General features: G+C 53.7%; 2 protein-coding genes across 7 annotated transcripts; both read right to left on the bottom strand.

The window, feature by feature from the left end:
• Positions 1-18,643: 18,643 nt before the first annotated feature.
• On the bottom strand, positions 18,644-35,259 carry MFNG (MFNG O-fucosylpeptide 3-beta-N-acetylglucosaminyltransferase). Of its 3 annotated transcripts, XM_034777144.1 has the most exons (9): positions 34,658-35,259; positions 32,223-32,502; positions 25,234-25,282; positions 24,066-24,168; positions 23,608-23,761; positions 21,851-21,936; positions 21,232-21,397; positions 20,516-20,601; positions 18,644-20,103 (listed from the first exon to the last, which is right to left on the bottom strand). In XM_034777144.1, exons 2-9 carry the CDS (start codon positions 32,421-32,423, stop codon positions 20,043-20,045), a joined length of 906 nt encoding a protein of 301 aa, XP_034633035.1. In that variant the 5' UTR covers positions 32,424-32,502; positions 34,658-35,259; the 3' UTR covers positions 18,644-20,042. The 3 variants fall into 3 exon arrangements, with proteins under 3 accessions (XP_034633035.1, XP_034633028.1, XP_034633043.1); XM_034777137.1 differs by lacking the exon at positions 34,658-35,259 and having other exon boundaries at positions 32,223-33,512; XM_034777152.1 differs by lacking the exons at positions 32,223-32,502; positions 34,658-35,259 and adding an exon at positions 28,795-29,425.
• Positions 35,260-37,292: 2,033 nt separating this feature from the next.
• CARD10 (caspase recruitment domain family member 10) lies at positions 37,293-62,583 on the bottom strand. Of its 4 annotated transcripts, none has more exons than XM_034777099.1 (22): positions 61,518-62,583; positions 59,404-59,625; positions 58,064-58,201; positions 57,297-57,622; positions 54,341-54,523; positions 53,064-53,138; positions 52,274-52,429; positions 52,051-52,176; positions 51,532-51,729; positions 51,201-51,347; positions 50,054-50,169; positions 48,569-48,609; positions 47,787-47,904; positions 47,341-47,521; positions 46,037-46,160; positions 45,420-45,660; positions 45,039-45,108; positions 44,117-44,207; positions 43,014-43,190; positions 40,728-40,849; positions 39,896-40,011; positions 37,293-38,283 (listed from the first exon to the last, which is right to left on the bottom strand). In XM_034777099.1, exons 1-22 carry the CDS (start codon positions 61,522-61,524, stop codon positions 38,076-38,078), a joined length of 3,183 nt encoding a protein of 1,060 aa, XP_034632990.1. In that variant the 5' UTR covers positions 61,525-62,583; the 3' UTR covers positions 37,293-38,075. The 4 variants fall into 4 exon arrangements, with proteins under 4 accessions (XP_034632990.1, XP_034633005.1, XP_034632999.1 ...); XM_034777114.1 differs by having other exon boundaries at positions 43,032-43,190; XM_034777108.1 differs by lacking the exon at positions 61,518-62,583 and adding an exon at positions 61,074-61,208.
• Positions 62,584-69,501: the final 6,918 nt, after the last annotated feature.

The following is a 69,501-nucleotide window of genomic DNA, read 5'->3' as shown; positions in this document are numbered from 1 at the left end:
CTTATATCCTATCCATCTCATGCCTATTGCTATTTATATATCAGTCTGATAGCTATTACTATCTATCCATTCATCCATCAGGCGCCTGTCACTGGCACCTATGCAGTGCTCTCACCTGGTATCTCATCCAACTCCCACTGAAGTCAAAGGGAGCCTTGCCATTGCCTTTAATGGGAATTAGATTGGGCCTCCTGGTCCTTTTCCCATAATTCCCCTCTCCAGTCCCTCCACCTGCCTTGCAATCTCCAGCCAGCAGAGTCCCCCACCCTTTACTCCCTGAGGGCCACACTCTTGCCTTCACTTCCAGAATGCCAATGGATAAAGAGACTCTAATCTCCCAACCAACCCATCTCCGCCCCATCGATAAGGCAGGAAGATGGCTTTAATGAGGAACAATTTGCTATTCAGTAGGTCCTTAATTAATATTAAAATCTAAGACAGGTGTTGAGTTTTAATTTTAAATCTTCTCTCTTTTTTTTTACATTTATTTCACCTTGTTAACGCATTTGTGATTTAGATGCAGTTTCCTCTCTCCACCGTGCTTAATGAGTCGCAGGCTTTATTCCCTCTCACTCTTGTCCTCACGGGAGCATGCTTTGATTTTCTAGTGGGTGCATGAAAACACAGATTAAAGCAATTAGACAGAAATAATCTTAGGGAGAGGAGAGAGAGATCCAGAGCGCCTAATTATATCATTTTAATCAAGACACAATTATGCAGAGACTTTTATAGATTATAAATTAGCCAAACTCCAAAGGCAAAAAAATATCATTTTAAATACTGTGCATTGCGCCTGTTGTTTCCTCCTTTCAATCTTTCCTGAACTGGATTTCTAGGGCTCACAGAGCCGCCCCGAACCAAAACTGCATTTCAGTGCTCACTGGATTTGTTAGCATTTTACTGATTAGCTGAGGAAGTTGTGTCAAGTAACAGGCCACAGTTTACTGCAGAAGAATTCCAGCAGTTTATCAATCTCAGAAAGAGCTAGGTTTCTGGTAAGAAAAGACAGGGATCTGGATGCTTGCAACTACACCCTGTTTTATTTCCCCCAATACACCCCAAAAGGATACACCCAGCAGCTTCCTGTTAAGGATTCTGGGTAGTGTAGTCGAAGAGGCAATTTCCCGTACTAAGGGTTACAATTAGAACCACCACTAGAGGGTTTCCAAAATACTATGGGCAAGATTCTGCTCTGTGTTGCACTGTTATAAACCTAGAGTAACTCCAATCAGTTTTGGAATCTGTGAAACTGTGATCAGAATCTGGCACCATGAGCGCATGAACCGGATGCAGCCCCCCCAGAAGAGTAGGGAGAAGGGGAAATGGAATGCTTTCTGGGTGCAGCCTCTAAGACTAGGAGAACCTGAAATGGATGTCAGGGCCCACCAGGAATGGATTCCAGCTGCATCTCACGGACAATGAAGAAGAGAATCGTTCAATCTCCATAGCCATTCAATACTTGGCTTCTGCTGAGGCTGCCAAGAGAAGAGTCAATCAACATCATTCATAATAGGGAACACCTGTCTTCACAAATCAAGTTTTTATTTGTATTATAGTAGCACCCTCAATAGGAGTAGAGAGGTTATTTTACCTCTGCGTTTAGCAGCAGTGTGACTGCTGCTGGAATACTGTGTCCAGTTCTGGAGACCACAATTCGAGGATGTTGATAATTGGAGAGGGGTCAGAGAAGAGCCACAAGAATGATTAAAGGATTTGATAACATGCCTTGTAGTGACAGATTCAGAGAGTTCAGTCTATTTAGCTTAACAAAGAGAAAGCTAAGGGTACGTCTACACTTACCTCCGGGTCCGGCGGCAGGCAATCGATGTTCTGGGATCGATCCTGGAAGTGTTCGCCGTCGACGCCGGTACTCCAGCTCGGCGAGAGGAGTACGCGGCATCGATGGAGGAGCCTCCCTGCCGCGTCTGGACCCGCGGTAAGTTCGGTCTAAGGTACTTCAAATTCAGCTACGTTATTAACGTAGCTGAATTTGCGTACCTTAGTCCGAAGTGGGGGATTAGTGGGGACCAGGCCTTAGGAGTGTCTTGATGACAGTCTATCAGTATCTACATGGGGAACAAACAGTTAACCATGGGCTCTTCACTCTAGCAGAGAAAGGTAGAACATGATCCGATGGTTGGAAGCAGAAGCTAGACGAATTCAGACTAGAAACTATGCAAACATTTTTAACAGTGAGAGAAATTAACCATTGGAACAACTTACCAAGGGCTGTGGTGGATTCTACATCACTGGCAATTCTTTAATCAGGATTGGCTGTTTGTCTAAACGATCTGCTCTAGGAATTAGTTTGGGGAAGTTCTCTGGCCTGGTTTATGTAGGAGGTCAGGCTAGATGATCACAATGGTCCCTTCTGGCCTTGGGATCTATGACACTCTACTGAGATTGGGGCCTCGTTGTGCTAGGCCCTGTGCAAACACCTAGGAAAAGACAATCTCTGCCCTGAAGATTTGATCCTCCAAATAGACAAGACAGACAAAGATATACTATCATCCTCATTTTACCCATGGGGGGCTGAGGCGCTGAGAGATTAAGTGACTTGCCCAAGGAAGTCTATGACACAGCTGGAAATTCAACCCATCTTGCCTGAGCCCGAGCCTAGTGCCTTCACTATGAGACCATCCTTCTCTCATTTTGCACATGCTAATAAATGTCCATCCTGTGTTGTGTCATGGAGCTGTCACAAACTAAGAAGGGCTGGACTTGGCCAGACTTCTAAGGAACACTGAGATAGTGGCACTGGTAATTCCCTCTCGCCCTGACATCCTGATCACTTGCAGTCATTGGGGTTTTAAGAGAGAGAAGGAATCATGGCACTATAGGGCTGGCCTGGACCTTGAGAAATCATCACGACTGTGGTCCAGTGATTAGGACTTGGGAGACTCAGGTTCAGTTCCCTGCTCTGCCACAGACTGCCTGTGTCAACTTCTATAAGTCACTTAGCCTCAGTTTGCCATCCCTTCCCCTTCTGAGCTCTGGCCCTGCATCTCACTGCTACTGTAAAATGGGACTAATAGCACTGCCCTACCTCGCAGGGGTGTTGGGAAGAGAAGTATGTTAAAGGCGGTGAAGCACTTTGAGATCTACTGCTGAAAAGCAATTCAAAAGAGCTAGGTATTATTGTTTGTCTAGAACAGGTGAGCTGGTGGATCATGTTAGCTAACTCAATCTAACTAGTACCTTTACTGGTCTAGTCAAATAAATTTAAATTAATGGAGATATCCTATCTCCTAGAACTGGAAGGGACCTTGAAAGGTCATCAAGTCCAGTCCCCTGCCTTCACTAGCAGGACCAAGTACTGATTTTTTGCCCTAACTGGCCCCTTCAAGGATTGAACTCACAACCCTGGCTTTAGCAGGCCAATGCTCAAACCACCCCTTCTGTTCAAGATGAAGGTGGTGCGATAGCACATGCAAGCTGGTCAAGCTAGGCTGTAGCTCAGTTTCCCATTGTATAAGATAAGTCTAGCAATAAGATCACTTCTGCAAGGGGTGCTGTGAGGCAGTACTTCTTTAATTGTCCAGTGCTTTCAGATGCTAGGAATGAAAGTGCCAGAGAATTATTAAATTCCCTCTCCACTTGCAGGCACTGGCAGCTATAGTATTCTTCACTTCCTGGCCTATCTGGCTGCGCAGTGTTTCAATGTGCTATTAAGCTGGTGCTGTTTTCCCCCCCGTGATAAGTAAAGGGAGTTCTCTCTAGCCATTAATGAGCTCATGGGGATGTTGTGAGGTTTGAGTCATTAGTGCCAGATTCTGCCCCCCTTTCTCACTGAGTAGCATCTTACTCCATGAAGAGCTCCACTGAAACCAGTGGACCCACATGTGAAGTAAGGGCCTATGCAGTGTGAGTAAGGGGAGCAGAGTCTAGCCCACAATATTTGTATGCACCCACCTCTGTAGTGCCCAAGTACTAATACCCGAGATGAGGTGCTTTGCATCCCAACCTAGGAGTGAAAGGCTCAGCAACCCATTCCACAATGCCCCCAAGCTGTTCCGTTTCCCAGACTGGAGTGGGTAACCTGAAGGTGAAAGGCTGTCCCTAAGCTTCCATATTTACCGTACCCATCCTCAGAGCGTGTGTGTCTGTGAACGTGTGTGTGTTTATGAATGCAATGCCTTGATTTGCCATGCCAGGGAAGTGTGATTGAATATTTATGTGAACCGAGACTGTGTGCGGGTGTGCCTGAGCGACAGCCTGTCTCCTAGACATTTCTCTCATACCACTCGTGTTGTCTATTACTTCATCTTGCAGAAAGTCAAGTGGGTTTGCAGTCCACCTGCCGTGACTGGGAAGATCCCTGTTCACCACCCCCTCACCCAAGAAGACACACCCCACACCCGAGATCCAAACCACACAAACAGGCTAGGGGACAAGGAAGAGGTAGTCAGCTTCGGGAATCTGCCTGCTCTCACAACCAAGAGCTCAGCCCTCTGTGTGTGTGTGTGTGTATGGGTGGGGGGTGTAAGTAAGTAGTGGTGTTGGAGTGCCCCCTGCTGGCACTCTCTCTGGACTGCCAGCTCCTTCACAATCCTCCAAACCCTGCACACTCCCTTACACACACACACACACACACACACACACACACACACACACACACGGTGGGTAACTCTCCTGCAGATAGTCTGGCCTCAATTTCCCTCCCCACCCCCACCCCACATTGCTACCATTACAGTCACTGCTGGATCAGTTATGCAAATGAGTCCATCATCCGGCCAACAGCGTCTCTGTGACCGCAGCAGAGCCAGTGAGCGAGCGTGATGGGAAATCCTTGGAGAAGGAAGGACATAAATAGTGATAAATCTGTGTCTGCCTCTGTGTGTGTGTGTGTGTGTGTGTATCTCCCTCCCCTACTGTTGCTGCAGAGACACAGCAGGGACTCCCAAGGACTATTTGGATCTGTTCCCAGTGCTCTCGGTTGAAGGGTCCATCCCCTCCTCTTCCCTGCCCCCTCTAATCCAAGAATAAATAAAGCCAGAGAGGCTGCGCAGGGATGACACGAGGCCTCTCCCAGGAGCCTGGGCATAATTCAGATTTCAGGCTGAGTGGTGGTAGAGGGGAGATGAAGGCCTTGCCACAGAGTACTATCCTGTCTTTATTGATGTCTCCAGGACTATGGAGGTGACATCCCCCAACTGAGCCCCCAGGACCCCTGAGCAGGCCCCAGACAATGCCAGCATGTGCATGCTTTGACTCGTCAGCACAGCATTTTCCTTGAAGCCCCTGAAAATGTTTCCCCTGCCTGTATTCCCCGACTCTTTAGCACCATGGAGCGGAAGGGGCTGGTGCACCAGCCAGGGAGATGAGACAGTAAAAGGTCTAATGGTTAGAGCATAGGATTGGGAGCCAGGACTCCTGCGTTCTAAACCTAGTTCTATTATTAAATACAAGGTCATGTTGGGCCAGAGCCTCAGATGATGTAAACTGATGTAGCTGCACTGAAGTCAGTGTGGATTTACACCAGCTGAGGAGCTGACCTTCAGTCTATTCGTGCCTCAGTTTCCCAATCTGAGGATAAAATCCTGACCTGACAGGGGCATTGTGAGGGTTAATTAGTATCATTTGGTCTCTGTGTGATCCTTGGAATTAAGGTGCTAGAAAAATACGAAATAACGGTATTAATTATTGTTATGAACAAAAGTGCTACTGTGGGTAAATAGAAAGCAGGGATGGAGAATCTGTCTGCGTCCTGGCTCCTCACAGCGGGGATTTCTTGGCCCCAGAGGAAAGTGTGGGGCTTAGAGAGACTCAGAGATGGTTCCTGCCAGAGGCCGAGCATCCTTATCTGCTCATAATTCCAATGCCAACTGAAGGGGCTAAGGATCAGCTAGGATCGGCCCCTGAAGCAGCATTGTCAGCTGGCATTTGAAAAGACGCAATCAGGTCAATTCAGGCTACAATTTAGGTTTGGCGAAACCCTAAACATGAATGGAAATGTTTTCAGGGATTTTCTTTTGTCAGTAAACAAACCCAGGTTCCATGAACACAGTTTGCTTTCAGAAGAATACTGTTTTCCTGCGGCGTCTGCAAGCCAAACAGCAGAGGATCCTGTGAGCCTAGGAGAACTGGGGAGTGACACTGACCAGGCCTCCGATCCAGGAAAGTACTTAAGATGGCTCACAAGCAGTAGTTTAGTTTACCGGAGTGGGACTACTCACCTGTTTAGAGAATTCCACGTGTGCTTAATTGCCTTGCAGGCTGGGGGCAGGCACCTAGAATCAGAAGTGAAACTGACTGCTCTGTCTTCATCCTCCCAGCTAGAAGAAATGCAAAAAATAAACAAACAGCAGCGAGGGTGGAAAGTAAATGGGATTTTTTTTTTCCGTTTTTAACTAGAGATGGGCCCTAACCAAAACCTCCTGTATAGACACACCTGACAATGAGAAACTGTGGAGCGATCCCCAAGCTGAGCTCACCTCTTGTTTTAGTAACCTAAGGTGTTAGGACTGCCACAGGTTCGGAAATCTGTTTGGTAAAAATATTGGAATGCCAGCTTTACAGTGCTCCCTTAAAAAGCAGCCTCCCCCGGGGAAAGCCCCTCACTTTCACAAGTGACTTCTGGGCTGCTGTTGAGGAAGCAATCTGTATTGCTGAGATACTGGTGTTGAATAGCCTGGCTGTGCTGTCTTGCCAGACCCAGCCACTCACCCCTCCTCCTCCTTGGTCCTGCTGCAGCATCCTAATGCTGACTACCCTGTGGCGCCAGGGGGCTGAGGAGGGACTTGTCATCTGCATCACAACACGGACAGGCCCATCTTTAAAGAAAGCAGAATATCAGGCCCCGAAACCGTTCCAGGAGGAAGGGAAAGCCAGAGAAGAGCACCCCCTTCTGGATTTGTTAGGAAAAGGAACACACAGTCTGGATCCTGTGCTGATCTCAGCACTCATGTGCTACAGTCTGCTGAACATCAGGGAGAGGGTGACTGACGGAGGAGGGGAGTTGTAGGGCCTTTTGTAAATACCCCTGGTATGCTGACAAATGTCCAGAAACACAGGCAAAGTGATTTGTTCGCCCCGATTACAATTTTCTCCAGGAGTCCACATAAAGCCTCAGACCCAATTCTTCCCCTACAGGATACCAATAGCTACCACTGAAGTCAATAAGAGTTACAGGTATGAGTGATCTGGACCCACTCTGGGGTGTATCTGGATTTGTATAGCCTTGGAGGGAATCCCTGAACTGGATTCCTGAACAGCCTGGAATGGACTATGAGAGGAGGAACTGGATAAGAATCTGAACTGGATCCCTGTGTCCCTCTGGAATGGCCTCTGGGTGCAGAACCCTGTTGAGAGGAGACTCAGCAGGGGATTTCTGTGGCTCCTTGGCTGGAATGGACTTTGGGTACAAGTCCCTTGGGTGCTTTTTCACCCCTTCTGCTCCTGTAAGTGTTTGTGCAGTTTCCTACCCCATTCCCATGCTGCTTGTGTGCAGGCACGTACTGTAATGCTGTCCAGTGAGGATTAGAGCTGTTGTGAGAACCTTAGACCAGTGGTTCTCAAACGGTTTTTTCCACGGCCCACTTGAAAATTGCTGAGGGTCTCGGCAGCCCACTTAATGCTCTTTCCAAATGTGGTTTGTACTGTTAGCTAACTACTGTAAAGCGCTTTGGAGAAAAGCGCTATATAAAAAAAATAACATTTTTCGTTCTACAAATAAAAGTACACAACTCGTATTTAAAAATATATATATATCAGTAGTCTTACCTTTCTAATGTGATGGATGTGCCCTCTCTCCCCCGCCACAGTAGCCCCCGAGCTGAGGCTGGGAAGGAAGGGGGGTGTCTCTCCCCGGCAGCCCCAGAGCTGGGGCTGGGGAAAGTCGTCTCTTTCTCGGGCCGCTGCAAGCCCTGCACATCCCAAATTCCCCCAACCCCCTCTTCTCACCCCACTGCCTCCTCCCACCTATCCCCTATTCCGCCCAAGGCCACCACCTCACCTTACATGTTCGTCTTCTCCAGGGTCCAGGCACCTAATTAATGGAGCCACACCTGTGGGGCTCCATTAATTAGGTGGGTGGCCCTTCATTCTTGTGTGCGGCTGTCCAGGTGCGCACCTTAGAGGGAACTATCGGTGGACTACCTGAATGGAGCTCGCAGACCACTAGTGGTCCACGGACCACAGTTTGAGAACCACTGCCCTAGACAAATGCAGTTGATCTAATCTAATCTGCCTATCTATGGATTTTCTATAGTGCCTACCACCAAAGTCTCTAGGTGCCTGTGTCTACTCCCTCCTTGATTCCTTCTTTGTGCTGCTATTGACCTGTATCATCCAGGAGGTGTGACACTAGACTGACTGGGATGCAAGGGCTTGGCCTGCAAAATGGTTAATGCTTCTGCTAAGTATTCCAGGCTTCATCCGCTGTAGGAGGGCCATGCCAGATCGGCCACCACTGGGTGTTTGTGCCTGATGATCTCTGTGTGCAGGACTCCAGAGCAAAGAGGCAGCTCTTTGATAAATTCATGGCTCCTTGGAAAGGAGCAGCTCAGAAAGGAGGGTGGGGAAAGGAGGAAAGAGGGAGGGGGAACAGATAAGAAGGAGATAAATATGGAAAAAGGAAAGAAGAGAGGCACTGCAAGAGTTAAAGAGAGAAGAGAAAACTGTATATGTGGAGAGATGGTAATAGGAAAATAGACAGGAATCAAAAATGAGGGGAGACGGGAAGAGATGCAGAGAAAGAGAAGATAGGGGTGAGGGAAAGAAAAATGCAGAGGCTGACAGAGAGAATGAGCTAGTGAAAGACACAGGGAGCGAGAAAGAGAGGGCATTGGAGGGATTGTCTGATGTCAAATCTGATAGAAAAGAGGATTTGTCTGCAAAAAATAACCCAAATCTAAGCCGCAGCCTCAGAGCAGCTGCATATTTAGCGCCATCGACTCTGCATATTGGTTCATAAAGAGGAGCCAAAGGGCTGCAAAATGAAAATTGTTGCTGTTTAGGAAGCAAAACAAAGCAAGCAGGGATGAGTATGATGGTCCCTTCCGACCTTAAAGTCTCTGAGCCCCAGTTAGGCTGAATGAACCTCCAGAAGGATCTAATAATGACACAGGCTGGGAGGGGATAGGCCAGGTGAGTGGGGTTAGCCGGACTTGGCTGTGCTGTCCATGGTGCTGAATGGAGTCGGCTCCTCAGTCTGGACTGGCCAAGAATGTAACTGACCACCCTCCCCCTGTACACCCCTCCACTCACACCCCCACACTCTTCACTCAGAGTAAGAGGCACCAGTTAGAGGGTGCAATGCACTGAGAAGAGGCTCACACATCTGTGACATTGCACTCCATAATGTTTTATGGAAATATGCTTATGAGTGTGAATACAATGTAACTGGAATATGCTTCATGCAAAAGGTCTCTTGTACGGTATCATTACAAAGCTTATGATCTACTGAGTGTGATCATCCTATTTGTTTGCATGTATTATTTCTATGTCTGAAGTTAGGAAAATAAGATATAAACTTGTAATACTGATGTAAACTCATTAAGGGGAAACCAGTAAAGGTGCTTTAGAATCAATGATCTGTAAATGGCTCTGTTTACTTGCAAACCTTGCTGCGTATGTGTGGGTCATCCCTGGAAGAACGGAGGCTGGGGTCTCACAGGACATGTGAACATGTCACCGGATACTGGAATCCATCTAAATCATTTAGTAGAAGGGGTGAGGACCCAGAGAGACAAAAGATTCCTGCCTTGTGCCAAAGCTATAAAAGGGGGCTGCCAGTCATGAGAACACCCCTGCTTTCCACCTAAGATGTCTGCTGGAACTAACAAGAACAGTACTGGGGAAAGGATTGGGCCCAGACTAGGAAGGAGTCTAGTCTGTGAAAGAAGCTTATTGGAACATTTCTGAGGGTGAGATTTTACCTGTAAACAGTTTCTTAATGTATTAGACTTAGACTTGCGTGTTTTTGCTTTATTTTGCGCGGTGACTTACTTTGTTCTGTCTGTTATTACTTGAAACCACTTAAATCCTACTTTTTATACTTAATAAAATCACTTTTGTTTATTAATGAACCCAGAGTAAGTGATTAATACCTGGGGAAGCAAACAGCTGTGCATATCTCTCTATCAGTGTTATAGAGGGTGGACAATTTATGAGTTTACCCTGTATAAGCTTTATACAGAGTAAAATGGATTTATTTGGGGTTTGGAGCCCATTGGGAGCTGGGTGTCTGGTTGCTGGAGAGGTAACCTGCTGAGCTATTTTTGGTTAAAGTCTGCAGCTTTGGGGGCATGGACCAGACCTGGGTCTGGGTTGCAGCAGGCTAGCATATCTGGATCAACAAGGCAGGATTCTGGAGTTCCAAGCTGGCAGGGAAAGCTCAGAGGTAACTTCAGCACGTCAGGTGACAGTCCCCAGGGGACCTCTATGACTGAACCCGTCACACACCTCATCTTGGACAGAGGCAAAGATTGCCCAGGAAGCAGGAGTGTATGTGTGTGCTGTGACGAACTGAGACTGTTCTTAATGTGGTCTTTGAATGCTGAGTGGGGAGTGTTGGCTGGGAAGGCAGGGGAGTGTGGCTAGGATGGTCTGCAATGGGGGATGGGAGACTGGCTGTGAGGGAGAATACCTGAGCATGTAACATGAGAACCCAGGAAGGGGTTAGAGACCAGGTGACACCTCTGCCCGGGAAACTGAACAAAGACTGGAGAGAGAGTTTCAGAGCTGGCTGGTGGAATGGCTGGGAGGCAGACAGGACTCTGACCTCCCAAGGGGGCTGTGGTGCCCTGGGACCCCAAGATGGACCTAATTGGAGGGGGGTCCTGTTGCCTGTGCCTGCAAGACCTGTCTTGGACTGTGTTCCTGTCGTTTAAATAAACCTTCTGCTTTACTGAGATGGTGAATCGCAGGAAGCCGGAGGGGCAGGGCCTTGTGTCCCCCCACATTCTGTGACGTGCTCACACATACATGTGGGGAAGAGGCTTTCATGATGGAATGAATTTGAACACATGGCCCAGATCCTCAAACGTATTTAGGTTCCTAACTTCCATTGATTTCAATGGGCGTTAGATGCTTTAATACGCTAGAGATTCTTGGCCTTAGCTCCCCTCTTGCACTGCGTAATCAGTGTCGCACTAGGGAGATGTGTGTTTGTGCATTGTGCAGGCACACAGTGGGGCTAGGGCTCTCCAGATGGGAGGAGCATAGAATCACAGCAATAGATCTAGAAAAGACCTTTTAAGTGACCTTTTCTCTCACATTCGCACCTCACCAGCCAGTGCATGATTGTTCCTTAGAGTACCAGCTGGGGTTCTCACGAGAGGCTGCATCCTGCCAGGTGATGACAAATTGCCAGACCTGTTGAACACTGAAGTCATTAGGAGATGAGGGCCCTCAGCACCTCCAGGAGTAGCTCCAAACCTTGTAGGATTGGGCCTCAAAGATAGCAGTGTCCATCTGCATCTGGGCACATATGGTATTATTGCCCCTTCTTTCGATCCCAGTAACCCCATCATTCCTCTGCTGAGCAGTTGCAGATATTGGGGTCTTGCAGATCAGCTTCCCCATGTGGCATTTGATATACTCAAGTGTAACTTGGTATATTTACACACATACACCAGTCCTGGAATAGAGGCAGGACAATCCCTTCTTTCAAAGATCTATCCGACACCAATGTGTGGTTCCCAGGGAGTAACTCAGCCTCAGGAATGAACTCTAATCAAAGAGCAGGGCAGAGATCTGACTCGCCTGCCAATCTCACAGCTCCCTCTACCCAGAATCTTGTCTAACCCCAACAACAACACAACACACCTGCATTTCTGCCAAGACTAAAAACTTGCTCACACACTAAGAGGAAAAACAGCTTGGAAGATTGTGTGTAATTGTGCCACCTGGCAACTCTCACCATAACAGTATGTTTTCTAGCCATGATAAGGGAGGGCTGGTGATGCTCTGGCAGCCACAGGTTCTGTGCTCACCATATCACTATGAAAGCCTGAAAAGTGCCTTGCAACAAGAAAGGGAGGGTAGGGAGGGGAGCAGGGAAGAGACCCATAAAGACCTGATCGAGGTGATGACTGACAGAGCCCATACGGGTGCCTCTGCCATTGGGTAGGTATCTGAGGCACAGTCTTTCCCTATAATTGAATTTACACCCAGATGCTAACTGCTCCAGGGTTTAGTGGGGTTTGGGGCCTGAGTGTTTGGAGCAGCCCATTGCAGATCCAGGGCCAGTCTTGACCTCCGCTCTGACTCAGAACCAGCTCAACATTCAGAGAGGTTTAGATGCAGGGCTCTGGCTTGGCCCCATCTCCACAATGGATGGAATGGAGCCCAGCAGGGGAATGCAGGCTGGGTAGCAGGCAGTGCCTACAGCATGCTCTCCATAGGGATGTGGTGGCCGTCCCATTGCGTGGGACAATTAAAACTAGACCTGGGAAAGCCCCGGAGAACACACTGTCCAGAACAACCCTGTACTAGCAGGGCAGGACAGACTGCCCCACTAGATCTTTCCCATCACTGCACCCTCTGGTTCTATCTGTGCGGAGCAGCAGCTGCTGGCCAATGCCCGGCTCCATCACAGTCGCTGCTGTTCCCCTCCAGCGGGCACATGGCTGCGCTGGAACGTTATATTCCAATTGGATTAAGGGTCAGAGAATACCGGCTGTTATTTACCTTTGATTAAAACCAGCCCTCCTCCCTCCCGGGCTGGAGAGACCAATGTTGCTGCTATTTACTCTGCTGCCAAGCCTGGTGTTCCCGCTCTGCCCTGCGGCACTCACTAAAAGCCAAGGCAGGGCGGGAGCTTTGCGTGGGAGTGGCGACGCAGGCCACGCTGTCCCATTTGTTTCTTTTGCAATCAGGATTTCATGCCAGCTTGGTGCCGGGGCCAGAAATGCCAGAGCTGCCCAGCTCAGTGGGGCACGCTGGGTGAGAGAGCGAGAGAGACCTGGCAGGGCTGGGGGCTGGCCGGCAGAAGGGACAGAAACTCGCTGCCCTGGCTGCCTGAGTGTGGGGCATCGGGGGCTGTTCCTGGACCATACTCTGCATGTTCCCACTTCGCTCCTCTCTCAATTCCCCACACCCGCTTCCAGCCTTCCCGCCTCGCTCGCCTCTGCTCTTCCCAGCTTCCTTCAGCTGACTCTCATTCGCTCCTCTGCTCTCCCCTCAGACTCTTTCTTTCATCCTTTCTTTCCTCTCCTCCTCTCTAGCTCATGTTTTCACTCTCCCTCTTTCTCTCTCTCTTATCCCATTTTTCTTCTGCCCCCCTGGTTTGCTTTCATTATCTCCTCCATTCCCGTGGCTTGGGCTCCCTCTCCCCCAGCCCCAGCTGCTATTCCAGGACAATAGAGCAGATGGCAGGCTGTTTGTTTTATAGGTCCCTTCGGAAACTCAGCTCGGCTCGCAAATCTGCCACTGTTTCTAAAAACAGACCCCGTATAATGCTGAACCGAGCACCGCGGCGATTGGGAGGGGAGCTCGACTCTCCCCCCCACCCGCTGCACAGGGGCATCCTCCCTCTGGCTCCTCTGGCCCACACCAAGCCCCTGGGAAAATAAGTCTATTGCCATTTCCCAAGCAGCTGCAGCAGAGCACAGTCACAAGTGAAATGAGTCTGGCCAGCCTCTGCTGCAGGGATTCCAGTGATAGGAGACTGACTTTAAGGCCCTCTCCCTGGACATCAGTGTTCCTGGGGAGTGTGCGCGCTCCTTCCAAAGGCGCCAAGAAACTGAGCTGCGTTTCACACAGCGACAGGTGGGCAGGACCCCGGCGTTCGATCCCGGGCTCTGCTATGTGACCTTGGCACGGTGTTGCAGCTCTCCGTGCCGTTGTTCCCCACACCTTCCCATCTAGTCTATTTACCTGTAAGCTCTTGGGGGTAGGGACAGTCTCTGGCTCGGCCCAAGGCTATACGGCATACTGTTGCTGGCTTAGCTATGCTGGTCAGGGGTAATCCCTGACCAATGCAGCTGTGACAGCACAAGCCCCTACTGTAGACACCGTTTCACCAGAAAAGCTCCATTTTTGCAGACTTAGCTTATTTTGCTGCTGGGAGAGGGGGCCAGGGCCCTGAGGCGGCACTGAATGTTTTCTCTCAGGTGCTTGGCTGGCTGCTTCTTGCTCATGTGCTCAGGCTCTAGCCACATGTGTGGTCAAGGACTCCTCCCTGGCCCCAGGTCCCTTGCAGGTCTTTCACCTTCCTCTACAGTGGGTGGGTGTAGGTGTCTTATCTGGGTATCTCTCACCCATTTCACTGCCACTGCAGGGGCCTCAGGCATTGGTGCACCTCAGTTCCTCTGCTGCTCTGCCTGCAACACATATCAAGTCTCCTGTGGGCTGTAACACTTTGGTCGAAGTTCGGCTGTTGGGTTTCGTGTGTGGGTGCTGGGTGGTGCTGAGGGCCTGCGATACACAGGAGGTCAGACTGGATAATCGGGTGATGTCTCCTAGCTTTAAACTCAATGACGCTAATAAGCTATATCACCAAAAGTGCAGTTTTGCCCACCCTGGGAGCCCTTTGCTGCTGTAGCAGACCAGCAAAGCATTCCTTGTGCAGGTCTGGCCCGTGTGCTTGCAAAGTACTACCACAGTGGGGACTGTAGGCACAACTGCAGTACAAACAGTAAACGCACATCAACCCTGGCGTACAACCCAATTGCAAATGGAACAGCCAGCCCGCCTAGCGCTGGGAGCACGTCGGCTCTTCTGACTAATCACGGTTGAGCCAGGTCACTGATTGACCGCCAAGGACCAGGCAGGTACGGCACAAACGCGGTGCAGGTGGCTATGAGGATGCTCTCCTGGGTGAACCCTGTACAGTCCAGCATGGAATTATGACCCCCTGGGATGGGGGAAGTCCTGGCTTTTGGCTGAGATATAAGATCCTAACCCCTCTGTTGGCCATTAAAGAGCCCAGGCACTTTTTGTAAGAGTCTTCACCTCGTTCTCCCCATCAAATTCCAACTCAGCTAATTACATCGGCCCGGATCCTCAAAGGGATTTAGACACCTAACCACCATTACAATCAATTGGTGTTAGGTGCCTAAATACCTTTGTAGATCTGGGTCTAAGGGAATTGGGAACTATGGACCAGGGAGCCTTTCAACGCTTGACACCAACTCTAATAACCAGCAGTATGTCTCCCACTGGAGAAGCAGATCTTCAGTAGCAAAAGTCTCCCCCCACCCTCGGCAAGGGGAAGGAGAGGCAGTTCCTGGGTTTCAGTGTTACCCTTCTCGCTGCAGCAGGGCTGGGCTGGCATCGGAGCTGTGGTGATCTATCCCGGAGTGAGGTTGTTGTGACTCTCCAGCCTGCACCGCCGGGTGCCAACAAAGCGAGAGGCGTGTGTGCTTTGCAGAGCACAGCCATCCTACCCCAGCCGCACAGCCGCTGCAGAGAACGAGTGTAAATAATGACAGCGCCAGCACAGGGAACGGCTCCCCAGAGCAAGAGAAGCACCTCATCACTCAAGCACCGCCCGACCTGAGTGAGTGATGGAGACTGTTCTTAACTGCAGGATTGGCCTGACTGTCGGGGGAAACCAGCCTCTCACCCTTTTCCTTCACAGGCTGCATCTCCCTCCCCACACTGAGTCACGTGTCCTCGCTCCTTCCCAATGGGACAGATCCTCAGCTGGCATCAATCAGCAGCTACTAAAGTCAATGAGGCGACACTGATTTTCACAAGCAGAGGATCTGGCCTTATCTCGGTCCCTCATTCTGGCTGTCTCCTCTTCCCCTCCCTTACACTCCTACGCCAGCAGCCCCTTGCCCCTGTTTCTTTATCACCCCATCTTACCGGCCTGCCCCACAAATGAAGCTGACGTTGGGCAGGGGAAGGAGAAAGTTGCTCCTGCTGCTCTTCCCAGCACTATCCAATTTCCCCACTCTGGCTTTCACTCCCAGACCCTTTCTCCATCTCACCCTTACCTTTTTGCATAACCCCAAAGGACACTCTGCCCCAGGGGCCTTCAGCAGCAGATCCTCTTCTCCCTGCCAGCTCTGGTTGTGATTACATGGGGGTCACAGCAGTCTCTCCCTGCCCCACAGGCCCCTGATCAGTCCCGTTTGCAGCAGGTTGCTAACATTTCCAGCAGGAGACAGGCCAGATTCAGATAATCCAAGCACAAAGCGTCCCATTTAATTTTCCTCAAAGCTCGCTGATAACAAATTCTGGCTCCAGGAACAGAAAGCAATGGATGCTGTAATGAGGTGCATTCAGACGAGATGTCTGAATAACTAACTTGGGCTCAGTAAATCCTGGGAAGCAATTTAAACATCAGACATAGGCAAATCACCCCTATTTCTTGGGGTCCATAATTAATCATACACATTTTAAACAGTGGAAGAAATGAGTTTTTAGCTTTCTTGGAATTCAGGCTAGATCAAATTGCACCAGGCAGAAAATTCAACTTGTCAAGGGACAGCAGTTAAGGGGCCCCATCAGCTTAGTCACCACAGGCCTCTCTGAGTTTATTTTACCTGCTATTGTCACAAGTGACACCCTGGGTGATAGTTCCTGAAAAAATAAAGGGGGAACAAATAGTTGTCACTAGTTTTTCCATCTTGTTTCCTTTGTGTATTCGATGGTGCTCTGTGCATAGTTAGTTTCACCATTTCCCCTCTTGGAGTGAAATCTTGGCGCCTGTGAAGTCAGAGGCAAAACTCCCATTGCTGTCAGTAGAACCAGGATTTCACCCTTTGTGGATAGTCAGTTAGGCCCTGATCATGTGAATTGTGCCACAAGGAGCCCCCACTCCAGTCAATGGGGTTCTGCTCAGTCAGTTGCAGGCCTGGGGCCTTAGTCAGTTTCACCTCTTTGGGTGAGTTTCTCACAGCAGCAGGGGAGAGACAAACATCTAATAGAGCTGGTGTGAAAAAATTCCACAAAAACTTTCACATTAGATTGTTCCCAATAAAACGGGATTGTAAAACCCCGACTCAGGGATGGGATAGTTCTTTAACACTGATCAGATTTCAAGTTGCCAGTGTCCCCTTAACCTGGCTTTTTTGTGCTTAAAAAAAAATGCTCTTGGATCCCTTTGTCTGCTTTGAGGAGCCCTTTTCTTTCTAGTACAGCACCGGAGCAGTTACCACAGGCCCTTTTGAAGTTCACTTTAACACAACCCTGCTTTCCTCCACATCCTCCTCTTCTCATTAGTTTGCAGGCTCTTCATGAGAGCCGATGTTCTCCACAGGAGCAGTGCTTGCTGGTATGGCAAGGAAATGTTCCACTGGTTTAAGAAAGTTTGGACTCTCACACCTGCTGAAGGACTTGACCCTTTCAGGGCCCGATTCTCAGCTGGGGTAAATGGAGCTGGGCCAGTTTACACCAGATGAGGCCCTGACCCAGCATTTGCCTCCTATTTCTGCAGCTTGTCTTCCCACAAGACTCAGAGTTTGTTGTTTAGTCGCCCCCTCCCTCATCCCCCCACTGTGTTGTGCTCTGACTGCCTCTGCACCTGCTGTCACTTCTTCAGATATGATTGGCTTTTTTAATCTAAGCACTGAATGCATATGAGGTGAGATCTCAAATGGGTGGGGGGAGGGAATCCAGGCACTGTAGACTCCTCTCTTGGGCGCTAGGCTGGCTTAGGCCAGCCAGAAGCTTTTTCCTGTTCTGGTTAACTTGAAGCCCCAAAACATTCTCTGACCCCGGGAACTTCAAACTCATCCTTAATCTCAACGGATTGCCACACACGTACTCCTGCAGTGTGGGTGACTTCACTTTCAATGGCTTTGATTCCTATGGTTACTGGGCTCCCGTCACTGTGCAAGGAAACCATTATACACCCAAGGAGAGGTAATTGTTATCAGCAAGTCCTTGTTCCTGGTCATCAGAGAGGAGTTTCCAGATGAAAGGGTGCATTTCTTGTGACAGAAAGCAGGACTTGAGAGCCGTCTGCTTCTTCAGAAGTTGATCACTGACTGGAAGAAATAGTTGGATTGGAAAGTGACAAGAGGCCACTGTATTCTTCTAAAAAAATCAAAGCATGCTTTCAATTCTTGAACCCTCTCTGCCCAGGTGGAAACACCTTTGAAACATGTGATTTTTAACCCTTCAATATCCTACACAAGGGTCTGCAGTGCAAGCCAGGACAATTGTAGTTCCTTTGCGGGGGGTTGGGCTGACCGGTTTGCAAAATGGTAAAGACACAGTGGTGCTCTCCGTAGGCCTCTACCACACTGACTGCAATAGATGCAGTTGTATTATCCCGTGTTAAAGATTTCTCTTCCAACCTGTATGACTGTGTAGAGAGATCACACCCGCACTTTCATCTGCATTCTCACAGAACGCCAGACGTCCCCCTTGTACACCACTGGCTTTTGAAAAACACCTTCCCTTGAAAAGGCACCCACTTTACATTTCTTTTATTCAGAGCATCCGTTGCCATTGAAAGTGGTTTCTTTGCTTGTTAGCTTTCCCCCAGTCTGCTCTCTGTACGTAAGCAAAGACAAAACGTAACTGCTATTCATTTCCCATCAATTAGGAGGAACCTTTGGGCAACACAACAAGCCCAGTCCAGGGCAAGAGACATTCCCGCCCCCCAGGATCTGGAAACACTCTGAACAGTCAGCAACCTTGCATGTCCCATCTAAGGTGACCAGATGTCCCAATTTTATAGGGACAGTCCCAATTTTGGGGTCTTTTTCTTATATAGTCTCCTATTACCACCCACCCCATACCGATTTTTCACACTTGCTGTCTGGTCACCCTAGTCCCACCTCTCCCTCTCACTCCGTCTTCCCCTCTCTGCTGCACTGAGCAAGGAGTGAGGAGCCGATGAAGCTGCCCCCTAGTGTCTGGAGGGCTGAAGAGCAGGGGTAATAAGCTATTTGCCCTTCTGCTTTCACTCCATAGTGAATTGGGGTTTTTTTGGCATGGCTCTTAAATCTACCATCTCCAATCTGCTCCTGTGTGCTCCTTCACTATCTCCTCCTCCCTCTTCTACCTCATTCTCCCTTTCTCCCACTTCAAATCCTTCTTTAAGTCTATCCTCTCACATCCCCTCCCGCCAGGTAGAGATTGGAGTCTAATCTCAGAGGACAGGCTGGTCATTAGAAAGAGGGATTATCCCGATCCTCAGTGGAGCAGAGAAAAGGGAGAGTGCTCAGGGAGAGACAGAGAGATATCCCCACTTGAATAATGCACAAACCCACACAAGCCTCCACCCGCCCATCACATGGGAGACTCCTGGAAGAACCCAGCACTCGGGCTCCTGGCCCCCGTCCCCTTCCCAGGACAGTCCCAGTGCGGCGATTCTCTTGGGCTGATCTAGCGCGAAGACGTGATCACACTGTCATTTTATTGAAACAAATGATCAAAGACTTGAGTTTCTGGCGTGAGAATGTAGCCAAACTATCTAAGCAGAGGCTTAGCAAGAGGGCTGGGGCAGGCGGAGCCCTGGCCAGCAGAGGCTCAACAAATGGGAGGACAGAAAAGGCTCTTGTCAAGCATAGGCTCAGTCAGAAAGGGTTTGGGGGCATAAAGGGAGGAAGGGCTCTGCCCAGCAGAGACTGAAGTGAAGGCCAGCCGTACACTCCATTCACACTCGGCCCCACACGGTCAGTGCGGCTCAGGATGCATACAGAGATATGCTCCATCCACGCAGCAGGGGGCACCAGGTCTCCATCTATTCCGGCACAGCCAGCAGTTGTGGCCAAAGTCTGGCTGTTAATAGAGGCATAAGGTTACCTCCCCCACCTTGTCTCTCTAATATCCTGGGACCGACAGGGCTAAAACTACACTGCCTACATTACCAGAGGCATGTCGACTTCCCCTCCCGCCCATCCTCACCCCCCACAAGTGTCCCAGAGCCCATGGGAAATTGGGTTGCATTTGAAATGTCCCACCAACAGCGTAATTCCACATTTTCACCTGGGCGCCTTGCTGTGGATTCTACCTTCTCACCCTGTGCCGTGCTCAGCAAGCACTGACCCACCAAGCTATCGCTAGCTGCAGCATGCGGCCCCAGGGCAGTCACTGCGAAGGAGAGAGGGAGCGCCCAGGGCTCCTTGAGTGCCCCCACACACAACACGAACTGAGGGTCGCTGGCCTGAGTGGGACCCTTTGGGTGTGGGAGCTCAGACAGGCCGCGGGCACCAGGAAGTGTCCGGGTAGAGAAGGCAGTGAAGGGATTGGAACCTGCAGGAGAGAGAAGGAAGGTTAGACGTATGCTGTCACAGCCGAATGAAGAGGCGTGGGAGGAGCGCGTCTCCCTGGTGCCCCATCCCACACCAGATGCTCTCGCTCTGCACTGCAGCTAGTGCTGTACACGTACGCCTCTAGACTCCTAAACTTCACAAGGACGTGAGGACGGTTAGAGGTGAGCCCTGGATCCAGACCCAACCAGCGGCAATGTGGGCCCATCTCCCGCCAGGGCCAAAGCGAATGCCACAAACAACAGGGAAGGCAGGAGTCCAGCTCCAGCTACACAGCTCTGCCAACGCACTTCACTCCTGAGCAGCAACCTGCCCCTGCCCACGCCCTATTCCAACCCTGTTTTCATAGGAGGCTCTGGGAGCAGGCCAGACGAGCCAGAGACTCAGGGACGCACCTGGAGGGGTCATCGTGCTGGGAGAAGGGGCCGGCCAGCTCAACCGTGTTGAGTTTCTTCTCGAAGACACCATAGCTGAGGGTGACCTGCAGGGAAAGACCATGAGAAAGGAAAGGGGGAAGTTAGGGAACAAGGGGGCAGCTTTGGCGGCTCTCAGCTTTTATGTGCCTGGGCTATAGCCGCTCCCATCACCCCCCAGCCGGGACCCACTCTACAAGCTTTGCGTCCCACACCCAACTCCCCACTGCTTCTTCCCTCTGCCCAGGCTGATTTACAGGGCCAGGCTGCAGGCTTTCACCCCCTCCTCACCTCCATTTCCTCCATGTCTCCAGCCCCCATCCCACCTAAGCCTCTCCCCCTTCCTCCATGACATGCAGGGCTATATCGCATGGGCCCCACGGGTGGGCAACAGGCACTTCCCCTGGCTGTGCTGCAGCTCCAGAGGGGAGGGCCCTCCCCCTGCTCTTTGACTGGCAGCAGTTTTACTGGCTAGTTCATTGCCTTTTCATCCTTTGCCCATCATTGCAGAGAAGCGTCTAGGGATGCATTTGTCAGGAAAAGCTCATTGAAATAATGTGCGGTTGATTCAATCAGGGTCACAGTTACCGCCAGAGTGACGTGAGTCATCGCCCGCCTGCTCCACTCCTCTCCCCCCGCCCCTCCAAATCTCTTCTCCAACCTCTCCTTCTCCCTTCTGACTCCCCTTCCCCACTCACCTGCTGCGGGAGCTGGGGCCTGGGGATCAGCTGCAGGTTCTCCAGGTGAGAGTGGAAGAGCGTGTTGGGGAGCAGACGCCCGCCCAGTTTGCACTCCACGATGTAGCCCACGGTGCAGTCGTCCGGGAGGCGGATGAGCTCTGAGGTGCTCAGGAAGTTACTGCCGCTGGAAAAGAATGGGCTGCATTGATTAGTGGGGAAATACAGACATCTAATGAGATCCCCATCTTGGAACGGGATGCGAGATCAGGAGACAGAATCATCCCTGGGTAACGCCACTGACCTCAGAGATCCACGTTGCCCTGGCTGTGAAGAGGCAGGTGGCTGCCCAATTCCGTCTGTTTGCCTGCAAGAACTTATAAACAGATACCCACTGACATGCCAACTCAGCTCAACGTGCATGCAGTGCCCAGCACAGGTGGGGCCTCTAAGAGCGACCACAACACAAATACATGCCCTTACCTACCTGCTCTTGCACACTCACAGCTGGGTAGGCCTGCACTGTGCCCTCTCTTGCACACTCTCACATACATTCACACACACCCCAACTCGTGCATGATCTTCCATGACATTCCCCTGGGTTTCTGATGCTCACATATCTACTGGCTTCATGGCTCACCTGGCCCAAGGTGCCATCTTGACGGCCAGCCTGCGGCTGATGCAGAATCCCGCCCCTCCAGTAGCGAACCAGAAGCGCACGGACCTCTGGGGAGGGAAGAGCAGAGAAAGGGAAGGGGCTGAACAATGGGTGTCACAGCTCCTGTACCTGCAGGTCTCAACACCAAAGCACTGGCCATTAGATACACACACAGACCCAGCTATAACCCACCTTCTGCACCACAACATGGGGTGGCACAGAGGAGAGCCTGGCTTCACGGCATCAGCTGGTCGAAAATGCAGGATAACTATGCTACTACCATAGGACCAGAATTCTACCCTCAGCCCAGTAGCAAAGAGATGGGAGACATGAGGAGTCCAGAGATTAGCTGAACATAGAGGTGGAATTCTCCCCTCACTCAGAGAAGGGGTGGTCCCACTGAAGCAAAGGCGTCCTATTGGTAGAGCAGTATGGGATGAATCTCTTAGCAGATGGGGTTCCCACTGAGGAGCAGCATAGGTGTGACTGCCTCTCTCTCGCTCTCTGGGCTGTGCATTGCTCAGACTGAGCCTGCACATGCTGTTGTGGTTGTGTGACACAGGACCAGAAAGGGTTAAGCAACTTGCAGGCTAATTGACCCAGATTTAACCGTATTAGTAGATAATGTTTCTGGTTTTGTGTGTTTACATAGATATTGCTAGAGGTGAACAACGGAACCAAACAGTTCCTGCTTATCACTGTATTCTGTTAATTCAGAGATCAAAAGGAGATATTAACAGTTAAAGGAGCTGTGACTGGAGTGATATCACTGTCTTGATTTCTCTTTGGAGAAAATAGCAAATCACCTGCAAATGGTGAGAGATGGGCAATTGCCTTATGTTAATCCATGTAGCTAATTACCAGGGATGTTTAGGAAATAGGAGGTTACTTCAAAGACACTATTGTTCACCCAAGAACTGCATGCAGTCAAGAGGCTGCCCTGAAACTGTATAAAGGGCTCTTGGGAGCTGATCCTTTTTATCTCAGATCTGCTTATGCTGCATCGGGGAAGTTTGAGCCAAAAGATTGAGATCTCCAGTTCCATTCCGGGTCACCCTGATACTGAACATTGGATTGAACCTATGGACTAATTCTGAAAGAACTCTGCAATTCTATAGCTCACCGTCTCTACTATGAACCTGACCTAGGGACTCTATTCATGTCCGTATGTATAATGATCTTTTAACCAATATTCTCTCTTTTCTTTTTTTAATACATTTTAGTTTAGTTAATAAGAATTGTCTGTAAGCGTGTATTTGGGTAAAATCTAAGCTATTCATTAACTTGGTGGGAAATGTGTCCAAACCTTTGGGATTGGTAGAACTTTTTCATATGATGAACAAGATTTTCAATAATCCTCATCATATTTGACTTAGCTGTCTGAGTGGGAGCCCAAAGGCTGGGTTGCTTTAAGGGAACTGCATTCTTGGCTTCTGGGTAACCAATAAGATATTATAGAAGCTGTTTTGTTGTGAGCTAAGTATTGGAATAACCACCAGTTTTGGGAATTGTCTGCTCCATTCTTTATAGTTTGCCCTAATTGAGCAATCTCAGCATGGCCTCCCTGGGACTCTGGTCACAGATTGCATGGGACCAGATTGGGTCCAGTGGAGGCCAGGCCCAGAGCCCTCCTCTTTTGGGGGTTTGACAAGACATGTGGTCAAGAATCATCAGCTCCCTTCAGAATCCCCAATGAGCCAATCAGCTGCTTGTCCCCATTGCTGTGGGGCAGGATTTACCGTCTGATTGTTGGGCATTGTTTCGGAGGCGTGGATGGGCCGGTTCAGGCTGGGCTTCCCAATGTAAACATCCTGGGCTGGAGAGTAGGAAGACAAGAGCTTCAAAAGGGCCTGTGGGTTTAGGTAGTTATCATCATCCAAGTGGCAAAACCAGCTGACAACATACAGGGAGACAGACAAGAGGAGGTTAGGTCAGGAGGCTGCTTCTGACTCAGCTTCATGTCACAGGCCTTATTGATAGCGGTCGTGTGCAGCTACACGCTGATGGCCTTGAATCAGCACCTCTGCAAACTAGACCCTTCTTCATCCTTTCCCACTGGAACTCCACTCACAGCCCCCTGAGTCACACCAGCAGCCACCGGTTGGCAGTGACAGCTTCCCATCCCTACCAGCCTGTGGTGGGAAGTTCCCTCCCACGCCCCTGCGCGCAGGTGTGAAGGCCACCCCTGTGTGCTCACCTCAGGCCGCTGGCCAAGAACGCATCAAACTCGGCTGCCATCTTGCAGGAGAGGGCTGGGTGGCTATGCTCTGCGGAGCAGTTTGTGAATACCACATGGTCACCTGCGGGAAAAAGAGACAAAGCTCCTGGTCACTGCACTCTGACCCCACCCCACTCACCTGGCCTGGAACAGGAAAACCCTCCGGCCAGAGAGAGCAGGAATCAATCACCGTGTTAATACAGTCCTGGCCTTCTCACATTCACACCCTGCTCGCCAATGGGGTCCCCACGTCTCTCTGGCCTGTTCCCACCCCACCCTTCTCTCTGGATTCTATCTTCCTATTCATGTAGCTCTTTGCTTCACAACCCTCATGCTGCTCCCCTAATGGAACACCATCCTTGCCTTGGAGGGGACCCTGCTTGGCTGAAAGGGAAAATGCTTGTCTCTGTGGGTTTTCGATCCCAGATTTCTCCCCACACAAGCAAGACACCAGCAGGAATGAGCTTACTCATCACTGATGGTGGCACTTAGTCTGCGCCACATAAATAATCTGTTGAGGTGCTTGTGGGCGCCTCACAAGCATTAATGACCTTCTCAGGAAATCAGGCTAGAGATGTGGCGTTCTCTTCTGGCTGTAGACTCTCTGACAACAGCACTGTGATACAAGGAAGTACCGTCCTCCGCATCCTGCAGATGGGAAACTGGAGCAGCCAAAGGGGAAGTGGCTTGACACAGGAAGCCTGTTGCAGAGGCAGGAACTGAACTGAGCTCTTCCAAGTCCCAGCCCAAGGGCCTTAACAACAGGACCCTCCTACCCACCGGTGTCTGGGATGGAAGACAGCGGTGCCCGACCCCCGTGTTACCACCCAGCTGTTTTTCAGAACAGCTGGAATGCCCGCAGCTTCTCCCTGCACGTGCTGTGCCAATTTCCTGTCTCCCTCCTTTCAAAAGGCAAGCCCATCCCCCCGACTTTTCAGAAGGGAACTAAGCTTAGCTGAGCCTCGTCCCCAGAGTGAATCAGCGTCACTCCTGCTGGGGGCTCTGCGGGGTTCATCCTATCACACAGATCCAGCAGGGCACCCAGTCGTGCGTGGGAGGAGGAGAACCAGCCCTCACTCAGGGCCTGATCCAAAGCTCACTGGAGAGTTGGGGCAGGGGAGCTGCGTGATAGGAAAGGCTGGGTTACCCATTCTCTTCTGCAGGGCTTCGTCTTCTTCGTCAGTAAAGACGTAGGTCTGAGAAAACAGGAGAGAGAGGAGAGGGCGAGGTTACTCCGAGGCCCGGTGCTGGCTCCATTTCTGGCCTCCCAAGCTGTCACGAAGCCTCCCCCCTCCCCATTCCGGCCTGTGCCTTTGACATCCTGCGGCTGCCTCCCGCTAGGCTGAGGGAGGTGGGAGACGCTGCCCCAGCTCCCTGCTCACCCACCTCTCCTGCTTCTCTTGCAGGGGTGGTGCCGTGGTGGGTGGATAAATAATCCTCTTAGAGCCCTGTGCCCTGCTCGCAAAAGGCAGGCACAGATCCTACAGCCCCCTCCTCCTTCAGCCGACACCAGCTGCAGGCCAGAGAGAGATTTCCCCTTGGTTCAGGGGACTGAAGGGTAGGGGCTCAAATCCTGGGCCCTCCTTTGCAAGAGGCAAGGGGAGCTGGGAAATCTGGAGGTTAGCTTCCCCCAGAGCTGGGATCCCCTCCTGTGTTCACACTGGGAAGGTTCCCTGACAGCCAGGGAACCCAGGAGTCCTGGGGTCAAAGTCCCAGCAGTTCTGAATTCAATGGGGCTATGCTGACTGACACCAGCCGAGGACCTGGGCCCTGGAGTCTTGTTTTCTTCAGAAAGACCCCCAGTAGCTGGCCAGTGCAGAAGAGAAGCCTATTCTGAGGGCTTCGTTACAATATGCACCCTTGTTACCTGCAGAGTCTGGGGACCTGTTCTTGAGCAAACTCCCCCCACTCCCCTCTGGCCCTGCCACCTGGTGAACGGAGAACTCAGGCAGCAAGACAAGGGAGGGGAGGCCCAGCTTTGGGGTCTGAATGATGTCAAGCCGCAGACGAAAGCAGCAGCTTTGTGGTCAAAGGAAACATGGGTTAAGAGGGGAACATCTGTTTGTGTGTATAGCAGTTATAGCCCCCTGCTGCTTCCCAGCCCCCACCCCTCGGGTCCATCCACCCCCAGGCCTCCAGCCGCCATTCTGTGACACATCCCCCCGCCCCACGGGCAGGGGGGATCACGGCCAGCTGAGAAAAGCTCCCCTCATGCGGAAAATGTGCTTTCAAGGAACTAAAGGGCCTGAAAGAAAGAGACACAAGCCTTAAACAATCTCCCCACCAGCTGCCCGCAGGCTGGTTAAACACAGCGCCCGGGCTGGGGGCTGGCGGGAGGAGGGGGAGAGTACAAGAGCATTCAGACGGGCACCAGTGCAAACGGCTCTGGCACTGGGCCAAGGGAGCCCACACCCCATGCCCTAGCTACCAGCCCAGGTGCCGCATCCCAGCTCTTGGGCTAGGCGCAGGAGGACGAAGGGGCCAGAACGCCAAAGGCGGGAAGCCAGGTTATGAACATTGGAATGGCAAGCCTGGGGGAAGGGATGTGATGAGGTTGTGCTGACGGGCAGCTGGCACCGGCCGATTCACCGGAGCGACAGTCTCCGAAGCAAGAGGGTGCGCCGGGTGGTGCCAAGAGTACCGGAGGGGAGAGACGCAGGGGAGGGGGATCCCCCCATCGGCAGTGAGGAAAGCTGCCTCCAGCTCAGCACAGGTGAGGGAGCACTGTTTGACGAGGCAGTGGTAGATGGGGGCCACACATCTGTGGGGTGAGGGTAAGGGCAAGACCACTCTCCATCCCCACCCCCAACTCTGCTGTGTCTTTCTAGCAGGACCTGGAAAAGCCACTCCAGTGATGTCAGAGTTCTTCCTGCACTACGCAACTCACCCCCCTCACGCCCATTCATGCAGGTCTCTAGTTAGCAGGGACCCGTCTCCCTCAGCAGGGCTGCCCAGGAGGGCTGGGGCAGGACAGAACCAGGAGGGCCCCCGTTAGAAACCTGGCAGAGGGCATTTGCTCCAGCCCGAAGGTCTGTCTCTCCAGGAGATGCCAGCCTCCATTATCCACACTGAAGGTGTCTGGGGGGGGTTTGCTGGAGCCTCAAACCACATCTCCCTCACCCCCAGCCCCTGCAGGGAACACCCTGCTACTTCCAGACAGGGCCAATTTGGTGCCACTTTTACCAGCTCAGCCAGTGGGAGGGATAAGGTTCCCTTTGGGTTCTCTGGCTAACTGCTGTGTCTGTCTAGGTTCGTACATCCCGCCCGTCGCCGCGGTATCCCAGCACCTATAGCCTGCCCAAGGGGCTTGGGGCCTGGTTTGGCAGACATCAGGGTTAGGGGCAACAGAGCTGGAGTTCAACCACGCAGGGCAGCCCCCCACTCTCAGAGCCCGGGAGCCCCGCTGCTTACCCCGACCCTGCCAGTGCCGGACTGGCTGGAGGCGAGGGGGGAGCGGGCGGAGTCAGCACTGGTGCAGAGGAGCCCAGGGCTGGGGCGGCACTGGGTGCGGGTGGGGTGGGGTTGGGGGAGAGCCCACCGCTGGGGTGGCAGTGGGTGTGGGTGGGGGAGGGCACTGGTGGGGAGGGTGAGAGCCCAGGGCTGGGGTGGGGGGCAGCCAAAAATTTTTTTGCCTGGGGCGGCAAAAAACCTAGAACCAGCCCTGCCTGGACCATATATGCCCACGGCTGGAGAATAAGGACCAGGCTTTGGGCCTGCACAGCCCATGCTGCCAGTGTGTTCATTAGCAGCATTGCAGTAGTGTGTCAGGACTCCCACCTGGGCCCCATCATGCTTGGCACTGTACAGACAGACACAAGGACAGTCCCACCCGAGAGAGCTCATGCTCCAGGGTTTAGACACCCTGCAGCAGGTGAATAACCTGACCGACAGGAGTGAGGGAACAGGCCGGGATCCGGGGGAACTGGAAATGTCAGGGCCAGCATCAGTGTCCACCTCATGAGATTAAATTTAGTCCTTCTCCTGACAGAGCCAGCCCTGAAAATGCAAACCCATCACCAGGGGTGATAGCTTGTCACATATTAGCCCTCAAGACAGGCAGCAAAGTCCAGTGCACAGGGGCACCGGCCTGGGACTCAGGATACCTGGGCTCTATTCCCAGCTCTGCCACTGACCTCCTGAATGAGCTTGGGGAAATCACTTCCCTGCTCCGTGCCTCAGTTTCCCCTCCCATCCTTTGTCTGGGTTGTCTATTTAGGCTATCAGCTCTTGGGACAAGAAATGTGTGTGTGCAGCACCTAGCGCAATGAGGTCTGATCTTGGCTGGGGTCTCTGGGCTCTGCAGTTACTAATAATAAAGATCACAGGTTATCCCAACTCCCGCAAAGCCACCCAGATCTGGCCTTTGGGGCCCCATGGAACAAGGTTGGTCCATTTGGGAGGACCCCAAGCAGATTCTCAGCTCAACGGCAGTGCCACCCAACGTGGCACTGATAACACGGACAGCTGCTGCAAGCGCCCGCCTGTACAGGAGGAGGCTCTGCGGCTTAGCAGCCAGCATGTCCCCAGGCCACAAGACGGGGAAGCTCAGTTAGCACGAGCAGCAACTTGGTTTAGTGGAGTAACTGCAAGACTGAGAGCATGTGATCCCTGCAGGTTAGTCCTAGTTCTGATCCCAACTCCCTCTGTGCTGGTAGCCACATCCCGGCCCCTTCTGCCTTCGTTTCCCCACCAGGCTAACGATACTTGCCTCCCTCATCAGCGTGGGTGTCACGGAGATGAATGAAGGCTGCGGAGTGCTAGCTGGGGGCTCCAATTCCCCACAGTGCACACAAAAGCCTTCATAGGATGGGGCCTGGTGCACTGGGACATCTGGCCCTTGCAAATCAGACAGGCCGGTATTTATTGTGCAAAACTTTCCTGGGGGTAGAAAATTTCAAAAGCAAAGCAGGTTTGGTTTTGCAACATTTCTCTTTTGTTTCCAATGAAAACTGAAAGCTTTTCTGTTACAGTTTTTCCTTTCGCTCCCCTCTCCCCTCGACCACCACCTTTTTCACTGGCATGGTAAAAGGGGAGCAGGGGAGCAAAAGGAGGGGGAAAAGAGGAAAAACTGAAGGTTTTCAGTACAAAAAATCCAACAAACGGCTCTTTTTTAAAACATTTTTTGAAAATTCCTTCCCTTCACCCTGCTCCCTTTTTTTCCAGCCAACTCTACTCGCGAAGCTTTCCTACATGTTGGCAACCACACCAGACCTCAGCACCAACAGTGGCGCTCCCCTTCTGCAGCACGACCCAGGGGGTTGGGCACATATTTCATAGAATCACAGAGCCACAGAAATGTAGGGCTGGAAGTGACCTCAAGAGGTCATCGAGTCCAGCCCTCTGTGCCGAGGCAGGACCAAGTAAACCTAAAGCGTCGCTAACAGGTGTTTGTCTAGTCTGTTCTTAACAACCCCCAGTGATGGGGATTCCACAACCTCCCTTGGAAGCCTGTTCCAGAGCCTAACAACCCGTATAGTCAGCAAGTTTTTCCTAATATCTAACCTAAATCTCCTTTGCTGTAGATTAAATCCATTAATTCTTGTCCTACCTTCAGTGGACCTGGAGAACAATTGATCACCATCCGCTTTATAACAGCCCTTAATATATTGGAAGACTATTATCAAGTCCCCCCTCAGTTTTCTTTTCTCTAAAGTTTTTTTAACCTTTCCTCATAGGTCAGGTTTTCAAAACCTTTTAACATTTTTGTTGCTCTCCTCTGGACTCTCTCCAGTTTGTCCACATCTTTCCTAAAGTGTGACACCCAGAGGCCTCACCAGTGCTGAGTAGAAAAGGACAATTACCTCCTAAGTCTGACATACTGCATCTCTGTTATACACCCCAGAATGACATTAGCCTTTTTTGCAACTGCATCATATTGTTGACTTATATTCAGTTGTGATCCACTGTAACCCCCAGATCCTTTTCTGCAGTACTACCGCCTAGCCAGTTATTACCCATTTTGTGGTTGTGCATTTGATTTTTCCTTCCTAAGTGAGGTACTTTATACTTATCTTTATTGAATTTCATCTTGTTGAATTCAGACCAATTCTTCAATTTGTCCAGGTCCTTTTGAATTTGAATCCTGCCCTCCAAAGTGCTTGCAGCCCCTCCCAGTTTGGTGGCATCTGCAAATTTTATAGATTTCTCAAACACACACACACACACACACACACACACAGAGGTTCAGGTAATTTGGGGTGCTCCAGAGAATCTTCTCACTCCCCTTAATTCTTGGCGTGGCCAGAATGGACAGGCGTTGGTTATGTTTGGGATAGGAAAAATTGTTTTGCAAGCCCACTCAGAAACACCACGGCCGGCTATAATCATGGTGCCCATGTGCCAGCGCTCAGCCCACATCATAGCACGTATATGCCAAGAAGTATGGTATCCGTTAAGAGCCATTAGAGGGTAGGCGATAAGAACACTCAGGGCTTGGAGAAGCACGTCTAGAAGGGGAAGTATGATATTTCAGATGCTAACAAACATAGAGGAAGTGGGTTCAAAATAGGACATGGCTTCCTCTGACAAACCGCAACTGACTAGGTAGTGGAAAGCACCAGACAGTTACAGCTCAGCGTGTGGAAGGGAAAACCGCCCTTACCCAGAATGCCCTGTTCTGTCTCATGTGCTCTTTTCCTCTGTACCCCCACAACCTAGCCTCCTCCTTTAGGCCCCAATTCTGCAACTGGCTGTGCATGGGCAGACCTGTGAGCCCCCACTGACTTCTGTGGGGTTCTGTGCAAAGCCACTTGCAGAATAGGCACCTGCACTTGCAGCACCACGGGGGAAAAAGGGACCCCAAAGCAGGGAAGCAGCAGTCAGAGAGCCCTCCCAGCACCCCTTCAATGATTGTGAGATTAGCAATGGGGCAGCCACTAGGCACTGATTTAGCAGTGGAGTTGGTACCATGGCCTCTACCGACTGACCTGTTTAAACATAGCCCAATGCCTAGAGCCTACAATGAGCCCCGTGGGGGCTTTCCCCAGGCTTTCCCCATTACGGAGGGAGATCCCAGGTAGTAAATGGTGTTTCCCCCCAGCCATTATTAAGTCCGTTCTGGGTCACCAGTGTGCACTGACCTAATGCACCCCAAACCAACTCTCCCACCTGGATGTGAAACTCTCAAGACTCTGCTGGGTGAAGGGGGAAGAACAGTCCAGGCGCCAGTACCAGCACACAGAAACAAGGGCCACACACACAGAGGGGGGCTGAGGAATCGTCACCAAAGCATGTGTGAATGGATTTGGTGCTCCAGCAAGCGAGAGACTGACTGCACTGAGACAGACATGGGGTGTGCAGGCACCATGCATGCACCCACATGCAGCTCCACTGCACCCCTCCTGCTATTCCAGCCCTGGGCCCCACACACTCAAACTCGGCTACATGGCACCTCTGTGCCCTTTACTGGGCTAACCCTGGGTTCTCCTCAGCCAGGGCACTGCATCTTGTTCTCAAGCACCCGTGGCCACTCCAGGCCCAGGCAGTCCTTCCTGGGCAGACACTGCCTAAACCAGATGTGGTTTTGTGAGGTGTACAAACAGTGTGAGACGGGAGGAGGCAGCTAGTCTGAAACCATACAAACTCATTCCACTTGTGAGCAAAGATCAGCAGTTTGAATCAGGCCTCTGAGGGTGAAAGAGCAGCGCACTCAACCCCGCCATGCCCCACACGTTTTAACCCCAGCAGCTGTCACCTATGTGCAGCATTGCACCCCTAGTGTAGCTTGATTTAAAGGAGGATGAACTGCCCCGCTGAGGTTATGCTTAGGTGAGGCTGACGGTTCCTGTCAAATATCACTCCTCTGCCCAACCCTGTGCGAACAGCCAGGATAAACCCCTGTCTCTCTACAGGGCTTTCCCCTGAGCCTGAAGCTGGTTCAGTCCCAGTTAATAGAGCCCTCCACCCAACCAGAGTGAGGTGTCCCTGTCTCTCTGCACAGTGGAATAGACATGATGTCGGAGACGCACTGAATGGGACAGTTGTTCTTAATCCCTTGCAGCATGACCTTTCTTCAGTATAATGAGTCCCTGTGTCCTTATTCCTCCCCACAGGCATTAGATTCCTCCTGTCCCCTACACGCCCACCAAGGAGGCCTGTTACTGTAATGAACCCCTCCATCCCCACCTCCAAACACACCTGCTCTTTTGCCTTGGATATCCAAGTGTCCAGCAGCAGCTCCAGCCTGGTCTGGTGGAACATCTTGGTTGTCTTCACAGCAATGAAAACCTCTCCAAGCTCCAGGCCTCTCCGCACACTGGAGCCCACCTTGGAAGGGCCTGGTGGCTCTTTCAGCTCCTGTCTCCTGCTGCTGTCTCCCAGCACATCCGCTGGGGACATTTTAGCCTGGTGCTCCAGGATATCCGATGTCCCATCACCAACCCCTTGGTAGCGGACCAACTCTTGAGTGCCACGGTGCCTCATGGAGAGGAAAGCCATGGTGACAAGGAGTAGAGCAGCTCCAGAGAGACAGCGGAGGAGATGCCGACGCATCACTGCCAACTTCCAACGCCACGGCAAGAAGCCCAGCAGGCAGAGGGAGCTTCTTCCTCCACACCCCAGGGTCTGTGAGCCCCATGCTGGCCTCATGCCTCCCAAAGGGGAGGACAGACAAGCTGAGGCCCAACTAGGACATGGCCATGAAAAGTGATGGGAGGGGAGCAGAAAGTGGCAGTGAAATTCTTAGAGAGCCAAACACCAAGGCTGAGAGGGACAATTGTCCCTGGGAATGGGGGCAGCCTCCAGGAAAGAGACACAGGGACGAGGAAGACCTGATTTTCCAGCTGGCAGGACAGGTGACAGGCAGACACCTGAAGGCCAGCAAATTACACAGCCAGAGCTGAACTAACCCAGACCCCAGGCTCTTAGCTGCGAGGCTGAGGGTCCTGGGTGGGAGCCTGGTCAGGGTGAAAGGTCAAGGGTCCAGGAGGAGAGTCCATTCCACGCAAGGGGTTGAGGGTCCCAGGTTTCCAGGAGGTGTGATGGGGGAATATCCAGGGGAGTGACTCTGGTTTCCGGTTTGCTGGAGGCAAAGATGCTGACCCAGCATCAAAGGATGCATCAGGACAGGTCCCAGGCTAGAGGCTGATGCAGGCAAGAGGCTGGGGATAGCCAGGTCCGGGGAACGAGCAAGCGAGCTGCCTTCCACCTGCTCTGTCTGTTCAGCTCTCACTGACTCCCTCTAGCTACAGGCACCAGGCTCCGCCCACCCCTTCCTTGGGCACAGGGTAGGCGGGGCCCTTCAGCCTGTGGGGAATCCTGGCTAGCTGTCGCCTCTGCTCACAGCTGCTGCCCTGTGGGCTGCTCCTTGTGTCAGGCCAGGAGAAAGAGCTCATCCTCATGCTAGCTGGGGGCTCACATTCCCCAGAGTGCACACAAAAGACTTCATAGGATGGGGCCTGAAGGAGGAAGTGTCCAGGGACCCGACTCTCATGTCATCAACCTGAGGGGAACATGCTTCTGCCCCCAACTCTCAGGGAGCCTCTCAAAAGTGAGCCAGGCTGTGGGGGGGGGGGATTCACCCCACACTGTGGCCGCTTCGCAGTGGCATTGGGGGCCCCAGCAGGCACAAAGCCAGCATAACACCCCTGCAAAAGGCGACGTGCTGGCAGGGCTGGGGGACGGCTGAGAAGGGGAGGCAGCATGGCCAGGAGTTCTAATGCCCTTGGAACTTAGACTGACCCAGAGGAGCCATTGCAGATGGCGTGCCACTGGAGAATCAGGGGGCACATTGCCTCCCCGGTCAGTCTCTGTGCCAGACTCAGCACCAATGCAGAGAGGAATTCCGCACTAAGGGGCTTTCCCAACCCCCCTTCCCAGCTGCCAGGGCAGCTCCAGGTCCAGTCTCGGGTTCTGTAGGGCCCTAGGCAAAGTGACACAAAGTAGCTAGAACGCCAGCTTAACTGGCTCACTGCCACTCCTTGCCCTGTTGCAAGGGGGATGGATAAGGCATCCCTACACTCCAGCGATCCCCAGCTGTTGGACCTGCCCCTTGGGCCCATGGATAGTTGGGCATAATTTAGAGCAGCCCCAAGGTTTACAGCCATTTGCGCTCTCCCGTTTCATCTGGGGATCTAGCCCTTAGCTTAGATATGTTGCTCACCATGCCATCTAACCCTGCTCAGAGCAAATCGCCTCCACATAGTGCTTAGGCCAATGGTCAGCCATGTACATTACAGCTGCTAATGTTAATTCCCGTGGTGCTGAGCCAGTGTGAGCAGTGGTAGGGAAGTTTTGCAAACCACCCCTAGGGAAGGCTAAAGCTAGTGAAGGACTTGGAAATCCACCCCCAACCCGACTGCACGCGCACTCAGATGCACACTCCAGCAGATCCCCTCCCCTGAGGGCAGGTAGAACGGTTTTTCTAAATGACTCTTTACATTAGGATTGTACAAGGCTTTTACGGCTGGTAATTGGTGCCCACGGCTGCTAATGGCATGCCACCTGTTCCTTAACCCATGACTCATTCCTCTACAGCAGGCAGCGTTACCTCCCAGGTCAGGGAATTCGGGCACCCCCCAGGGAGGGTGCAGGGTGGAACTGAAGCCAGGGAACATTACTGGGTTAATGTTTACCTTGGATTCCTCTCTTCCCCTCCACCACATCTGGAACCAACTGGAGCTGGGCTTGTGGAATGGATCAGCGTAGGCCAATGTGACCTCTGAAACAAACCAGGAGGGAATGGAATGACTCCTGGAAGAAGCCTGGGAGAGAGGGGCAGTACTGTCTAGTGGTTAGAGCAGTGTGGTGTGTGTGGGGGGGGGTCAGGATCTCCAGTGTGCTATTCTGAGCTCTGCCAGACTTGCTTTGTGACCTTATAGAAGTCATCCTTGCCTCTGTTTCCCTGTCTTTAAAATGGGGATAACGCCTACATCTATGGGGTCCTTTCTCATCCACAGCTGCTGCCATATGTCCAGGTGACAGCAGTGGCCCTGATGACAGTTTATGTTCTGCACCTAACAAGAACATCCTCAAAGATCTAGTGTTTCCCTAGCTCTCGTAGAAGGCTCCCTGATGGCTGTATTTGTAGAACCCTTTGAACAGCAGCACGTTCTGTCACGGACTGGTGGGGGCACAGCCATGGCATTCAGAGGTGCACCGTTCTAGTTAGCCAGCCTGGGGATTACTGCAGTGCACGCTCCATGGTGCCTTGCCTTGACACTCCTCAGGAGCCCCAGCAGGGGCAGAAGATCCTGAATCAGTGTCAGGGATTTCCCTACATCCCGTACCCCCCACACTCCCCGATCTGCCTCCCAACAGTCAACTAGTTATAGGCAGTGTTGCCAATTTAGTCATTTTCCACCCCATCCCCCTGTAAATTCCAACACCTCCTCTAATTTCAATTCCTGGGGAAAACAGTGTGTGGCTCACAGACAGCCCCATGGTGCCAATGCTCCAGGCAGGGCCGGCTCCAGGCACCAGCCCAGCAAGCAGGTGCTTGGGGCAGCCAACGCAGAGGAGCGGCATATCCGGCTCTTTGGCAGCAATTAGGCAGCGGGTCCCTCACTCCCTCTTGGAGTGAAGGACCAGCCGCCGAATTGCCGCCGAAGACTGAAGTGGGGGCAGTAGAGCTGCCACAGATTGCGATCGCGGCTTTTTTTTTTTTTTTTTTCCTTCTTTTTGCTGCTTGGGGCGGCAAAAACCCTAGAGCCGGCCCTGGCACCAGGAGCTGCACTGGCTGCCTGTTAGCACTTGGGTGCAGTGGAAGGTGTCGGTTTTGACCTCTAAAGCCCTCAGCAGGCTGGGTCCTGTGGTTCTGTCACAACTGCACTCAATGGCGGCACTGGAGCGACCGTCTCCCTTGCTTCAGTGGGAGGGGGTTGCTAGCAGGGCAGTCTCCAGGAGGAGTCACCCTTGGGCTGGTCCAACAGAAGTCACTTTGCAAGAGGCACGCTGGTGGCAGCAGTGGCGTCCCTGGGATGGGTGGGGTGAGGGTTCTGAGGGGAGTAGAGGGGGCACGCATCTGGACAAGGGTGATGTCTCTGGCTAATGCTTGGGCTACATCCTGTACTGTTGTAGGGCCGCTCCGGGAGGTTGCTCTAGATTTTTGTGGCTGTAGGTAAAGACGCAGGCACTGATGTAAGAACAAATTACCTCATCCCAGGGGAGCTGTGAGGATCAGCGGGTTCATCTTTGCCCAGGGCTGGAAAACCACAAAGCACTAGCTCAGGGCTAAGCGTCATTATGGGGACACAAAGGGGACTTTGGCATTGTCTAGCCCATCCTCTGCCTGGGCCCATTTCCCACATCCTGCGAAAGCAACAAGCATTCAGCCTCTGCCGATCTCTGCCTCTCCCAGCCCACACTGTCCCAGTCCTGGGGACATACAGACCTGCATCCAGGGCTGTCCTCCCTTCATGCTGCTCCCCATCACCCCTAGCATGGGGCTGTGCAGGGGGGCCCCAGGACTGCCTGGCCCACACTTTTCTCCAGCTTTGTGTCTGCCTGCACATACCAGCTCCAGTGCTGTCCATCCTCCTTTTCAACCTCTGCAGGTCCCCCAGCACTCCCCAAGCATCCAGCTTCTCCCAAGTGAAGAAGGACTCCGCAGCTCGGCCAGCAATTGCTCTGCAAAGCAGCCCTGGCACCGATGGGGGGAGGGCTCTCCAAGCTAACCGCACGCCTGAGAGTGCTGTCACTCCCAGAGGGGTGCTTCTAACGCCAGGCATGCTCCCAGGAGTGTGCTGCACAGACACTGCCTCCTGACCCCCTCCACTCCACTCCTCTCCTTCCTTCCCTTCATGTCTGTCTCTTCCCCACTCTGCTTCTCTGTTCTCCCTTTCCCCTCAGCATGTGAGAGGAGGGGGCAGGATGGGGGGGAGGGGCTGGATTTCGGGCACAGCCGGTGCCAGCTCCAGAGTCAGAGCGGTGGGGTGAGCACAGCCTCTGTTCGAAGGGTGAGGCAAGCCCCAGCCTTCCAGCAGCCCCACTGCCTCTCCCCTCTCCTATTGTTCCCCTGGAAAAGGACCCAGATGGTGGAGGCCCCAGACTCCCGGAGGTAACCGGAGCTACAGGGACGAAGGCTCTGGGAGAACCAGGCAAGCGCCCTCAATGTTCCCAGAGAGGGACCAGCTGCCTGAGTCTGTGCTGGAGAGAGAGCTGGGAAGGCTGTGCAGGAGAGAGAGCATTTTAGGAGACATATGAGGTAGGGATAGGAGAGAAATCCCCCAGCACTCCAGGCCAGCTGTTAATGCAAGCAGCAGCCCCTCCTCCGTTCCCATTATAAATGGTATTTAATTCTCTTTTATATACAGGTTTCCAATTAAAAGGGTCCATTAATAATTTATACACCATAAAGATTACAATTGCCACCCACTGAGGATGCCTGACAAACCCCGCGTAGTGTCACTCCGCCTGTGGCGGGGCATGTGTACCACCTCCGCTTCCATCGGGACATCAGCTGAGGTAGACAGGATGCCAGAGAGAGCCGTGATGGGGAGAAGGAGACAGGGTGGCAGGGGAATGGAGCAATCAGAAGGCGCACACACACACACACACACACACACACACACACACACACACACACACACACACCCCCTCTCTGTTCCCCTCTTGTCTGATTCTCCAAATGACTGGGCCATACAGAGGGTCGGGTGCCAAGAGCACTCCTGGAGGAGCAGCGGCTGCAAGCTGTGAGGGGATTCTTGGTGGGAAGGGGAAGGAAATGCCTCCACTAAACCTGGACATGAGGGGAAAGGAGTCCGAGTCTGCATGTTACCCCCACCCTGGCCAGTCTCCAAGCAGCCTGAAGTGGGCCCAACTCCCTGACACATGAGGGGCCACCTTGTCCTTCCAGACCTCCACTGATGGCAAGACATCCCACTGCATCCAATCAGGGAGAAGTGGCACACTGTTTCGGAAACAGTTTGGGGATGAAGGAAAGAAGCCAAGTGTGCTCCAGGCACCACCCTTGGGAAAGGAACCTAGCGCCCCACTCCTCCACATGGAGCCTCCCGACATGAAGACACGGCCCCAGCTCTGCCAGGTGTGGGATCACAGCTCGCCATCCTCAACCCACACGACCTTGTTCTGCTCCTGGAAGATGCAGCGCCGCACTACTTTCACCAGCTCCTCAGCGTGGCACCAGGACTGGGCATCCACACAGGCCCACGAGCAGGGCAGGGCGTGGAGAGCCTGCTCAGCGCTCTGGCAAAGCTTCACCACTTCAGAGTCACGCTGGCCTGGCTTCCGCAGTAAGCTCCTGACAGAGAAAGGGAAACAGCCATAAACATCACCCACCCAGAGAGCTATGGTACCTCAGTGTACCACAGCCAGCGCTCCCGCCCCTTCCCGCCAGTGACTCACCCCCACCCAGGCAGCACTCCCACCAGTGGCGGAATACTCTGGCCCCGCCCCCTGCTCCTCCTCTCCCCGCCCCTCCTCTCCCCTTGGGGCCCCCACCACCTGCTCCTCCTCTGCCCACTTCACCTCTTCCCCCAAGGGCCCCAACCACCCGCCACTCACCCCTCTCCACCCCTGCGTCCGGGACGCCCCCGCCCACCATTTGAGGAGCAAGCAGCAGGCAGGGATGCCTTGAGGGAAGGGGCAGAGAGGCATGAACGGCGGACAGAGGGATGTCAGGGGAGCAGGCTGACTGACCGAGCAGGAGTGGGACCTGAGATGGAGTGGGAGTGGAGCGTGGGCAGGGTCTCAGGGGAAGAAGGTTCAGTTGGCAGGGGGGGCTTCAGGGCAGAGCCACGGTCTGGGCACTGGTGGCCTAGGGTTGCCAATTCTCCCAGTTTTGCTGGGAGTCTTCCAGAATCAGGCTCTATCTCCTGGAGACTACTGGAGCCAATCTGGGAGATTTTAGGCTGCTAAAAGTCCGGTGGCGCAGCGGGGCTAAGGCAGGCTCCCTACCTGCCCTGACCCCACTCCACTCCCAGAAGCAGCCGTCATGTCCCTGTGGCCCCTGGGCGGGGGGCAAGAGGTCTCTGTGCGCTGCCCCCGCCCCCAGCACTGACTCTGCAGCTCCCATTGGCCGGGAACTGCAGCCAATGGGAGCTGCGGGGCAGTGCATGGAGCCCCCCAAAGGCGCTGACTTCCCCTCTGCCCTGTGGGTGCCCCGCCCCCTGCTTCTCCTCTTCCCCCTGAGGCCTGCCCCCTGGTCAGAAACCAAATCCCAGTGAGCATATTGCCCCCCACCCCCAGCGGGCTGAGTCACTGGCCCGAGCCCCTCTTCTCCCCTCCCCATGTGCAGAGCTGGCCCGAGCCCTGCCACTCCCCCTGAGCCCCTTTTTGGCAAAACTGAGCATTTGTCTCATTTGCAGTTGGCAAGAGCAAATGGGACAAATGCCCAGTTTTGCCAAAAAGTCAGGATGTTTGGGGCAGGGCTTAAAAAGAGGACTGTCCTGGCCAAAATGGGATGTATGGTTACCCAAGGCTGTAGTAAGAGCCACCCAGGGAGTCAGGCAGCTGTGTGGAGCCCCAGACCCCCCACCCACCCTGGGCGGGATGCCCGAAAGCAGCCCCTGGCCCGTGTCCCTGCCCTTCTGGGCATGCTACCCAGGGCAGGTGGAGGATCCAGGGCTCCCCACAATGGCTCAGCTTCTGGCCAGGCAAGGGGGTGGGACTTGGAGGAAGGGGAGGAGCAGGGGGCGGGGCCCCATGGTGGGGGGGGAAAGGTTCTTTGTGCCCAGGGCCCCAATAAAACTTAATCTGCCTCTGGCTCCTGCCCCCCCCCCCCCCCCAGACCCCCCCCCCCCCCCCAGGCACCACCCCCCCCCCCCCCCCTTTGCTCTCTCTTTGAGCATGGGCCAGAGTCACTCTTTTTCCATGGTATGACCTCTGCTAGTCCTCTGAAGGACTTTCCGTACCTGAGTCCCCTGACGTTCTTCTCGGTGACCTCCACGTGGATAATGATGGGGTATATTTCACTTTTAATTAGATCCCTCACCCTCTGGAGGCCCAGCTCCAGCAGGCAGTGTTTATTCTGCAAGGAAATTGCATAGATTTACTGATTTAAATGGAAAAGAAATAACCCAAAGTCCCTGACAGTTACATTAAATCAAGCCCCATGCTGTGAGATATCATTGCTTTTCCAGTAGTAATTCCATTACATGTGGATTTACAGTTAGACCCAAGAGGGAATCAGAGAATTAAAGAGCAGGGTCATTTGATACATAAGAGGCTGTGTGTCCAGCCTGGCCAGGGGGCCCTCCTAGCTCCTCCCTCCCCTCATGCATATGCAGCGTGCATCTCCAGGCCTTCCAGGGCTTCCTCCACAGAGCCCATGTCTTCCTCATTCCGCCCCCTCTTGGAGAAGGTGAGGAAGGTGCTGGGATGGAGCAAACCCCACTGATTAATTAGTGCTTAACATAATTAGCATTAACATCTGTTGCTCCCCCTTTGAACGGGGCTTGATGTGGACTCCATAAAGGGACCAGACCCGACGCTTGATGGAGCCCTGGAGTCTGATGGAGGAAGCTAGTGGCTGGAGAACTCCTTTGAAGGTTCCCAGCATCCAAATCATTGACTCCTTTCCTTCCCCCTACTCTCCTCCCCATTAGTGGTCTCTTCCCTTCCTCCTTCTCCCCCATTCAATAGTCCCATCCTCTTCCTAGTGTCCGTTAGGATCTCCCGTCCCTGCCCCATCCCCACTACCACCCAGCAGACAGTGTCCAGAAGCTGCTGCTCTCCGCTCAGCACCTTGCCGATGCACTCCCGGATGGTACGGATCCTCCTGCTCTCCCTCTGGTCCTGGAGGGAACCTGGAGCCACGCAGTTCTCGTGGGAAGGGGTAGCAGCTGGCTCGTCATTAGCCAGGGTCTCTGCAGAGGGAGGCAGAGCGGATTGGCTGTGACAGATTTGGCAATTTTGTGCAGTATCCTAGACAAGCCTTACTGAAATACGTTAAACCTCATTGAATTAGGTTTCAGTATCCTAGGCGTTCATTGTGTTAAAAATGCAGCTGTTTACCAGTTATTGTGGGGTTGTATTTAATGCCTTTAGGACACATGACTCATGTAAGCCCTGGGAAGTGTTATGAGCATCACAAGACTCCTTGAAACAATATGCCAGACAAACCAAGTGGGATCCCTGGAAAATACTTGGGAGGAGGGTCCTGAGAAGAAAGCCACTGTGGGCTGATCACCTGTTACGCGAGGACAAGATCAGAGGCCCAAACTGGATACGAGAGTGACTCACAGATCCATTGGGGGGGACGGGGGACACTTGTTCTGAACTAACAGCTGTTATGAACTTGTTATCACAGGGGAAAAACCCTTGGTGGGATCTGAAAGGCTGCTCACCAGCCAGAGCCCTTGTCAGCTTATTAGCAGGCACGTCGGTTCTTTTCTTGTTTTTAATGTTTTCTCTGTAATGCTCTTACTTTAAGAATAAGTGTGCTTGCTTAGGAAGAGCTGTGTGGTAACTTAGCTGTGGGTAATCACACTGAGTACAGCTTCTGAGGAAGGAAGGCAAAGCTGGCTTGCTGAGGCACTCTGCCTTGCTGGGGATATCACAGTGTAGGCAGGGAGCTGTGCAGCCTGGAAAAACCCTGGTCAGAAGGGAGAGAGCTGCGGGTCTCTGCCCAAGAGAGGAGCCAGGAGCCTGGGAGTGGGTGGACCACAAGGGGGAATACAGGCGCAGTTGCCTGAATTGTGGCATTGGCTATGTGGAGGGACGATGCCCATTAGACCCACCTTCACCCTGGGCAGGACTTTCATAGGCGCCCCAACGCCACAGTGTGGTGTGAGAGTGGGGTCAAAGGGGTGCAGGACAGGGCACTCACAGGATGGCACACAAGCTGCACAAGTCACACGGCTCGTGAGTGGAGCTTGGCAGAACATTTTCTTTCAAAAGGTTCCTTTGCAATCGAAAATGGAGATTTTAACCCTTTCCCCCCCCCCCCGCCATTTTTTTTAATTTTCCAGTTTGGACATTTCTGAAGGGAAACACCAACAAAAAAGGGGTGGCGGTGATGGGGAATTAGTTCCCATAGAAATTTCTTGCGGGAAAAGAAATTGCTTCCCAACCAGCCGTCTAATCAGTAAAACAACAAAAACGAGAGGGAGAGACGTCCTTACGGGAACAAGAGCGAGCGCGCAGCGCTGCGTCTGGTTACAATGGTCACCTGGAGGCAAGCGAGGAAGAGACAGAGCTAGCAGAGCTCACAGAGCTGCAGTCCTTCAGGCCAAAGGCAGGGGGCTCCCTGGGAAGAAAGCTATGGACAATATGCAGGAACCTGCTAGAACGACCACCATCCAACCAAAGGAAGATGCTCCAGCCAGACCAAGAGACTGGCTGGGTCCCTGGTGGCATGGAAAAGCTCGGGGGGGAAGCTGGCCCTCCAGCAGTCTGCAATTGCCTTCAGCCAAGTTTATGACGGGAGGCATCAGGTGTTTCAGAGAGGCCAAGCAAAATGGGACACTAGCTGGTTAGAAATGGCTGAAAGATGGGGCAGGATGGTGCAGCTGCTGGGTGGGAAGAGCCAGAGACCATTGCATTGGCTGATGAGGAGGATATTGAGGCATCTTTCCCCATCCCTGAAAGACCTGTAAGTGCACATCTCAGATCTCCTGGGTTCTTAGACAGCTCCCACACCTGACTGGAGAGGGCCTCCCATGGGCATGGATATCACCAACTCTAGAGATAGGAATGACCTATCATAGGTGCTGGAACTAGGGGTGAGGGGTGCTGTCGCATCCCCAGGCTTGAAGTGGTTTCCATCATATCCAGGGTTTACAGTTTGGTTCAATGGCTCTCAGCACCCCCACTATACAAATTGTTCCAGCGCCCCTGCGACCTATCTTCAACATCATCAAGACCCTCTCCCTGGTAAGTGGCTGCAGATTAGCGGGAGGAAAAAGGCAATCTTCCCCCAAAGAAGGGCCATGTGATTAGCGCAGGAACCAGGACTCAGCAGAGCTGGGGTCTGTTCCAGGGGAGGGGTGACTCCACCACACACTCCCTGTGGGATTCTGGGTAAGTCACCTGATTGCTCCTGCTCACCAGCTGGGCACAGGTGAAAGTCCAGGCGCGAGGTAGGCAGGTCAAGCAGGTTCCTGATGAGCCTGGGTGCTATGCAGTCAGGGGAGAGCACCACCGGGCGAGGGGCCTGCACCACCAGGGGACGCACGAGGCTGTAGGGCTTTGGGCTCCTGTCTGGGTCTGGAAGACATGTAGGTGAGTGAACAAGAGCTAAGAGCTGTCAGCAGCACAGAGATTGTTCCTTTCTCCCCAGGTCATGCCCATTCCTGCCACATGCACCCCCGCCCCAGTACATACAGCCACCCAACCCCCTACTACACCCACTGTCAGACCCACCTGTCACCCAAAAGCCACCACCCCGCCACTGCCCCCGACCCACCACACCCCCCTATCACCACCACCCCGCTGCACCCACTGCCAGACCCACACCCATCCGCCTGTCACCCCAACCCCACTGCTTCCCCCAAACCCCTCCCAATCTCAGCCTGGTAGGCCACGAAGCTGCCCAGCCCCACTTCCTGATCACTGTGCAGGGTCAGGGCAGTGACACACACAGGGCATCCCCCCAAGGGAGAGGAGTGCATCAACCCACTGCCCCCTGCAGCCCTCCGAGTCCCACAAGGAACCTGCTGGCCAGGCTGTCTGCCCTCGACCTATGATAGTGAAGATGGAGCTGTGGGGAGTGTTTCCAGCTCTCCCAGGCAGGGCCGCACAGAGGGGGGGCAAGTGGGGCAATTTGCCCCAGGCACCAGGCCCAACAGGGGCCCCGCGAGCCCTGGCCCAGCAGCGGTCTGGGTCTTCAGCGGCATTTCGGCGGCGGGTCCTTCAGAGCTGCTGAAGACATGGAGCGACTGAAGGGCCCCCCGCCGCCAAAATGCCGCCGAAGACCCGGACCGCCGCCAGGTGAGTGCAAGCACTGCAGCTCCCCCGCTTTGCCCCAGACCCCCTGAATCCTTTGAGCGGCCCTGCTCCCAGGCAAAGAGCCACAGAGGGGTCACATCAGGGACCCCCCAGGTATTATTCACAAGGATTGACTTTGTCCCCAAGGGAGCCCCTTCCCCTAAGGGGCGGTACCAAAGAAGGGCACAGACAGAGCAGCAGCTCACCTTGGCAGGGGTCCAACAGCAGCTGCCGCGGAGGCTCCCCAGGCGGTTTGGATTTCACCAGCCGCAGCTGGCCCAGGGTCCGTTTCTTCAGCTGAGGAGAATGGGGGAGAGACCAGGGACACAACTCTTCGCTCCGCTGCTCTCCACCGGCACAGGAAGGGCTCGCATTGGAAGGGAGACGGGCGGGGGAGGCACGGAGGCCCAGACCGCAGGAGGTTCAGGGGCTCCGTTTAGAGGAGTATGCAAAGCTCAGAGCAGCATTTCAGGCCTCTCCATCCCAGCCACCTTTCCATGCCCGCTCCCTGACATGAGGCACTCCCCTCACCCCCACACAGCAGAGCGCTGCCTGCAGAGCATTCCCCCAGGCAGGCCGAGACCCAGCCTGGCACACACAGCCCCACAGAGCACCCAGACCCCAGGGAAGCGAGAGACGAGACTCCAGCTCTTCCAGACCCAGCACTGCAGACCTGCTCTTCGCACCCAGCCTGGGGAGCTAACACTGGTACTTCCATGCTCCAGCCACGGGACAGTAGACGGCATGGTCCTGACTGCTCCTCCCATTCCCACAGCAAGTAGGGGGCTCGGACAGCCTCCAGCAAGGTGTTTTCCTCTCCCCTTCATTCACCCCACAGCATGTTTCAGTGGAGGTGAGAATCCAGGCACAGGGCACACTTGGTCAAATGAGCATGTAATGCCACGCTGGGATTGACCCTAGGCCCTCTGGAGCTCAAAGCATCAGCCACTACTACTAGAGCCAACAGCCCCAGCTCTGCCAGCCAAGCCTGCAGCAGGCTCATCCACCCCTATATGTCCCCATCTAGCGATGGACAGGACACAGAGTGCCACACTGAGTGAGTGCAGATTACAGGCACTGCAATTCCCCCCACACACACACTTCCCACCACTTTCTCCTCCAGCTTACATTACTTCTGCAGCCCCTCTGCCGGCCTGGCACTTGGCCTTTCTCCTGTACCTTCAAAAGCTGGTGAGCCCTGGGAGGAGAGAGATTACCATCAGGTAGCTACAGAATCTGAAGGGGGCATACCCCACTGAACCCACAAAGCTTTGTTAGAACATCAATGGGAGGGGATATACTCTATCACCCCTTCTCTTGGGGGTGCCTACATGCCACGGTGAGGGGCCCTGTGATATGACCTTGAGAAGCTAGACAGCCTGTACTCCTACAGAGCTGCTGGGAACCCAAAGGCAAAAGGGGGGAAGACAAACTCTCCTTCCCCACACCCAAGACCCCAAAGAGAGGGCTTTCCCCGCCAAGGACTGCAGCTCCCTATGCCCGCATTACCTGCTGTAATTAGGCACTGTTCCCTTGTCCAGGTCCCGCAGTGTCAGGGGGTCGACGCGGGCACAGTACCACTCCAGCCGCCCCTTGTGCATGGTGTCAGTGACGTGCAGAATCTCCCGACACTTGACGCACAGGGAGTAGGGATCAGACTGCTCCAGGAGGGTCAGATTGGTACGCATATAGAAGGAGTCTCCAGTCACTTGCTTCCCTTCTTCTAAGGCCTCCTTGAGAGGCTGGTACCCTGGCACAAGAGAGACAGAATGAGATTCACCACAACCCAGGCCCTTCTCCAAGGGACACAGGTAGGAGCGATGTTGGCAGTCATCGCTGGAACTTCTGGGCCTCTTGTACAGTTGTGCTACATGAACTGGTATTCACAGCCACATGGGCCTTGGTGTGAAGACAAAGCCTGGAACTGAACGAACATGGCGATTCTCCTCTGAGGCAGGATGAGGGGGTCTTATGGTAGGGAGGGACAGAGCCCAGGACTTGGGTTGGTCTGGGCTGAATGGACAAGGAGGTTGAATTCCCCATCTCACCCTGGAAGGGAAGGGGAGCTTTTACCCCATTGACGACCATCATTACGCCCAAGACAAGCGGCAGCCACAGGAATTTACCATGCACATCAGGCAAAAAGATGAGACCAGCTGGGTCATCCCAGTGCAGCAGGCTCAGGTAAGCTACCTCCCGTGTGCAGTTTTCCAGGGACAGCACCTGTCCATTCGGCAAAGTCCCCCTCAGCTGCCAAGGAAAGAAGGATAGGAGGGAGAGGTAGTGACAACAACAGGACACACAGACCAGCTTGTGCCATTAGATGATAGGCCTTCCTTCTCCACTTCCCAGCTCCCTCCGCCCAGCGCCCCAGTAGGGCTAAAGGACAATTGAGAGCTTTGGAAGGGACTGAAATCGTCATGATGCAGGGCTTAGCCCAGCCTCTAGCCAGGGGGAAACCATCCCTGACAGCAGGATACCCTACAGCTGCCTACTACAGAATTTCTTGCACCTTCCTCTAAAGCCTCTGCTGCTGGCCTAGATGGCTCACACCGGTCGCCAATGCTCTTCATATTGTGCTCCCCTCTGACTGTCGAACCTTATAACCCCATGCAGCCCATGGTGCTTTGGGCTCTGATGTTCATACAGCCATAGAGTTTAAGGCCAGAAGGGACCACCAGAGCATCCTGTCTGACCTCCTGTGTATCACAGGCCACCAGCACCACCCACCCTGTTCTCCAACTAAGCAGCATCAGGTGCTGTTAATACTCAGATGGGAGACCACTCAGGTACTGGACATTCAAGAGGAGATGTTCTTCCCTCCTAGTCACTATCCCAGCATGGAGCCATGTTGCTGGAGGTGCGTGTCAAAGGTTGTAAAAGAGTGTTTTTTCCAAGAGCAGGGCTGTTCATTCAAGTGGCCTGGCCAAACTGCAAGTCAGGTAATTATATTCTGCCAACATAAATACCCCAAGGCACTTCCACTGGAGCAGTTCTTCTCCACATAACTTCCTACAAAACATGGGAGTTGTCACTGAGGCAGAATGGCTGCAGTGGGGAGTGAGCCAGCCTTGGAAGTGCTTTGGGACCTGCAGGATGGCAGGCACTAGGGAAATATATGGTGGTATTACGGTCCCAGTATTGCCATTGCCCCGACTGGAAGATACTCTACAGCCACTCATTCCAGAAAGATTCAGTATCTAAACAGACCTGTATTGATATGCTCACTACCATTATATTATTCAACCACTCGTTTCTGTGTGCCGCATAGGCAGGGATTGGCTCCCGGTGAACAAGGGAGACAAAGCAGGGACTCAAGCAGTGCAGAGACTCAGTTGTTTATGTTGTAGTTGTAGCCGACTTGTTTAATAAATGGCTGCTGTTTAAGTTGGACTGTGGTTCCATATAGCGTGACAATCTCCAGACTCACCTCTAGGAGCCGGCAGCCCTCGCGCAGTCCTGTACTCTCAGCTTCTGAACCTGGCTTCACCCACTGGACATAAATCCCTGTTCTGTTCCCGCCCAGGATGGAGATGTCCCCTCCAAGCCCCCTGTGCTGGGGCACTGGGTTGGTCAGGTGATCCATGCTAGACAGTTGCACCACCAGGGATCTGGTGAGGGAGAAAACAACAATGGGAAATTCAAGCCTATTGTCTTTGCAAGGAACTGTGTCCCTCCTCTCATCCCATCAGAAAATGGCCCTTCCAGATAGGGCCATGGTCACATTTGGGAAAGCCCAGAAATGACAGAACGGGGAGACCACCCCAAGACAGGGAGTGGTATCCCCCATTGCCTCAGTGTTCAGGAGATGAAATCCTTCACCTTCCCCAGCACCAAGCCTAACCCAAGGATGAGTCAATGAAAGGAAAGCACCACCTGATGAGCTCCTTCTGGTCAGAGATGGCGGACAAGCAGATCTCCGACTTCACCCTGGTGCATGCACTGCTGGAAAGGGAGGAGAGACCGGTCGATGAAACAGTAGTGGTCACACTCCCTAGAAAAGAGAGAGGGAGAGTAGAGAGCAAGTCACTACTGACGACTGCATAGACACAGAATTCTGCAGGAGCCCAGCTCAGAGTCTGTCCTACCTACAGGGTGTTTGGAGTGAGATAGGTAAATTGTGGATGGAAGGAGGGCTAGAACCTGCACTGGGCTCCTGGGCCAGGACTCTGAGTACAGGCAACTCCCCCCCACAGGCCAGGGGTTGACAGCAGAACCCAGGTAGCCTGTAACCACCCCGCTGGAGAGCCAGAACACTAGACCGTGCCACAAATCCAACCAGCCCCGAGATATACAGTGGGACATGCTCTTGAGAGTTACAGCCCGTCACCAGGAACCGATAACAACCCGAAGTTGAAGCATTTATCTCTTCCCATTCCTACCCCTCTGACTCTGAATCGAATTCTCCATCAATAAAACCCTCTATAAATTACATATACCAGACCAGAATATCCTAAAAGCTCCGCAAGAGACAGGCGGGCCCTCCAGAGACTGCTACTGTGGCTGACGGGGGAAGCGTGGGGCAATGGTGCCCCCCAGTGGGCGCACAGCCTTGCAGCTTGCTTCATTGATGGAAGGCACTGGCGCCGGCTCCCTGTCCCCTCTCTCCCTTGTCTCTCCCCTCACGTAGTTCCCAAGAAAGTCATGATTGCGGATACCTGTGATGTCCTCCATGCTGCCAAAAGACCCGCAAGACAGGCTGGAATGGACAGAGAAACACAAAGGGGAATCACCAGGCAACAGTGTTTCTAATACCAGTGTCATGATATGCACCTGCTATGCCTGCGTGGCTCCCCACAGCAGCTCCCCTACAGCCTGTGCTCTGCACCATTTCCCCAGCAGCTCCCGCCCAGTGCCAGCACTCCCTCACCCTTCCGAACGGGCACCCTCCCACACTGCAGCCAGGACTGCAACCCCATTTCTCCCAGCAGCTTGGGCTTCCTTAGTGGTACCTTCCCACCCCACAGCCAGCGCAGCCCGTCCCTCTGCTCTCCCCCAACCCCACACAGCCAGCACTGCATGACCCTTCACCCCACACAGCCAGCATGGCCCGCCCGTCCGTCCGCCCTCTACCCCACGTGGCCAGCATGGTCCACCCCTCCACTCTCCCTCCGCCCCACACAGCCAGCACAGCCCGCCCCTCTGCTCTCCCCCCGACCCTACACAGCCAGCACAGCCCACCCCTCCGCTCTCCCCCAGGCCCACACAGCTAGCGCAGCCTGTCCCTCCGCTTTCCCCCCACCCCACACAGCCAGCACGGCCCGCCCCTCTGCTCTCCCCCGACCCCACACAGCCAGCGCGGCCCACCCGTCCGCCCTCTACCCCCACGTGGCCAGCATGGCCTGCCCCACACAGCTAGCACTGCGCAACCCTCTGCTCTCCCCCAACCCCACACAGCCAGCGCTGCACGACCCTCCACCCCACACAACCAGCACAGCCCGCCTGTCTGCTCTCCTCTGCCCCACACAGCCAGAGCTGCATGACCCTCCACCCCACACAGCCAATCCAGCCCACACCTCTGCTCTCTCCCGACCCCACACAGCCATTGCCTGCACCTCTGCCCTCTACCCCCACGTAGCCAGTATGGCCCACCCCCCCCCCCCCCCCCCCCCCCGCCCCACACAGCCAGCGCTGCACGACCCTCCGCCCCACACAGCCAGTACAGCCTCTCCACTCTGCTCTTCCCCACACACATCCCACGCTGCCAACACCCTTCCTCTCAGAGACACCCTCTCAATGAGCAGTCAGTGCTCTTGCGCCCTTGAATGTTGGTGCTCCTCTCCCCAGCAGCTGCGCTCCTGCATCCTTCCCTCCCTCCCAGCCAGCACTCCTGCACCTTGCAATGATTCTCAAATTTTTGGCAGCCAAGAGCATGTTTTCCTAGTCTGTGAACTGTGTGCTCCGGCACATACTTTCCCAGCTCATAGTTTACAGGACAGCAGTACCTCGGCGCTCCCCTCAGCCATCACCTCTGCCCCTGCCTGTACAGCATCCCTTGCTGCCAGAAGCTGGGGCTGAAGTAGCTGCTACGTCCCCTCAACCGGGGCCCCTGCCTGTGGTGGCGCCTGCTGGGGAGGCTGGAACCGAAGCGATCTGGAAGGGATTTCAGTGAGGTACAGAAGGGCCAGGACTCCATGTGTCACCTTTTGAAGGGCACGGATCCATCTTCCCGCTGCCGTCGGATGATGGAGCCAGCACAGGGCGGGAAGGGGAAGGTGGAAAGGCGGTTAATGTCCTTCTCGCTCTCTGGAGTCACCTCCTGAACAGAGCAAGAGAGACACCATCTTGCACCACACCCACCATTCAGAGCTCCCCTCAGCCCAGTGCCAGGGGCACCCCCATCCCGCTCCTTTTCGGGTGGGTCGCCTTCAGACCCCAGCCAGAGCTGCTGGCACCACATTCCTGTTTAGCGTAACCAGATGTCCCAATTGTATAGGGACAGTCCCGATCTTGGGGTCTTTTTCTTATATAGGCTCCTATTACCTCCCACCCCCTGTCCCGATTTTTCATATTTGCTGTCTGGTCACCCTATTCCTGTTCAGTGCCCATTTGTTCTCCACCCCTGCCCTGTTCCTGGGGGCTCTGCCAGGGCTTGCCACCCCAGGAGACGGGGGAAGGGTCTCTGCAGACATGAGACAAGATGCTGCACCTCACTAAGTCCCCATCCCTTTGCAATCTGTCCGACAAGTGGCGTGGTCCCAGCCGAGGCCGTGGGTAGGTCTGATGGGGGGGATGTAAAAGAAATACCCGTCAGGTCCTCATATTCATCCTCCACTGTAACACAGAAGGGATGAGCTGTAAAGGCAATGGGCACAAGCAGAGCAAGAACTCTGTGTAATTAACCCATGGAACTTGCCACTGCAGGATATTGCCAAGGAGTAGGAGTTTCTAAGGACCGGGGTGAAATCCTAGCCCCATTAAAGTCAATGGGAGTTTGAGTTCAATGGAGCCTGGATTGCCCCCATAGCTTTCTGTGTGTGACTGAAAATAACATCCACAGTGATACTAACTAGGGACCCAGGTACAAGAGCTACTGATCGCTGTGCCCAAGAGTAGTGAGCACTTAGGGGCACTGGTGGGTTTTGGGGAGCTGGTCTGCTCCCCAGGAATGAGCCCCCTCTGAACACTACACTGGGAGCTCCTGGGCTCTGCTCCCAGCTTTGATACTGACCCACTGGCTGACCTCGGGCAAGCCCCCGCCCCTCTGTGCCTTGTGAAACGGGGTCACGCCAACACGGACCCGCTCTGCAGAGGGGCTTCAGGGTTTAGGCTAAGGCCCCCTGCTCTTACCATGCTGTGGTGTGTGGAGTCCCCTGGAAAGGTGATGGCGGGGACACCCAGAGTGTCCATGACTCCATTCCCCAGGGGAGAGGGGTTATCGCTCAGGCTCCAGGTGCTACTTAAGTTGGAGCAGAGGGAGTAGGAGGAGGTGCCCACCTAAGAGAGAAGGAAGGGACCCAGTGAGAAGGTCATTGGTCCCCTCTATGCCCAGGCCCTTTGGACACCCCTCAGCTCCTCCCTTCTTCTCTTCCCGTTCCCTTTCCACTCAGGGTCTCCTCCCCAGCCTCCCCTCCCTCAGGGTCCTTTCCTTCTACATCCCCACCCGCTCCTTGTCACTCACCGTCATGCCCACATCCCGGTTGCCTTGGCATTGCTGCAGCTGTGCCTCCAGAGTGCTCTCCACACCCTCCGCCTGGCTGAATTTGCTCCGAAGCTCATCTCTCTCCTCCTCCAGGGCCCGAACCCGTTTGCGGTACTGGTCCTTCTCGACCAGGCTCTGGGAGTACTGCAGCTGCACCCTATCTCGGCTCTGGATAGCCTGCAGGGAGAGAGTCAGATCCCCAGGCCAGAAAGGATCATTGTGATGCTCTAGTCTGCCCTCCTGCATAACACAGACCACAGAACCTTCCCCGGAATAATTCCCGGAGCAGATCTTTAGAAAAGCAGCCAATCCTGACTGAAAACTTGCCAGCAATGGAGAGAGCACTAAGGGTGAGAGGGGAAGAGGTGACTATAGGCCTCAGGCACGCAGAGTTAGCCTCCTCCCGGTGGAGGCTAGAGAGGACTCTGGGGGATCAGGAGTGGAGATTCAGCCCCTCTCCTACTGGGGAAGGGGACTCTGGATGGGAGGACAATTCACCTGATCCCTCTCCTTCTCGATCTCCTCCAGCTGAGACAGCACCGTGTTCATCCGGTGTTTGTACAGATCACAATCTTTCTGCAGAGTCCGGTGCTTCAGCTGCAGGTTCTCCACCTCCTGCAAGTACTGGGGACAGGAATCAGAGTGTCACTCCTACCCGGGGGCAAATATCCCTGCTCCAGAGGGCCCCGCTCTTCAGCTGTTCCGGGGGAGGAGGGAATACCTTATCCCTTAGTTCCTCAGCCCACTGCAGCTCGTTCTGCATGGAGTGGAGCTTCTGGCACAGCTCCTGCCGTTCATCCTGTGCTTCCTTCCAGTCATGCTCCAGAATGTCCAGGAGGATCCGCTGGGAGCCCGGCGCCTGGGCCTCACTCGCTGCCTAGGAGACGAGAGAGCGGAGTAGCCTAAACACAGGCACCAAGGGATGCTCCCAGCTAGGGGCAGCTTCAGGCTCATCTGCTAAAGGGGCTGACAATTGAGTGTTGTTATGGTCACCTTTATTACAGCAGCACCCAGCTGAGATCAGGGCCCTCTTGTGCTAAGCGCCTCCCTGAAGAGTTCACGCTCCAAACAGACAAGGGAAGGGTTATTGTGGAAAACTGAGGCACAGAGAGATCAGGTGACTTGCCCACAGTCACACACAGAATCTGTGGCAAAGCCAGGAAATGAACCCAGGTCTCCCCAGTCCCAGTCCAGTGCCTTAACAAGCCTGTCCCCTGAGTACTTAGTGCAGGAGCAGCAGAAGGTCCCTAAAAGTGTCAGGGGGGGCCGCCGGCATCTGAACTGTGGCCCCACCCCTTCCCTCTGAGGCCCCACCCCCACACCGCCCATTCCCCTGAGGCCCTGGTCCCGCGCTGCCTCTTCCCCCGACCATCCCGCCCACCACTCGCTCCTCTCCTCCCCTCGCCCACAGTCACTCGCCCTTACGGCCGGTAAAAAATGGGGAGGCCATGGCCCCCTGGCCCGCCCTGTTCAGGTTCCCCTGACTTAGCATAAAGGTCCTATTACCTCACCTCAGGTGTGAATCTGCAAACCTGGACTGCTAAGGATCCTCCGAGCACCAAACCAGAGACAGGGACCAAGAGAATCTGAGGGTTCGATTTTAGACAGGGACCTTGTTGCTGTTCAGAATTCAGCATGGGTTTAGTTTGCTATTCCGGTATGCCCTTGGGTGTTGGTCCTTCTATCCCATTGTCCTGGGGGCTGTTATTCTGTCATGCTTGGTGCCAGCTTCCCTTTCTAGTCTGGTGTCTCTGGCTATAGCCTCTGCTTATTGTTAGACTCTGTAAATAAATCTGAGCTTTGTATCGGTTTTCCCCACCGTGGAAACAGCTGTATTGAAAACACTCCCAAATGGAGGAGAGCAGAGTCTAGGCTGACTGCCTTCAGCACTGCTCAGTCCCAGAGAGGGACACAAGGAGACAGCTTCAATGGGCTGAACACCAGAACGAAGAGCAAAACTGGTGACGGGCAGAACCTAATGCCAAACCTCCATACTGCAGAGATCCACCCTGCTGCATGGTGGGGCCGGCTGGTCAGAGGATGCCACCGGGAGCACCCATGCGGAGATCAGCCTTGGAATGGGAGCTGAGTGACTCTGAGGAAGGATTTCGAGGAGGGGATGGGAGCTATCTTGGAAGAGAGAGGCTGCTCCAGGCATATGGGGTGGTAATGGTGAAGCAGCAGAGGAGGGAAGGGAGATGTAGAGACTCAGAGCAGAGCTGGCAGATCTGCAAGGGGGATCAAACTATCTCTCACTCCACACTCCTTCCATCCAGTTTCTACCCAGTAACCCTATTCATCCCTCACCATCTTCCCTCCTTCCACTCCACTCCCTCAGCCCCTCCGGCTCCTCCTTAACAACATGACCCACCAGGGGGCTCAGCACTACCCCTAGTTTCTTCCATCCCTACCTGAAACATGGGGGTGGGCCTCAGCCCCTCTCTCAGTCCAGAGCCCTTCCCTATTAGGGTGAGACCGTGTCTATGCAGGACATAGCTCTCAGCCCCCCTGGCAGTCTAGCCATGGAGGAGTCAGGGTCACCCAGCCTTCTCTCAATGGCGGATTAGGGGGTTGTGGGGCCCTGGGCCAGAGCAAGTGGCAGCCCCTCCCTACCCCTTCTGCATTCCCCCTGTCCATCTTCTCTCCCTCCTGCCCCCCGGTGCCCCCACTCGCTGGCAGGAGCACAGGGCGGAGTGTGGTGGGGCATGGGGGCACCCATTTTTCCAGGGGCCCCGTTGGCCCAGTGGCTAATCCACCAATGCGTCTCTCCCTTTGCCCACGCTGGTACCTGCAGCATGCTCTGCAGCTCCTGGAGTGAGGCCGTCAGCCTCTGGTTCTCGGCCTGCAGCTCAGGCACTGTGTCAGGTTGACCCCGTTCCTCTGCCTCTCGCTGGGGCCCAGCGGACGCATGTTTCCTCAGCAGCCTGCACTCTTCCTCCAGGCTGCTAACTTTACATTTCAGCTGGTCCACCTGGGGCAGGGAGAACAAAGACAGCCTCACGCCCACCGCCTCTGCCTTAGGTGTCATGGGGCGAAGCGGAGAGGCTGGCACACAGGGAGAGGGCTTGGGAGTAATGAGAGTAAGGGCTGAGACAACACGGTGGGGAAAGCTTTGTACAACTACAGGGTCTGGGGGGATCTCTTCTGACTTAGCTCTCAAGTGAAAGGGGTTTGGTGGGCGACACAGAGTAGGCTAGGTCTGTACCAAACTGTGAGCTCCAGTTTAAGTGACTGCCACTTTTGTATTGTAACGGTCATATTGTATTGCAACCTCCATTCTGCATTAGAGCATCCATTTGGTAGTAGGTGCTTGGCACCTAGTGGAATGACTCTGTGAAGCTAAAACAGAGCAATCTAGCGCCATCAGCTTTCATTGTCTCTCAATGATCGGCCAGCCCCTGGAGCAATGACCTCTCTGCACAGCAGTGGGACTGGCGAGGAGGAGCTGGAATTTCCCAGCTAGAGCACATGGCTGGGAGAGCTGCAGTTTCTTCTGCTGGCCATCTGACCAAAGAGAATAGAGGCTATATTTCAGAAAGAGGGTTCTCTGAGCAAGGCCCCATCCATCATCAGAAGACCAGGTTAAGGAGGCAGGAAGGGCTGACTAGTTGAAGTATGCTGACCAAACCCAGGACTCACAGACAGGGGGAGATCAGAGTTGCATGGCTGAGTTCTGAACTATTTGTTATTTTCCAAAAATCTGTGACTCTTGAGCGTGCTTTGTTAAGAGTAAAGTCTCTGTGGCTAAGAAATTCCCATGCTAAACCCGTGTTCCTTGTTTTTCTGCCTTTCTTTTGTCGTCTCTGAAGGGGTTAATCAAGAAACCAGAGCTTTCATAGTCTGGTGGGCTCTGGGGAAATGTATCTAAGCAAGTGGTGGTGGGGGGAGAACGGACGACTCAGGAGGGTGGAGCACTGGTTCTGGGGTCTAGGCAGCTGAACTGCAGGATCCTACCGCCCAGGAAAGGTGTCAGACATGGGGTCTGCACCTAGGAGCATGACCGAGGGTATGTCTACACTACAGTAGAAGACCCCTGCCTGGCCCAAGTCAGCTGACTCAGGCTTGCTGGATTGGGGCTGTGGAGCTATAAAACTGCACTGTTCACATTTTGGGCTTGGGCTGGAACCTGGGCTTGGAGATCTCACGAGGTGGGGAGGATCCCAGAACCCAGGCTTCAGCCTAAACCTGAATATCTACTGCAATTTTAGAGCCTCGCAGCCCAGCCTGGCAGCCATGGTTGTTTTATTGCAGTGTAGACATACCCTGAGAAACCCAGAGCTAGGGACTGTGACCAGTCACTACCCAGGCCCAGGGAGGTTAGCAGCACATGGGATCCAGCGGTTGGGTCCACTCATCACATCCTGGTGTCCATCCAGAGAGGGGGACTGGGCCAGACTGTGACCGTGGGTCTCACCCTACTCTCTGATGGGTATTTGTCCATATTACCAAACCCACAAACAATCCAGCTGCTTGTGCTCAGAAGAGGCCTAGGATTGCTATAGCAGAGGGATGCTGGTCAAGAGTGAGGGACATGGGCATGAGCTGTGTGGGGATCCCAGGGCTGAAAGAGCAGAGTGTGAGCAGGGCTGGAGTGAGGTGAGGGCCCTGCCCTAGAATAGCAGGGGGGCGGGCAGCACCACAGGGAGGGGCATCGGCAGGGCTGTGTGGGAGCCTGGCACTGGAACAATCCAAGGAACAGGTGTTACCAAGGACAGGGTTGTAAATAGGTGAACTCAAGGTGCAGCCGTCCTATTTGAGACAGAGGAAGTGGGTGTGTAATTGCTGGAGGTGAAAGCATGGTAACCAGGGCACGTGTCATGAATTCCTTCTCCCTGGCGTCATCTGAGGGGAGTGGAGGTGTAGGGTGGGCTCTGTGCCCGGCACCTCAGTAACCACACCCAATGCCAGGCAGTCCAGAGCACCTCGCACAGATACACCCAGAGCCTAGTGCACACACACAGCAAGACACCCACGCTCCCTCCTACAGAGAAATGGATATGGACATTATGTAAGTGGAGAGAATAAATATAACACCAACCCACACAGAGCAACACCCAGAGAACACACAGTACACACACAGCAACATGCAGAACACCACAACAAGCATACACAACACAGATTACACGTACAGACACGCTGACAGAGCAATGGGTGATACACATACATACTAAAACTCACCATCACATACTAATATGCAACTGAACACACACATTTTCAATGAAACACTAATACCCACAACACATTAAATACACAACCTCAGCCACTAGCACACATACACTCATTCATTCCCCCCCCCCAACACCCATCCTGCCTGCAGTACCAACACAGAACGTACACACTCACCCTTCCACCCCCCACCCCCACCCCCCGAGGGGCAGGGCCGGCTCCAGGCACCAGCCCAGCAAGCAGGTGCTTGGGGTGGCCAAGGGGAAGGGGTGGCACGTTGGGCTATTCCGCAGCAATTCGGCAGCAGGTCCCTCTCGGAGGGAAGCACTTGCTGCCGAATTCCCGCCGAAGAAGAAAGCGGCGCGGTGGAGCTGCCGCTGGAGTGCCGCCGATGGCGATTGCAACTTTTTTTATTTTTTTTTTTCAGCCGCTTGGGGCGGCAAAAACCCTGGAGCCGGTCCTGCCGAGGGGAATACCCATCACACCCTAGTCTGCAGCCTAACCCATGCCCATGCTCAGTAATAAGCACTCCTCTCACCCACTAACCGCCAAGCGCCCACTTTCCCACCCTGCCATACCACCAGCTGCAGGTCCCGGCTCCGCAGCACGGCCAGGTTCTTCTCCTCACACAGCTGTGCATAGCGCATGGCCAGCATGTAGTTCTCATCCTTCAGCCGCAGCAGCTCCATGCTGTTGGAGTCCCACTCCTCCCGCAGCCTCTGGCATCGCTCCTGCACCTTCAGCAGCTCCTGCAGCCGCTGCCCCAGCCGGGTCTGCTCCTCCTCCAGGGCCTGGTTCTTCACCTTTAACTGGTGCTCTCTCACCAGGTGCTCTTTCCTTTGCGCCCTCACCTTCTTCACCTCCAACATGAGGAACTGGGTCAGACCTTCGGGGCCCTCCTCATCTGGAAGAGAGAAAGGCAAAAAGTTCCTGGGTGCTGAGACAGGGACAACTAACACCCTCTCTTAGATCTGAGACACAGACTTCTCAGTCACTCTGTACCCCCAAACCAGGGTTCAGGGTGCCGCGGTTCCTGGTACACACAGGACTCTTCCCAAGCCAGGGTACAGCATGCCTGGTTCCTCACATACCCTGGGCTCTCTCCGACCCAGGATTCAGGGTCCCGGGATCCTCACACACGCAGGGTTCTCCCTGACCAGGAGCTCAGGGTGCCTGGGATCCTCACACACACAGGGCTCTCTCCAACCCGGGATTCAGGGTGCCTGGGGTCCTCACACACACAGGGCTCTCCCCAGGCCAGGGTTCAGGGTGCCTGGGTTCCTCACACACAGGTTTCTCTAAGCCACTGCACAGCTGGGGAGGGAGAAGGGGGCTGCGTCTCTACCTAGGATCATAGAGCAGCGCTGTGCTGGTTCCCTCCCTGTCAGCCGGATAAAGTGCTCTGGGTAGTAAAACTCCAGGGATTCTAGGAAGGCTTCATAGCCTCGCTTTCCTCGACATCGAAGGATATCCATCAAGTGTCCTAAAAGAGACAGAGCAACACAGGAGCAAGGCACTGCTAAACCCATGAGCAACCAGGTGTAATGACATCACTGTACCAAGGAGCAAATTCACCAGTTTCCCCCACTTTTAAGATCAGGGCAGTAGGGAACAGGGTGGGACCACTGGCTATGGGGGCAGTCGCTTGAGGGAATGGAACGGGGTGGCAGCACTGGCTGTGGGGTGGAGTTGCTGTAGGGAATGGGGCGAGAGTGCTGGCTATGGGGGTGGGGAAGTTGCTGCAGGGAACAAGTTGGGAGCACTGGCTGTGGGGGAGTCACAGGAGGGAATGGGGTGGGAGTGCTGGCTGTGGGGGGGTTGCTTTAGGGAAAGGGACGGGAGCGCTGGCTGTGGGGGTGAGAGTCACTGTAGGGAATGGGGCAGGAGCACAGGCGGGGGCGGGGAGAGTCGCTGTAGGCATCGGAACAAGAGCGCTGGCTGTGGGAGGGTCGCTGGAGGGAACGAGGTGGGAGAACTGGCTGTGGGAGGGTTGCTGTGAGGAACGGGGAGGAAGCATTGGCTGTGGGGGCGTTGCTGGGCGGGGGAGTCGCTGTAGGGAATGCAGTGTGAGTGCTGGCCGTGGGAGGAATGCCTGGAGGGTACGGGGCAGGAGCGCTGGCTGGGGGGGGTGGGGTGTCACTGTAGGGAACGGGGCAGGAGTGCTGGCTGTGGGGGGGTATCACTGTAGGGAACGGGGCGAGAGCGCTGGCCGTAGGGAAGTTGCAGGAGGGAATGGGGCGGGAGCGCTGGCTGTGAGGGGGTTGCTTTAGGGAAAGAGGCGGGAGCGCTGACTGTGGGGGTGGTCGCTGGAGATAACAGGGCGGGAATGCCAGCTGTGTGTGGGGTGGTCGCTGGAGGGAATGGGGCAGAAGCGCTGACTGTGAGGGGGAGAGTCACTATAGGGAATGGGGTGGGAGAGCTGGTTGTGGAGGGAGTCGCTGTAGACATCGGAACAAGAGTGCTGGCTGTGGGGGGGGGTCGCTGTAGGGAACAGGGTGGGAGCACTGACTGTGGGGAGAGGTCGCTGGAGGGAACAGGGCGGGAGTGCTGGCTGTGGGGTGGGATAGTCACTGTAGGGAATAAGGATGAGGGAGCAGTGATGGTGGGTCTCTCCACTGAGTGGCAGAGGTGTCTTGGGCAAAGAAGGGCTCCACACACCCACTGTGACAGATTGCTTTCTCCTACCTGTGCGATTGCTCTTGTATGGGAACCTGCATGAGCTCAGCACCTCCTCCTCATCCTGCTCGTCTATCACACGGCACTGGCGCAGGTAGGGCGTCAGCTTTGCTGGGTTCAAGGACCGGGTCAGCTCGTGCCGCACACTCTCAATCTTCTCCCACAACACCACCTCCTCCTCCTCCTCCTCCTCTGCGGGGCTGTCAGCCTGTCCTGGTGCATCCTCAGGGCCTGGAAAGGGGAAGGAGAACTTGTGTTGTGACAGTGGGGAGTCATGGACATGGAGCAGCACTAGGGGTCAGCTCTCCAGGCCCAAATGGCAGGTCAATCATCTTAAATACCAGAACTGTCCAGAAGGATCAAAAGGTGATCACCCACCATCAGAAATGGAGGGTGAAAGAGAGGCCACCCAAGACAATCTGCCACCTTAGGCAAAGCTCACCATCTCCTCTGCAGCTCCCAAGGTGCGAATGGAATCATCCTTTGCTAAACTGGGGGCTAAATGATACCGAACAGCACAGCAAGGGTGTCAATTTGAGAATTCAGTAGGAGTTAATCCAGCAAGAACAAGGCTCATTATCTCTACCCTGTTGCACTTGGGGTAATTAGAACACGAAGCACCTGGCAGTCTTCCTATCAGCTAGAAGGCCCTGGGGGAAAACGTTGTTGCAACTAATGTTCTATTCTGCATCTGTGATTAATTTATTTGTTTGGAGACAGAATTGTGCAGAAGAGGAATTTAACAGCAGCCCCTGAAGGGTGTGCCAGCTCCTAAACTGGTCTGCGGAGCTGGCGCTGGGCATAAGTAGACTAAGCAATTGCTTATGGCCCGAGCAGCTCAAGGGGGCCTCCTATTCCCTTTTTATTATGAGAACTTGCCTGCTTTTGTATTGGGGGGGGGACTCGAAAATATTCCTGCTTAGGGCCCCCAATGGGCAAGCATTGGCATTGCTGGTTTGGCTGCTGGGTTGAACTCTGCTTCCTGGAAATTGATTTGAGAGTTTGAATTACCCACTCATTAAGGAAATCCAAGCGGGGGCCCTGCGACTGTTCAATATGCAACCAGCTTCCTGACAGGCAGTCACAGCAGTAAGACTAAGGCTAGTTCTGGAGGCTGAATTCCCTTTCCCCGCCTCCCCCATGACCTCCTCCAGGTAGGGCTGAGCTGAACTGCTCCAGGTGCCAGGGGAGGGCAGCGTGGCGTCTATAAAAGCATTGTCTAGTCTGAGTGAACAGGGAAACTGAATTTCCTTCTCCCGTCCCCCATTTCCTCCCCTCCACACACACACAGCAGACCTGGGGGAGGAGGGTCTTCCCCACTGCACAAATAGCAATGTGCAGCTCCATAGGCGGAGGCGAGGTGCCTCCAGGGCAGGGCTGTGATGATGCCCTAAGTAAACTCCGTGAATCACAGAAAGCAGCCAGCCAACAGAGCCATTAAATCATCTAGCACCCCCACACACACACACCCCCCTGCCAATGCATGTTTGTCCTGGCACAGGTCCATTTGCTAGTGGTTTGTACAGTCTGCCTTTAAAAGTCCTAAATGATGAAGATTTCACACATTCTCCCCCTCCCCCTGCACACACACGCACACACAATTGTACTAGTACAAGAACACCACACACTAACATCTCCCTTCGCCTGACACTTGCCCACGGCTGTCAGGGCTCTTTTACCTATCATGCCAAAAGGACACTGTCAGAGCCAACCGCTGGATCAAACTTCTGCTCCCGCAAATTCCCCTCTGCCTTCCCAATCTGAGCAGCAGGAGTCCCTGTGTCTCAGTCGTCTCCTTTCCAAGTGCCTAATCTGGGCTGGGAATGGAGTCTGGGTGGGATCTGGGACTCATGCTCCTGCTCTGGTTGGCTGACCCTAATTTCTGTCACACAGCAAGAATCTAGTCTGGATTGTATTCCCCGGGGCAGGTTTCTGATCGTATCACAATCCCAGCAGGTGTGTCCCAGGCCCTTCCCCGCCCTGTCTCTTTCGCAGTCCCTTAGTCCCCTGATGGCATAGTGTGCAGAGCAACACACTCTAAGCTTGTGAACAGTGTCTAGTCACAGCCTATCCCCCCTCCCAACTTGACAAACCGATACAATGTTAATATAAGACAAACTCACCCCTCATCCCGTTAAAAGGGACCTCGGCCCCCTACCAGACAGCTGCTTGTGCCCAGCCCTGGTAGGAAGACAGCGTGCCCTGGAGGTCGACAAGCGTGGGCCTGTGAGGGGAGTTGCAGAGTCCAGAGCCCCAGCACTGAAAACTGCTGGCCCCTTCCAGTTAGCGCCAGTCCTTCAGCTGATGGCCGATGCCACAGTGCCAGCTAAGGAGAGCAATCGCTCAGGTAGCAGGGTCCCAAACCACTGGAGCCAGCTGCTTCTCGCCTCCCTCTCTGCTGCCTGCCTTTCTCTCCTTCTCCCTCTCTCTCTCACCACTCCCAATACACACCTGGCATGACCAGGCAACAGTGGCGAGGCAGATTTCCTTTTCAGGAATGCAAGAAGGCCTGAGCAAAAACAAGTGCTGACACCCCTGCTTCCTGCCCAGGAATGCGAGCTGTGAATTCCCTTCTGAGAGACGAATCCGGCCAGGTGGGTGGGGATGGGGGTGTAAACCTGACCTCTGGGCTGGAGAGAGAGCGCTTCCAGCTCAGGGCTCCCTTTCCTCCGGAGCCAGGCAGCTGACCTGCCCTCCCTCCACAAAGCCTCTCGGTGCTCTTCACCTGGCCAGCCGCCCCAGCGACTCTCTGGCAGGATGTGTGTTGTTTTGTGGCATGCCCGTATCTCCCGTCCTGGCACTTATGTCACTTGACATTCCTGTCGAGTCTGGGTGCTCAAGCTTTACGGTGGCAAAGGCCGTGCTGGCAGCTTCCCAGGAGCCTGTGGGCTGCACCTGATCTGCACCTCCAGTAGCATTCCCTTGGCAGAGAGAGACTGAGGCAGCGTTCGGTGTCAGGGTGCAGCAGCAGCAGCTATCAGCTCTGTCCAGACCCTGGGGTCACTAGGAGATGGAGAGGGGCTGTATTTTAGAACTCAGTAGGTTGCATGCTGCGCATCCAAGGCGTGGAGCCAGACAGACCCCATTCAGCAGTGGCTAGAAAGCCCCCTGCCACTGCCAGCGCTGAAGGGGCCTCAGAAGCCTGGCCTACCAATGGAGTGGCTGAATCCAGGCATCTCTCTTACGCTTCCTAAGGTCAATGAGTTACAGGCACTCGGTGGGTGGTGAGCAAACTGCGTTCTCAGAATCATTAACCACATCCGGGCAAACACCCATGTCTCTAAGAGGTGCTGGCCAAAGGGTGACCGGGGCCAGTCACTGAAGATGTTGCTGTCATATCTGAACAAAAGCAGCCTTTTTCTTGTCCTGGGGAATCTCTAAAAAATGAGGAGTACTTGTGGCACCTCAGAGACTAACAAATTTATTTGGGCATAAGCTTTCGTGGGCTAAAACCCATTTCATCGGATGCATGCAGTGGAAAATACAGTAGGAAGATATATATACACAGAGAACATAAAAAAATGGGTGTTGCCATACTAACTACAGGCGAGTCTCATCTTACGCGCATTTAACATGCGCGAATTCAGCTTTGCGCGGTTGGCAAAAACAAAAACAAAAAAATAACAATTTAAATACTGTTCCTGTAGTGCGGGCGATTCTGCCCACCATTCCACTCAATGGAATTTTGACTATATGTGATTTTCACTTTACGCACTGACAGCGGAATGTAACCCCAGCGTAAGCTGAGATTTGCCTGTATAACGAGACTAATCGAGCATCCATAGAGCCGTGGGTGGGGTAATGCCCTGCACTGCTATATAAGGGCTTGTCACCACCTTGAAATTAGGTGCAGGTTGACCTCCCTGTGATTCCTAGTCCTGGTCTCTGGTACCACGCAGCCTGGCAGGGGAGGACAATAGGGTAAGGGCTTGTCGCCCTAGGGTTACTATGTAGGAAGAGGGCTGGGTTCAATCCCGCCTGGTGCCTCCCTTCTAGGACTGATGCTTTTTTGCAGCTGTCTGGCAGCCCCACTGGTCGTTGGTTTCTTCCCCCTTGTCTTCTCTCCTTCTCTTTACATTCAAACCCAAGGGTCAGAGTCTTGAATCTGGTCAAGCTGCAGGCAGTTCAGGACCCAAAGGGGGATGGCAAAGGTGACTTAAAGCCACCATTATGCTCCCCTGATCCCTGAGCTAGCTAGGGACCAGTTCAGCCAACCGTGTAACTTGGAGCAGCCTCAGGGCTGCTTTACATCCTTCCAGCGGCAATGGCCCCAGGGGCTGTTGTGCCAAGTGGGGCTCTGCGGAGCACAAAATGTTCCTGCCATTCAAGGGTGGAGATTAGTAGGGCATGGGGGGCGTTCCCCCCCCCCAAAAAAATTGTATACATTGATAGTGGCGGGGCACAACTTAAAGGTTCAGCTGCCCCCCGAACAGCACGTCACACACACCCCCGGGGCAGAACTCTCCCTGACCCTCCATCTCCTCCCGGAAAGCAGCAGCCCCTCCCCGCAGCACCCAGCTGTTGCTCCTGTCTCTCCCCACGGGGCGCAGCTCACACAGCCAGCTCGCAGCTTGGGGCCGGCTCTGAGTCAACAGGAAACTCAAATAAATGTGTTAGTCTCTAAGGTGCCACAAGTCCTCCTGTTCTTTCTGAGGAAACCCACGCACAGGAGTGGAGCAGCCCCAGCCCCACCTGGAGCCCCTTGAGGCTGGGTGGTTTCCAGCTGAGGATTCCAAGATGCTCTTCCCCCGGCTGGTGTCTCCCGCTGCGCATTAGCCACCCCATGGCCCTGGTTAAATGCCCCCTGCCCTGCCCCCCGCTCCAATATAGAAGTCAAACTATGCCTATTCTGCAATTCCCCCTCTCACCACCAACACACCCCTGCACCAGGAGGAGTCCCAGAAGCAAGTGGCACAGAGGGTGGGGTCCTCCAACTGGTGCAAAGGGAATCCCTAACTGCCCTGCTACCCCTTCCTGCCCCACTTGCTTTGCTGGAGCAGGGCAAAGGAATGGATTGAGGACCAGTGATCTGGCCCATAATGGGGAGGAAATATGCTATTTTTTCACAGAGGCACAAAATAGGAGAAAAGGTGCAAGGGAACCTTGGCCCCTCTTTCATGAGATCAGAAGGCCCCATAGGCCGTTCCCGTGGATGGAGTGGCAAAGGAGGGGGTGCACTCTCTATGCAGTGCCCTGCAAGGAGTGGGTGGGAGCAAGGCCAGAGAAGCTGCAGCTACCTGGATCCTGTCCCAAGGAAGAGGGTGTGAGGCCTCCCCCAGCATTTAGGCTGGAGCAGCAGCTGTTGGGTTTGACTCTGGTTCTCTGTCTTGGCGAGGGAAGCATTCCTCCGTTTGTCCCCGTGCAGCTCCCCAGCTCGGCTATGCAGGCTGGGCTTGGGAAGCGAGGGCTTAACCGCTAGCAAACAAGCCCTTTGCCTTTGGTACTGCATTATTTTCAAGGTCAAGCACATCGCAGACCCGAGGATGAGATAAAACAATTGAGTCGAATGCTCCATTTGTAAGACTTGATTTATCGCCCATGTTCTTAAATATTCCTCTGCTCACCAGACTTGGCAGCGATGCCTGGCCTCTGCGCTGCTGGAAATGCTGAGAGTCCTGATTTATTTCTCATGCTGTGCAAGCAACACAATATTTGCACTGCAGCCACCAAGCTCTGGTTAATGCAGGAAGAGTTAACTTGTCTCTGACTCATTCTCACTCAGTGGGGCCAAACGCCCGTCTTCCCAGAGACAGTCACCGCCTGGCTACTGCACTGTGAGGTGGGAGAACTTAACCCGTAGTCTCCAGTCAGCATTCAATGCCGGTGTCACTCCACTGCCTCCAGTCAGAGGGATCAATTCGCCAGTTGCATATGAACAATCAGAAGCAAGTACCAGCAGTGCTGGCTGCTCTGAACTGAGACTGACTCACGCCGAGACAGTTCTTGGTGCTAGTTACTCTGCTGGAGCTAACCAGAGTCAGCCGCTCTCTCTCTCTCTCTTTAATGAAAAGATTTTCTGAGGGGGATGTCGTGGACCTCAGGCAGCCATTTACATGGCACAATGTGGATGTCAGACACTACCATTCCAAACTGGTTAGGGCAGGGGTAGGCAACCTATGGCACACATGCCAAAGGCAGCACGCGAGCTGATTTTCAGTGGCACTCACACTGCCCGGGCCCTGGCCACCGGTCAGGGGAGCTCTGCATTTTAATTTGATTTTGAATGAAGCTTCTTAAACATTTTAAAAACCTTATTTACTTTACATACAACAATGGTTTAGTTAGATATTATAGACTTATAGAACGAGACCTTCTAAAAACGTTAACATGTATGATTGGCACGCGAAACCTTAAATTAGAGTGAATAAATGAAGATCCGGCACAGCACTTCTGAAAGAGTGCCGACCTCTGTGTTAGGGTGACCAGATGTCCTGATAAAATCGGGACTGTCCCGATATTTAACCCTTTGTCCCGCATCCCGATCAATGTATGATCGGGACACCATTTGTCCCGATATTCAGGTAAGGAGGCGAGCGGGAGGGAAGCGCTGACCCATGGGCTGGAGCACCCATGGGGAAAAATTGCAGCCAAGCTCCCCCCTCCTCGACTCCTTCTCCCCCCCTCCCTCCAGCTCATCGCATCCCTGCTCCTCCCCCCTTCCAGCACTTCCCACCACCTAACAGCTGTTTGGTGGCACTTAGTGCTTTCCAGGAGGGAGGGGTGAGGAGTGGGTACGCAGCGCGCTCAGGGGAGGAGGCAGAGAAGAGGCAGGACAGGGCAGGGACGGGGAACTGGGGGAAGGGGGTGGAATTAGGGTGACCAGACGTCCCGATATTCAGCCATTTGTCCCGCATCCCGACGGATGTATGGTCGGGACGCCATTTGTCCCGATATTCTGGCTCGGCTTTTTTTTTTTTGCTTTGGCGGCGCTCCGGACCTGCCCCCCCACATGTGTCCCAATATTTTGTTCATGTAATCTGGTCACCCTAGGCGGAATGGGGGTGGAGCAAGGGCAGTGCAAGTGCGGGAAGAGGTGGGGGATTAGCGAGCACCCACCCGGCAGAGGGGAAGTCGGCACCGTAGGGGTGAGTGGCGGGTGGGAGGTAAAGAGGCGAGTGGCGGGCGAGCGAGCGGGTAGGGAGGCAAGCAGCGGATGGGGGATTGAGGAGGGACGCAGCAGCAGGCCAGTGGCAGGCCGGGGAATGAGGAAGGGCGCAGTGGGGGGGGCCGAGCGGGGAGGGGGCGGGACCGGGGGCAGGGGGGGAGGGGGGCCGGGGAGGAGGGGGGGTGGACTGTGGGCGGGACTGATGGCACCCCAATGTGTCCCAATATTTTAGTGTGGTTTTCTGGTCACCCTAAAACTGGTAGCACTGCTCACCTGCTTCCCACTCACTCACGCTGGTAGACATGACTGCACAAGGCACAAAGGATCAAGCCCAGTCTATTTTTCAGAAACAAATGACAGTATAAACACTTCCAGCAGGAAGGGCTCTTACCATGATGTTTGCCTCATTCAAGGACCTGGTTTTGTTTAGATGGGAAAACAAATGAATAGATTCATAGCTTTGTAGATTCCAAGGCCAACAGGGATCATTGTGATCATCTAGTCTGACCTCCTGTATAACACAGGCCAGCGAACTTCCCCAAAACAATTCCCAGAGCAGATCTTTTAGAAAAGAATCCAGTCTGGATTTTAAAAATGCCAGTGATGGAGAACCCACATGAACCTTGGTAAATTTGCCCACTGATTAATTACTCTCACTGTTATAAATTTACACCTTATTTCCCGTCTGAATTTGTCTAGATTCAACTTCCAGCCATTGGATCACGTTACACCTTGGGAGCAAAATCTGGCCCAGTTTCAAAAGAGAAAAGATAAACAAATGATTGAATAAATTAACATTGAATTCAGCCTCTCTCTCTTTCCAGATCTCCTGAGTCCCAATTTGGAAACAAAGAATCTGTGGATTAAGGTAGGCAGAATTGGTAGTGAAGCCTACAGTTAAGGTTGCGCGACATAAGAACATAAGAACGGCCATACTGGGTCAGACCAAAGGTCCGTCAAGCCCAGTATCCTGTCCTCTGACAGTGGCCAACGGCAGGTGCCCCAAAGGGAATGAACAGACAGGTTATCATCAAATGATCCATGCCCTGTCACCCAATCCCAGCTTCTGGCAAACAGAGGCTAGGGACACCATTCCTGCCCATCCTGGCTAATAGCCATTGATGGACCTATCTTCCATGAATCTGTCTAGCTCCCTTTTGAACCCTGTTATAGTATTGGCCTTCACAACACCCTCTGGCAAGGAGTTCCAGAGGTTGACAGTGCGTTGCGTGAAAAAATACTTTCTTGTGTTTGTTTTAAACCTGCTACCTATTAATTTAATTTGGTGGCCCCTTGTTCTTGTATTATGTGAAGGAATAAATAACACTTCCTCGTTTACTTTCTCTATACCACTCATGATTTTATAGACCTCTATCATATCCCCCCTTAGTTGCCTCTTTTCCAAGCTGAAAAGTCTCAGTCTTATTAATCTCTCCTCATACGGAAGCCTTTCTATACCCCTAATCATTTTTGCTGCCCTTTTCTGAACCTTTTCCAATTCCAATATATCTTTTTTGAGATGGGACAACCACATCTGCATGCAGTATTCAAGGTGAGGATGTACTATGGATTTATATAGAGGCAATATGATATTTTCTGTCTTATTATCTATCCCTTTCTTGATGATTCCCAACATTCTGTTCACTTTTTTGACTGCCGTATCATCTGCAAATTTTGCCACCTCGCTGTTTACCCCTTTTTCCAGATCGTTTATGAATATGGTAAATAGAACTGGGCCCAGTACAGATCCCTGGGGGACACCACTATTTACCTCTCTCCATTCTGACACTTTCCATTATAAGACCCTATTTTCAATTGCTCATAACTAAGGCTACGATTTTTTCACAGAGGTCATGGAAGTGACGGAATCTGTGACTTCCTGTGCCCTCCATGAATTCAGCCCTGCCCGGCCGGAAGCTGCAGGGTCCCCCTGCCAACGGTGCAGCAGGATGACCCTGCAGCTCCCCATGGCCGCGGGCCTCCCAGAGTTCCCAGCCGCCACAGGCAACAGGGCTGCAGCTTCTGGCTGCAGTGGGCGGCAGGGGGACCCTGCAGCTCCCCGTGGAGGCAGGTGCTGGGGGACCCCCAGAGTTCCCAGCTGCCACAGGCAGCAGGGCCGCAGCTCCTGGCTGCAGCCGACCGTGGTGGCCCCCTGCAGCTCTGAACTGCTACGGATGGCAGGGCCCCCCCGCAGGGCCCGGCCACCACAGGCGGCAGAGGCCAGAGCTCCCGTCCACAGCAGGGCCCCCTGTAGCTCCTGGCCGATGAGGGTGGCAGGGGCCCCCCGGAGCTCCCAGCTGCCGCAGGGGCACCCTGGAGTTCCAAGACACCGCAGGGGCAGGGGTCCTTCAAAGCTCCTGCTGACACAGATGGCATATATATACCCTGAGCTCCAAGCCGGGGAACCCTGGACCTCCAACCCCCCACATGTGGTGGGGGCCCCCAGAGCTTGGAGCAGCCCCCGCAGCTGCCTAACCTCTGCAGGCGGTGTGAGACACCGTAGCTGGGCTCCCCATTTTGTCAGGGATATTTTTAGTAAAAGTCATGGACAGGTCACGGAAGCTTGTGGCCTGTCTCTGACTTTTACTAAAAATATCCATGACAAAATCTTAGCCTTACTCATAACTTTACCAGACTTTAACCATTTGGGCTGAAAATTTTCCACACTGGGGTGTATGCATTCGGCCGAATTTTCTGGGAAAGTTTCAGCCAAAACCGTTCCGCCATTTCCAAAAATGAAGTCAGGGGAAAATACATTGTTTTGTCATGTTAAAAAAAAAAAAATCTTACAACTATTTAGATGAAAAGCTCTAGCACCTCCATGCTTTGGAACAAAAACTTGCCATTTAGCGGGGAGTTGTTCCGGTATGAGAGAGGCACCTTTCGCTGTCCCTGTGAAAACTCAGCCACGTTTGGCCAATTTATCAGCATCTGGAAAATCTCAGTTTGCACATGTTCAGTAGAGACTTCAGTTTTACCAGCTAAATTCTCTGATGATTCCA

The sequence above is a fragment of the Trachemys scripta genome, chromosome 1 (genome assembly GCF_013100865.1).
Source record: "Trachemys scripta elegans isolate TJP31775 chromosome 1, CAS_Tse_1.0, whole genome shotgun sequence".
In the NCBI taxonomy this organism is placed as follows: domain Eukaryota; kingdom Metazoa; phylum Chordata; order Testudines; family Emydidae; genus Trachemys; species Trachemys scripta.
Note: the sequence above shows the minus strand (reverse complement) of the source record. Positions and strands in the feature narration are given on the sequence as shown.

Excerpts from the sequence above, each read along its gene's own strand:
- MFNG (XM_034777137.1), bottom strand. The coding sequence starts at position 32,672 with ATGAGGCCAGCATGGGGCTCACAGACCCTGGGGTGTGGAGGAAGAAGC. Across the intron at positions 21,398-21,850 it reads AAGATGGCACCTTGGGCCAG|CGGCAGTAACTTCCTGAGCA; the intron begins GTGAGCCATGAA and ends ATTCTTTTCCAG. Across the intron at positions 20,104-20,515 it reads CAGCACGATGACCCCTCCAG|GTTCCAATCCCTTCACTGCC; the intron begins GTGCGTCCCTGA and ends TCTCTCCTGCAG.
- CARD10 (XM_034777099.1), bottom strand. Across the intron at positions 54,524-57,296 it reads GCCGGGACCTGCAGCTGGTG|GTGGACCAGCTGAAATGTAA; the intron begins GTATGGCAGGGT and ends TCCCTGCCCCAG. Across the intron at positions 47,522-47,786 it reads GACCAGAAGGAGCTCATCAG|ATCCCTGGTGGTGCAACTGT; the intron begins GTGGTGCTTTCC and ends CTCCCTCACCAG.